The following is a 72,089-nucleotide window of genomic DNA, read 5'->3' as shown; positions in this document are numbered from 1 at the left end:
AGAATTACAATGTCATCGTCGAACCTCAAAGTTTTTATTTCTTCTCCCTGGATTTTAATACCCACTCCGAATTTTTCTTTTGTTTCCTTTACTGCTTGCTCAATATGCAGATTGAATAACATCGGGGAGAGGCTACAACCCTGTCTTACTCCCTTCCCAACCACTGCTTCCCTTTCATGTCCTTTGACTTTTATAACTGCCATCTGGTTTCTGTACAAATTGTAAATAGCCTTTCGCTCCCTGTATTTTACCCCTGCCTCACGTGTTCCAGTATTTCTACGGAATCCAAACTGATATTCCTCGAGGTCGGCTTCTACTAGTTTTTCCATTCGTCTGTGAAAAATTCGAGTTAGTGTTTAGAATTTGAAAGAGAGTATTCCAGTCAACATTGTCAAAAGCTTTCTGTAAGTCTGCAAATACTAGAAACGTAGGTTTGCCTTTCCTTAATCTTTCTTCTAGATAAGTCGTAAGGTCATGATTCTGAAACCAAGTGTTAGGGCTTACACAATCTAATAACAATTTGACATCTTCAGGTTTCATCGGGGGAAAAATTACGAAATAGCATATATTACGATGCAGCTTTAAAGTAGACATTAACTTTGCTCCACCTCGCTGCTCCCTACGGTTTAAAAGAGTGGCCGTCCACCTGCGTCGTTTCTTCTTCTTCTTTTTCTTGTGGTCAGCTTCTCGCAGTAAAAATACTGCTGAACATACAAAACTGCTAAATCCTCTTCTTTCCCAATAATACAGGCCGGTGAAACTGTTATTAAAACACTACTTTGTAAAATAACAAAACGAGAGCAAGATCGGTAAGTTATAAGAGCCGACTGATGTTCCGCACTGCCGAATCCGTTGACCCCGATCACTTCGTTTGGTGCAGATGAGCAGCCGAACATTAATGCAGTGGCGAGCAAATTTCGGCCGAGTCCAGTCTCTGACGTTCGTTGGCCTAGTGTGTACGCGGTGTTAAAGATATTAAGGTGGATGTAGAGCAGTTAGTTAACGGCGAAGAGGTAGGATGATATTGCGAGTAATTTGTGCTGAATGCGAGTTCCTGCGATTTTTTCTTAAACTGGGAGAGTTATCGCCCGTAACGATTTTCGTTTATTGGACGTAGGATTATAATTCCGCACTGTGCTTTGTAGAAACTTGGAATCATAGTGACTGATATTTGGTTACAAATTCCAAAAGAGCTATGAAACTTGAACTCACACACATACCACTTTATATGTCTCAATTTTGTCGGATGTTCGATATATTGGACGTGTGCAGGCACTACACGACCAATTTTTCCCGTCGGTCGGTCGTTTCGGTTAGTTCTGATCGTAACACAGCCGATCTCCCACACCCTATCACCCAGAAATTTGAGGCGTGTGTACCGCTATCCGACCACCTTCCAAACGGGCTATCGTCTGCTGTATGTGGCGAGAAAATATATGCTGTTTAAAATGATTAATGTGGCAGATAGCAAGGCGGATAGAGGTGTGAGGGCAGGTGATCAGCTCAGTTCATCTTCTCCCTACTCTCTCCCAACTCCTTCTGCCCCTCCTCCCCTCTGTCTCCCCTGTCTCTGACCTTGAGCCTTATTTATTGTCACTACAAATTCAATTCTGTAATAGTATTCTTTTCATAAACCATTAAGCCATAAATACAACTTTCCTCTTTTGATACCAAAGTTTAACTATTATATAAATATACATTAGAAAGCATATAGCCTATATTCATCTAAATATATATATTAAAGAATTAGGTACCTAAACACCCCCCCCCCCCCGTTAAAATTCAATGTTGTGTCAAAATTTCAAAGGAATCGGTCAAGACCGAGAATTTTCAGAGACTTAACGACTTTGAACAAACGAACATTTACATTTTTATAACGTGTCCCCCTTTTATTACATAGCTATTGTATATATTAGATAGCGTTCAAGTAGATACGGTATATAAAAACACCTGAGAATTCGAATGCAACACGTTGTCAAAATTTCAAAGCAACCCATAAAGAACTTCCACATGTTTAAGAACATCTACGTTCGTACTCGTATAGAAAATGTAGATGATCCTAATCGCAAATCTCCGGAAGTTTTTGACTGATTGCTTTGAAATTTTGACAGAACATTCCACTGGTATACACATGTGCCTTTTTAAACTTTTTTAAAAACATATTTAATACATAATTTTTTATAAATTTAATAATAGCAAAACTTGGTTACAAAAGTTTGAAACAGTAACATATACGTATATTATACATTATGTATTGAAGAATTAGATGCATAAAACATGCCCAAATTAGAATTCAACGTTGTATTAAAATTTCGAAGCATTCTGTTAAGAACTTAAGGAGGTAATTATTTTGAACAAACGAATATTACCATTTTTATCCATATAGATGTAGAAATTCCAGTCCCAAATCTCCGAAAGTTTTCGACCGAAAGCTTTAAAATTTTGGCACAACGTTGCTTAGTAATACATGCGTTTTTTTATATACCTATATTTTAAAAATATATAATGTGTATTTTTATAAACGTAATAATACGAAATGTTGCTTTATTGAAGATTTTCAGAAGACACCGTTGGAAGATTTTAGGTTACCTAAAACTCGCCTGTATTAGATTAGAACGTCGTGTCAAAGTTTCTACTTATATATACTACGACTCTTTGTGTTACAGATGGACAGTAATAAAGTTTACTTGATATGATCATTTGCTTTATTTTTTATTTCTCTTGCATTACCTTAATATATTTCGTCAGGCAACTATAAATCGTGTTCCAGGTTTGAGGAATCATTTTTGATAATTGTAGGGCTATAACAGCACTGAATTGGAGACCGTTGTAACACCTTCCAGTGGCTACAAACCAAAATGTAGCTGAGAGCTCTCCTTCGCAGCTTACAACCTATCTCATGACTGAATTCCTTTTCATTAAGGATTATTTCATGATGTTCAGCTCTCAGTTTCTTAAGTAAGAGAGCGTAGGTAAATTTCTTTCTTTGCCCACAGCTTGTTCTCAGCTTCTGTTGGGCTTCCTATCTCTAAAAGAGCGAAGCAAAATCCCAGTTTTTGTTTCTGCATTAAAAAGAGTCATTTAGTCGAACATAATCTCAAAGAATTCACTATAAAAGAAGTCGCAGCCAACAATAGGTACAGGGCGGAGCTGCAATAGATGAGTGCAGTTGGTCAGGACGTAGATAGGCTGCCACGAAATTGGTTGGTTGGGCGATAGATTGTTATGCGTGTTAGGCTTCCTATTATTCAATATCTCTACTGTCAGTCATAGCGCATACCAATAATAATGAATTTAACTGTGGTAGTACTGCTTAGGGCACACATTCAGTGTTAGAAGTGGAAACGACCAACGGGTGTGAGCTCTGTTGCATATTAGACTAGTCAATTGCTGAAAATTATTTTAATTTTGATCACATTATACTAATAGGGAGCTTACATCCGTCGAATTTCTGTACACAGTGTTCGCCAGGTGCTGATCCATTCATATGCCAGAAAAGCACTTCGATCATTACTTTACCAGTCGTACATTTTATATTAGGATGAATGTCATTAATAGATTGGAAAATTCTTATAGCTTGTCATCTTTATGTTTCTAGATCGTAGAGACATCGTAAAATGTACGCCAAAGCATAATAAGTGTTTTAACCGAAAGCAGTATGAATCAACAGTAAATCGATTCTCTCACTGGGGAAAGGGATAATGATAAGGGATAGCAACTGACAGTAATGAACCCATCCAACTGCAGAGCATTGAAACCTGCCAGTCAGGAAATATGAAACAAGCCAATCACTTATGGCGCGAAAATTTACAAGGGTGGTTTGATAAGTCTGGCAAAAAAGCGAGAAAAAATGTTTGACATGTTTGTATCCCAAAGAAGTCACCTTACTTCTCGACATAGTCTCCTTTGAACGATATGCAGTTGCTCCAGTTATCGTCCAGGTTTATCAGTCCATTGGAAAATACTGCAAAATACTCATTGACTGCAATTACCGCTTCCTAATTTGATAAAAATTTCTTCTCCTTAAGCCAAAGTTTCCATTTAGGGAACACGAGAAAGTCACTTGGGGCTACGTCTGATGAAGGGGGCAGCCGAGGAACTAATTCAAAGCCTAATTAATGCAGTTTCGCCATTGTTATCGCTGATGTGTGAGATGGTGTGTTATCCTGTTGAAATAGCAGAACCTAAAAAAAGCGTCCATCTTTGCCTTCTTTGGTACACTTTCACCAGCCTTTGTACATTATTTTGACTGCAGTTTTGACTGTGGTGAGTAATGATGGACCCAGGTTTCATCAACAGTTACAGACCAGAGGAAAAAGTCTTGCAGATCGAGATTAAACCTCGCCAGACATTGGGTTGAAATGTGTGCTGGTTGAGCCACTGGTCGACTGTAAGGAAACGCGGTGTTCACCTCGCACACACCTTCTTCATAGCACTTTCTCAGTGGAGAATGTTATGTACTCGCTCAGTTGAGATGCCTATGGTCTCAGTAATCTTAAGAACTTGGTTAATGGTTTCTTTTGAGGCGAGCTCAATTGGATGGTGGAGCGCGCTTCATCTTCGGTGCTTGTCCGACCACGATTGAAATCAAGAATCCAAAGTAAATGGTCTTCAATGATCGTGCATAGTCCGCAAGAACTTCATCTAATTATAATTTTTGTTTGTGCTTCAGTCCAATGTTTAGTAAGAGCACGAAACTCAGTTTTTTTCCATTTTCCATCGCAGTCGACACACTGACCGATTCACACGACTGTCTTCAATGGACTGTGCTCTTGACATTCTTTATACGATCCTTGGAATAAACAGACTTACCAACCAAGAAGGTGCGACAAAAAGTTTCCATTCTTTCATGGAAATTAACCAGACTTTTAAAACCATCCTCATATATGTAAGTTGAGGTGTAGGTCAGCAAAGCAGTCAGTGCTAGGAAACTCCCGAAAATACTAGCCGCCGAAGCGAGCACAAGCGAACGTGTAAGAGTGGACGAGAAGTCTCTCTGGTGTAAACGCTAGGCGGACGTGAGCAAAAGGCATTCGGTCGTGGCCGGTCACAATTCGCTAGGATTCCGCGGGTTGTCGGTCCTCTAGCCAGCTATCAAAGGAAGTTTGCATCCTAGCAGTACAGTATGTTTCCCTCTGCTACCTTGCCTACTTTTGTTGTTGTTTGCATGTCTTGTGTGAGTGATGAAATGGTCAGAAGATAATGTAATATTTGTGAGCGAAGAATATACAGGGTGCTCAGAAATGTTGCGATAAACTTGGGCTTGTTGTAGAGGGTGTCTTGGGAAATAAACCAGGAATAGGAACCTGGGTCCAGAAACGTCATCCGACGACTCTACATAGCGTGAAAGTTATAGGTGCGGGCCCCTGCGGCAAGGCCACAACTTTGGCAGCAAACGTGACTTCGTGTGCCGACGGACTATAGGCAGAGCGTCTTGCTATGTCGTTTGGCATTCGGTGACAGCGACTGAGTGCCACGGTCGCCACTGTGGAAGATGGGGCTGTGTAGGCAGGCCTTGTCTAATATGAATGCGGTGCTCTTTTGCCTTCATGGATGACTGTTTCGAACACAGATTTCTATCTGCAGTTTATTTTTCTCCTATAACCCAAAAGCGTTGAAGGTTTTAGACGATTTCTATAACTTTGATGCTCCGTAGCGTCACAGGATGACGTTTTGGGACACGGGTTTGTGTCCTCGATGTGTTCCTCAAGACATAGTCCACAATGCCTTGAAAGAAGATCGTGTGAAACGCAGCTCGCGCTATTCGTCCACGAGACGCAGAGGGCCATAGACACGGGTTCCCAGGTAGATGCCGTGTTTCTTGACTTTCGCAAGTCGTTCGATACTGTTCCCCACAGTCGTTTAATGAACAAAGTAAGAGAATATGAACTATCTGACCAATTGTGTGATTGGATTGAGGAGTTCCTAGATAGCAGAAGGCAGCATGTCATTCTCAATGGAGGGAAGTCATCCGAAGTAAGAGTGATTTCAGGTGTGCCGCAGGGGAGTGTCATAGGACCGTTGCTGTTCACAATATACATAAATGTCCTGGTGGATGACATCGGAAGTTCATTGAGGCTTTTTGCAGACGATGCTGTGGTGTATCGAGACGTTTTAACAATGGAAAATTGTATTGAAATGCAGGAGGATCTGCAGCGAATTTAAGCATGGTGCAGGGAATGGCAATTGAATCTCAATGTAGACAGGTGAAATGTGCTGCGAATACATAGAAAGATAGATCCCTTATCATTTAGCTACAAAATAGCAGGTCAGCAACTGGAAGCAGTTAATTCCATAAATTATCTGGGATTACGCATTAGGAGTGATTTAAAATGGAATGATCATATAAAGTTGATCATCGGTAAAGCAGATGCCGAACTGAGATACATTGGAAGAATCCTAAGGAAATGTAATCCGAAAATAAAGGAAGTAGGTTACAGTACGCTTGTTCGCCCACTGCTTGAATACTGCTCAGCAATGTGGGATCCGTAGCAGATAGGGTTGATTGAAGAGATAGAGAAGATCCAGCGGAGAGCAGCGCGCTTCGTTACAGGAGCATTTAGTAATCGCGAAAGCGTTACGGAGATGATAGATAAACTCCAGTGGAAGACTGCAGGAGAGACGCTCAGTAGCTAGGTACGGGCTTTTGTTAAAGTTTCGAGCACATACCTTCACCGGAGAGTCAAGCAGTATATTGCTCCCTCCTACGTAAATCTCGCGAAGAGACCATGAGGATAAAATCAGAGAGATTAGAGCCCACACAGAGGCATACTGACAATCCTCCTTTTCACGAACAATACGAGACTGAAATATAAGGGAGAACCGATAGAGGTACTCAGTGTACCCTCCGCCACACACCGTCAGGTGGCTTGCGGAGTATGAAAGTAGATGTAGATGTAGAAGTCTGCCGCAACATTTCTGGGACGCCCTATTGATATGGTATCATACGTGTTTCTGGAATCCAAGTGGTTTGTAGCACAAATGCCAAAGGGTAAGAAATATGAAAGGTAGAAAATTTACGAAGCACTCAAAGGTCACGAGAAAGACGATACATTCGTTAGATTCTTTCGTCAAGTTGAAATGGAGTGAATAAGCACCAGCTTTAAAAAGCACAAAAAATTTCCGCAAAAGTAGATAAGTGAGAATTTGTATCTTTTATGGTAATTAAAACGAAAAATAAAGACCTGGTCCTTCTTGTTACTTACGTTCATGGCATCTGTAATTTCATGGTTGATGTATCTCTGTCATGCAAGAGATTTTCATCACGAAAAATATGATTTACCCAAGGTCACACTACCTGCCCTCTAACAAACCTTACGGCAGATTTCATCTAGTAGCCTTTATGACAGGTCGACTGTATGTTTCGTATTTCAAGTATCATATTTTATTGACATTATCTGACTGATTATCAATTTAATAAAAACGTTGAAGTGCTTCGCACATGGCTCTGCAGACGACAGAAACTATCTGATAGACAGGATGATTCCGTGCTGATGTTACAAACTTTCAGGGATGATGGAGAAGGGTAAATGTGTCAATTTGAGGTGATGGACCCAGTCCGGAAACGAACGAGTCGGAAGGTACAAGCTCAAACCTACTCAAAATCCGCCCTAGCCTCCCGCAGCACTCAAACTAAGAGCCCCCACTTCAGAATCTTGATCATGATGTACAAATTGGAAATTTGTGGTAAGGTCTTATGGGACCAAACTACTTTAAGTCATCGGTCCCTAAGCCTACACACTACTCAATCTAACTTAAACTAACTTATGCTATGGACAAAACACACACCCATGCCCATGCCCGACGGAGGACTCGAACCTCCGACGGGGGGAGACGTACAGACCGTGACAGGACGACTGAGCCGGTCGCTGTGGTAGAGCGGTTCTAGGCGCTTCAGTCCGGAACCGCACTGCTGCTACCGTCGCAGGTTCGAATCCCGCCTCGCGCGTGGGTGTGTGTGATGTCCTTACGTTAGTAAGTTTTAAGTACACTACTGGCCATTAAATTTGCTACACCACGAAGACAACGTGCTACAGAGGCGAAATTTAACCGACAGGAAGAAGATGCTGTGATATGCAAATGATTAGCTTTTCAGAGCATTCACACAAGACTGGCGCCGGTGACGACACCTACAACGTGCTCACATGACGAAAGTTTCCAACCGATTTCTCATACACAAACAGCAGTTGACCGGCGTTGCCTGGTGAAACGTTATTGTGATGCCTCGTGTAAGGAGGAGAAACGCGTACCATCACGTTTCCGACTTTGATAAAGGTCGGATTGTAGCCTATAGCGATTGCGGTTTATCGTATCGCGACATTGCTGCTCGCGTTGGTCGAGATCCAATGACTGTTAGGAAAATATGGAATCGGTTGGTTCAGGAGGGTAATACGGAACGACGTGCTGGATCCCAACGGCCTCGTATCACTAGCAGTCGAGATGACAGGCATCTTATCCGCATGGCTGTAACGGATCATGCAGCCACGTCTCGATCCCTGAGTCAACAGATGGGGACGTTGGAAAGATAACACCCATCTGCACCAACAGTTTGACGACGTTTTCAGGAGCATGGACTATCAGCTCGGAGACCATGGCAGCGGTTACCCTTGACGCTGCATCACAGACAGGAGCGCCTGCGATGGTAAACTCAAGGACGAATCCATGTTCTGTTTACACCATCATGATGGTGGTATCCGTGTTTGGCGACATCGTGGTGAATGAACATTTGAAGCGTATATTCGTCATCGCCATATTGGCTTATCAGCCTGCCTGATGGTATGGGGTGCCATTGGTTACACGTCTCGGTCACCTCTTGTTCGCATTGACCGCCCATTGAACGGTGGACGTTACATTTCAGATGTATTACGACCCGTGGCTCTACCCTTCATTCGATCCCTTAGAAACCCTACATTTCAGCAGGATAATGCACGACCGCATGTTGCTGGTCCTGAACTGTCCTTTCTGGATATAGAAGATGTTCAACTGCTCCCTTGGCCAGCACATTCTGCAGATCTCTCACCAATTGAAAACGTCTGGTCAATGGTGGCCGAGCAGCTGGCTCGTCACAATAGACCAGTCACTACTTTTGATGGAATGTGGTATCGTGTTGAAGCTGCATAGGCAGCTTTACGTGTACACCCCATCCAAGGTCTGTTTGACTCAATGCCCAGGCGTATCAAGGCCGTTATTACGGCCAGAGGTGGTTGTTCTGGGTACTGATTTCTCAGGATCAATGCACCCAAATTGCGTGAAAATGTAATCGCATGTCAGTTTTAGTATATTTGCCCAATGAATACCCGTTTATTATCTGAATTTCTTCTTGGTTCAGTCATTTTAATGGCCAGTACTGTAGTTCTTAGTCTAGGGGGCTGATGACCACAAATGTTAAGTGCCATATTGCTTAGAGCCATTTGAACCATTTGAAAAGGACGTCGCAGACCGCGCGGCTACCCCGCGCAGCGATCATGATGTACAGAATTGCCGCCAAATAAGCCCCAGTACCATCATGTAATTTCCTCTGACGATGAAGTAGTAATGGTGCACGAAATGTAACTGAACTCATCCCGAACAGGCCACGAAGGCTCAACGGTACTGACCGGCCGCCGTGTCACCCTCAGCCCACAGGCGTCACGGGATGCGGATACGGAAGGGCAGGTGGCCAGCACACCGCACTCCCGACAGTAAGTCAGTTTTAGAGACCGGAGCCGCAACTTCTCAGTCAAGCAGCTCCTCAGTTTTCCTCACAAGGGCTGAGTGCGCCCCGCTTGCCAACAGCGCTCGAAAGACCGGATGGTCACCCATCCAAGTGCTAGCCCAGCCCGACAGCGCTTAACTTCCGTGATCTGACGGAAAGCTGTGTTACCACTGTGGCAAGGCTGTTGGCCGCACGCAATGTAAGAGAGACCAAAAATTCTGTCTATAGGACAGTGATAGTGAAATCTGTTTATCTGCCCAAGTTCCACGTGCTGCTCCATTTACAACAATTGTTTAAAATGTCGTCCAGCAGTCTCAGTTGAGGCATGGCATCATCGCGCTGTCTTCTGTTGCATCCATTCTAATATCATCGGTATCGTATGACAGTGTCGCAGGCACTGAGAAATCTTGCCAGTATATCCTCTTCAGTCTCGACAGGCGTCTCGTACAAACGTGCTCCCACAAGAGGAAATCAACAGAGGTGGGATGGAGTGAACGTCCTAGCCACGGAAGAGAACCTCCTTTGCCTATCCGCGTTTTAGGGGACGTCTGAGCTAGGTGTTGACGAACCCTCAGTCCAAAGTGAGGTGGCGCTCGAACGCGTTCGACCCACATCCGTTGAGAAATAAGAAGTGGGGAATGTTCCAGGAGCATGGGTAATATGTCTCTGATGAACACTGTGTGGAGAGGTTATACAAAGGACTTGATTAGTTGAGTTTCATACCAACCTCTACACTTACGTGGTCGTCTGGATTGCCTTCCCTACAGACCTAGCAACAACACTACCGATACATGTATTCCACGGACAGCGGGATCAGAAAAACTTTCACTTATAACTTTCGACTCGGTCGTTTCCGCACCAGGGTTCCTTACCTCAAACGGGTACGTTAATCCTTCTCTATCGTCCCAGAAGATTTGTAACATCAACACGGGGCCACAATGTAGAGCAGCTACTGTAGTGCCAAATAATCACTAACGTAAATCTCTCCGTTCGCTAATACCCAGTGTGTTCAAGTTCTGTTGATGTCGGTCTTTGGATTTCTTATTTTAAAGTTCTGCCTCAGCTATTATGAGAAGCCAGCGAATAGCGTCAGCTGGCATATGTGCCAAGTTTTGGTCTACTGCTAAGGAAATCTGGGGCTGCAATTCATTTTAGTAAACTACATCCACATTTGTTTACGTAGAAATTGAGATACTTGAACTTCTATTTTCTGTCACCAACCTGATTACTTCCTCAAAAACAGTGCGCTCGCCATGCAAAATAATCTTCTCTCAGTATTAATAATTTATATCGTTCTCTAACTTAGTATATTGGCCAAACTGGCCGGAAGTTTCTAACACATTTTAAGGAGCATACTACTGGCACTGCACGTACCAAATCAATATTTGGTCAGCATCTTGAAGAATACACTCTGAGGGTTACATTTCAAACAATTTGAAAATATTACATAATGTACCAAGAGGGCTTCTGCTAAATACTTTAGAAGAAATTGAAATCTATTCACTTTATAAACGTAAACCGTTATCTGTTTTAAATGAGCAACGTGAATTCAAACATTTCTTTGAGCTTTTTGACGATTTGCTTTAGAATGCTCACTCTTCTATCTCTCATTTCTTAGAAATTATTCAAACCTTTATAAAACATTTTATACTTTGTAACCTTTATTATTTTGCCAAATATTATTTTTCGGCTGACGTTCTGTTTTTAGAATGTTTACTTCTGTCTCGCTTTAAGACTGCATAATGCAAATTCAAATCCTTTTAATATTCTGAAACTTTGGCTTGTAGTATTGTATTTTAAATTCCCTCTTTCTGGCTAATAGTATATACACGATTTAAGTTTCTATATTTGTTTCATGAAATTTTTATAGACTTATGTGCAAGTGATCTTATCCTATAATAACATAGTCTGTCTCATAAGTTTTAGCCACTCTTCATTTTTTCCTTTCCCTTTACCTTTTACTAAGAAACAAAAGTTAATATAAGCTGTTAACATTTTATATATATATATATATATATATATATATATATATATATAATTTTGTGCATATATTTTATTGACCAATAATGCATGTCACCTGCTAGCGTGTTTGTCACAGGTACCTGTTAATTCCGTACCTTACGCTGTCACTGTTTTATGCTTACTGTTCTAGTACTATTTTTATACGTTAACTATATTTTTGTTTATAAGACTGGCATGTAAAATAAAACATAGCAATGCCATTTAATATTGTCACATGTAAAATTTGCAATATGTATAGCAGTGTCTCAGGCAGTATTTTAAGAATATGCACAAGTACTGTGCCCTCTCGATTACTTTCAACATCAGTTTTCATCTGCAAGAAGTAATTACTATCTATCGAATAATCTATACAAATGTTTGTCTCTTGTTACACCTTGAAATCGTATCTGTGCAGCATTTACTACAACACGTCAGTCAACGATTTTTGCAACCTCTATCGTTTCTATAACAACATGCTGGTATTCATGGTACGTCGTCTGACGTGGCAGTGTTTGTCTATTGATATTACAACAACCTCGTTGGAGAGTAGCCTGCGGCCACGTCGTTGGAATGGGGTTTATACTTACCACGGCAACCAGTACCTTCTAAATGGTTCTCCGACAAGACCAGAGAGGGTAACCCATGTACTGTGGAAACGATTTTTATTTTTATTTATCTCATATGTTTAATATTTTTACACATTTTACCTGACAATAGCTGTTGAACCAGCTAAGTTCTATGTACTTTTATTTTTCATTCTTGCCATTTTACTTACGATATTTTACGTTGTTATTTGACATTTAACCCACTGGTTAGCGATGACACTATTCTGTCAAAAATGGAGCCTTCAATACATAAGGAAGACATGCCCTGCTCTGTCTAGCAGAAGGAGACTCATGCAGCATTTTGGTAATTTATCGTTTTATAGCTTTGTAGTTTTACATAATTTTCTTTAGTGTATGTAGTCCGCTGATTAGACTTTGTATTTGAATCGTAGGTCTGGAGATGACCAAAGGCGTGATCGAAACCGGTTACCAGAATAAATAAATTTGTGATCAAGACTGATTTTAATAGTGACTACTATACAAAGTGAGTCAGCTGCAACAACCTAAGCGTTTTATGCAACCCGTAACACCTTCAAATGCCACGCGCAAGTTTTCATATTCTGTCGCCCACTACACGCAAGCTATTGGTGTTACAGAAAAAAATGAACAGATCTATTTTACAGTAAATTTAACTTACTTAAATGTTGTACTGGGATACGTTTTTTTCGCTAGAGATCATATTATTCAATTATTCAAGAAAAAACACAATGTGTTTTTCTCTTCAAATGCCTCCAGTGAAAACCTACCCCAGTACAGAAGTTAACGGCATTAAATTTACTAAAAAAAGGTCCTGTTCATTTTTTATGTAGGACTAATAGTTTGCGCAAGAGAATATGAAAATTTAGGTGTGGTATTGGAAGGCATGGCGGGTTGCATAAAACCCACAGATAGGGGCAGCTGAATCACCCTTAATAGTGTCGTAGCCAGTGCACCGATAATTAGCGCTAAAACAGTAATGCAGCGTTATCTAGTGTTCTCTCCAGTTCCCTCTAGCGTAAGCACTTGTTCGCTGATACAATCAAATGGTAGTGAACAGTGGTGAATTTTCTGCGAATGCTGGCTCCTTTATGTCGGCTTCCAGTCGCTCCACTGGGAATTGGGTTTAGAGAACGACGGTGAACACTTCCGATAACAACACACGATATTTGGTGTTAATTAGAGAAAACATGACACAGTAATAAGAGCACAGCGGTGGCTGTGAGTAAGCTAGTATCACGGCCACCTCGCAGTTAAAACCACTGGGAATGCCTTCTACAATTCAGATATCTATGATGTTCCGTTTTGCAATGCACGGCACCACAGATATGGTAGGAACACAATGTTCCTAATCTGCAGAATTGTGCAGACCAATGGCGTACCCAGGATGAAGCAGAAGAGGTTAGCTACGCCACCGCCCAAAATGATTTTTCCAATTCAGACCAACATCCTGTCCCGGCACACAACGGACTTGTAAATCAAGTTCGGAATCAGTTTAAAGGAAGACAAAATATTGGCTGTTAACAAGTGCACCTGGAGCCATTTGTTGTGTAGTCAAAACTATTTCGCCGCTTGCTGCTGTTCTTCTTGCAACTGGAAAAGCGATATATGTCTGGATTTTACAAATATACAGAGGGGTTTAAAAGTATACAGAATATGAATATTTGTGTGCGGTACTGGAAGGCGTGCCGGGTTGCATATGCGATTTTTTTCCCTCGATTTACCAGTCAATGTGTAAATCAACTGAAATGTGAATGTAGAAAGTATTCACAAGTATCTTGCTAGCCTGCTTGACTGCAAAATAATATTTAAAAATTTCTTAATAACGATTGACTCAGTTAAGTACATTGTTGATATTAGGAGCCATAAATAAAGTGGTAACTTTACTGTGTTTGGTGATAAATAAACCCAGTTATTCTTAGTCTTACTGTTTAAGAAAGTGTGTTTCGTTTCCTTCACCCCTCTTTCATCCAGGAAACTAATATGGGTTTCGAACCCTCCCTTTCAGGGACTTCCTCCCCCTTCCCCCCCCCCCCCAACCCCCTCTCCACACACACACACACACACACACACATACACACACACACACCATAGACCCTCGGTTCCTTCATGGCATTCGTGGGCCACATCGTCTGACTCGGTACGAATGGATTTTGGACTATTTTGTTAAGCCTATCTTCGCTTAGCAACGCATAGTCCGATACAGGAACTGCGGGTGCCACATAATTGTGTGATACGAGTATTGATAGTAAACATTTTTCATACGTCCAAAGCATTCAGAATGCCGATGTTGTAGTCTGCAGGCGCCAGTCCGTTTAGCCAGTTGTTCGCTGCATTCATCATCTCTACATCATTTCCGAAACGTTTTACCCTCCAGGGGCCGTTTGAGTTTGTAACGAGTACTCCTGTCTTTGATGTCGTAACGCAGAGGTATTCAGCCTGTGCCCAACGTCGCACTGGTAATCCGTGAATGACCGCCTTGGGAGCCGTGTATTTTTGTCGTAGTTAATAGCAAAGAAGAGAGCATTGGAAAATTTCATTTCTGGTGTCAACCGTTGCAGCCTCGGAGGGATTCAACTTTAGATGTTGGAAAGCCTGCGTGTCCAGTCATAACCTCGAAGCTGAACTACTGCGCTTTACACTTACCAGCAGCAGTGACTGTTGAATTTTCAGCCACTTTTTATTGTATTAGGACTTTGTTATAAAGTTGATAAAGGCGATGAACTATGAAAAAGTTTTTTAATTTGTCAAGCGGCAGTAGAAAGCGATAACTCATTGTGACCAACAAGGAAAGTGGTAATGAAGACAGGAAACGCAAGTGCAGAAAATATGATTTTGGTTTTACGTATTGTGAAAAACGAAGAGCGTCCACAGTACGTTTTGATTATGAATGTGTGCTGCCTAGCAAATTAAAGCGTCGTTAAGACGTGGTCAAGTTAAGAACATATTTTTCTAGAAAACAGAGTCATATGAAAGAACAAAAACAATCATTTTCTAAATAGGTCAAAATCTCGAAAAAAGTGCTTCTAGCGTCGTACAATGTAGCTTACCGAGCATAAAACATGTATTAAAGCCCATACGAAAAGGGCACAGGTCATCCCCGTTTTCAAGAAGGGACGTCGAACAGATGTGCAGAACTATAGACCTATATCTCTAACGTCGATCAGTTGTAGAATTTTGGAACACATATTACGTTCGAGTGTAATGACTTTTCTGGAAACTAGAAATCTACTCTGTAGGAATCAGCATGGGTTTCGAAAAAGACGATCGTGTGAAACCCAGCTCGCGCTATTCGTCCACGAGGCTCAGAGGGCCATAGACACGGGTTCCAGGTAGATGCCGCGTTTCTTGACTTCCGCGAGGCGTTCGATACAGTTCACCACAGTCGTTTAATGAACAAAGTAAGAGCATATGGACTATAAGACAAATTGTGTGATTGGATTGAAGAGTTCCAAGACAACAGAACGCAGCATGTCATTCTCAATGGAGCGAAGTCTTCCGAAGTAAGGGTGATTTAAGGTGTGCGCAGGGGAGTGTCGTAGGATAGTTGCTATTCACAATATGCATAAATGACCTTGTGGATGACATCGGACGTTCACTGGTATATCGAGAGGTTTTAACAATGGAAAATTGTACTGAAATGCAGGAGGATCTGCAGTGAATTGACGCATGGTGCAGGGAATGACAATTGAATCTCAATGTAGACAAGTGTAATGTGCTGCGAATACATAGAAAGATCCCATATCATTTAGCTACAATATAGCACGTCATCAGCTGGAAGCAGTTAGTTCCATAAATTATCTGGGAGTACGCATTAGGAATGATTTAAAATGGAATGATCATATAAAGTTGATCGTCGGTAAAGCAGACGCCAGCCTGAGATTCATTGGAAGAATCCTAAGGAAATGAAATCCGAAAACAGGGGAAGTAGGTTACAGTACGCTTGTTCGCGCATTGCTTGAATACTGCTCAGCAGTGTGGGATCCGAACCAGACAGTGTTGATGGAAGAGATAGAGAAGATCCAACGGAGAGCAGCGCGCTTCGTTACAGGATCACTTAGTAATCGCGAAAGCGTTACGGAGATGATAAATAAACGCCAGTGGAAGACTCTGCAGGAGAGACGCTCAGTAAATCGGTACGGACTTTTGTTGAAATTTCGAGAACATACCTTCACCGAGGAGTAAAGCAGTGTATTGCTCCCTCCTACGTATATCTCGCGAAGAGACAATGAGGATAAAATCAAAAAGATTAGAGCCCACACAGAGGCATACCGACAATCCTCCTTTCCACGAACAATACGAGACTGACATATAAGGGAGAATCGATAGAGGTACTCAAGGTACCCTCCGCCACACACCATCAGGTGGCTTTCGGAATATGATGTAGATATAGATGTAGACTGTTATTGATATGGACTGAAACGACAATTTTACTTCAAGAACCACAATTCTACTGTTATCAGCCACTGATTTATTTAAATCTATAACGCGTTTCCAAGGTTTAAACCGCTATCATCAGGTTGATTTTCATGTGTTAGTATGACATATGTTTGTGTTGTGTTACGATTTTGCCTGCCGCTGTGGCCGAGTGATTCTAGGCACTTCAGTCCGGAACCACGCTGCTGCTACGGTCGCGGGTTCGAATCCTGCCTCGTGTATGGATGTGTGTGATGTCCTTAGGTTACTTAGGTTTAAGTAGTTCTAAGTCTAGGGGACTGATGACCTCAGACGTTATGTCCCATAGTGCTTAGAGCCATTTGTTACGATTTCGGGGGTAACTTGTGGCACTGTCTAGTGGAGAAACAAAACATTATTTTAGAATATGGTTTTGAGAAGTTGTTTTGACTGAAAACTAAACCTGCATGTAAAGGTGAAAAGAAACAAGTAAAATACAGTGTTTCCAGTGGTCACATGTTAATTTCTCTATAGTAACACATCACATGTAAACTGTCATCTTTTTGGTTACAAATGCACGTTTGCATGCTTGAATTCAATCTTCTGGCGCTTACGTCTGTTAATGTACCAGCATCTCATATTTGTATTGGCCCATCTAGTGCTTGTATTAACCTGTGATCTTGTATTGTTAATTACTTAAATATATTACCTAGACAATTGGATTCCCGACATTTCATTACTCTTCATTAATTACACTGGTGTCCAATATTTTAGCAACAAATCACTATTTTCCCGCCATGTGTCTAACTGGCGGTATAATACTACAAACCGTCAACAGATGTCGGTACGATAGTGTTCTGCACGGAATGTGGCATTCCGGTTAATGGACAACCGCGCCAATGATGTCATGGCACCTATCAAACGGGCTAGAGTTTTCCGGGTAGTCCCACATCCACAACCGCTGTGTACACAGCCACAGACGGTGCAGTATAACACAGAGAAGATGCCTGCCATATTTTTTTGCGATGGAGAGCCATAGGAAGAACGGAAACGAGACAGCCCGCAAATTGATATGGCCCAATGGCGCAATGAGAATCATTCTGTTGTTTCTCGGATGTGGCGACTGTTTAAAGAGACCAAAACTCAATTCCGAAGACTAGCGCAAAGTTGATCACGTGCAACATCAGAAAGAGAGGACCGTTATTTGGCTGAAAGAGCACGACGGTACCGCCTTTGCACTGCGCGGCAACTGGCGTATGACCTAGCAGCATGAGGCGTCGCAGCTAGGGCGCAATCGCCAATTTGTCTATTAAAGCTTTCTTGTATGAATGTATGTGGGCTCCAGTGTAAGCAGTCAGAATCTTATACCATCTGCAACGGGCGAGCTGTGTCCTGCAGACGTGCGTCATGACCATATGGCGTGACTGCAGTGTGTGAAAATAGCGGAGAGGCGTTTACAGAGCAGTTACATTCTCTGGAACTATAAAAATTAATAACTGATCTAGAAATAGTCTGAGGAACTTGATATTAGGTACATAACCTTCTGTTGTGTAAAGCAACAATCTGTCAAAGTCTGATGTCAGTAACTGTCATAATTTGGAAGTTACGAAAAAAAGTCCATAAAAACTTAATTATCCGATACTTATATACTATTAACATATATATATATATATATATATATATATATATATATATATATATATATATGTTAATAGTTCACAAACTGTGACTATTTGAAAAGATATGATAACACCTTCAGTGTTTAGATTCAAATTCGGAATGTTCTCATTTTAGAAAACCTTTCGTAATTTTGCTGTAGTATTAACTTTAAGAATTTCAAGTAAATGTTTTTTGTGTTAGGGTAAGCGTGAAAGAAAGTACTTGTGTGTGTGTATGTGGGACATTCACCAATATTAAATTATCAGTTTGTAATTTTCTATAGGAACTTGCAAGTGTTGCAGCTCTGTATCGTGGGAAATGAATCCACTAGTGGTTCCCTACTAGTGGATGACGGATGCCTAAGCATGTTTGAATGTGGAAGAGATGGCCAGAACGTTCGCGACTATGTAGTTAAATTACAGACGTAAAGTACAGCTTAAAGTTTAGTTCATTTTATTTGTTTAACAAGGGAGTTTTGAGTTGCTTATTTTAATGACGCCAATGAGCTGAGAGCAGTGGTAGGTTCTTGCTAGATTTTGGCGCGAGTCGCGTCCTGAAAGTCAGTTCTGATTGGCCGTAATTCTGTACAGCCAATGAGTAGTGAGTCGGTTTGTCACCTAACGCATGAGTTAGAAGGGCTTATAGGGCAGAGAGAAGTAGGAAGTGATGGACTATCTTTCGTATGAGCCACTCATGCTGAAAGTGTCCGAACGCATTATGTGTAAAATGAAGTGTTATTCTGCGTTGCAGTACAGTGATAAAGGTAGCTGGTGTTTACCATTAACTATTTGTGAAATTTTAAAAGTCAAGAGATATTTTGTTCTGGAGAAAATTGCGTGTGTAAACTTTGAACCAAAAGCGTGGCGGTACTTAGTAAATATTTTTTACTGAGTATTTATGACGAGCAAAAACTTTATTTAAAGGCAACCACTGAACGCCGAGGGGAAAAGTAAATATCAGTTTATTGACTGTGTTACTCTCGTAAATGATTTCGGAATTGGACAGGAAAAGTTGTGGCTGTTTGAGTGTGACGAGGACTGAACAGGAGCTTTAATGATCTGAACACATGCGGGTTGATGATCTTGTTTAATACCATTAAAAAATCCTAATGCAAGTTTAAAAGGCTCTTTGAACTTAGAAATTTAAACAGCAACTCATTTCGAATTATTATTTAGAGTTCACAAGACTATTTTCAGCATTTTGTACTTATAGCGGCTTCCGACGTGTAGTTATGAAATCTCAGTTTCTTCAACACTGCTTTTCTGAGATCTCTTAAGTAGCTGCAGTCAGGAGCTACGTGTGCAGATCTGCAGCAGTATCGAGGCAGGTGGACGATTTATGTTGCAGAACGACAGAGCACATGTTACGTCGCAAGCATCCACTGGAGGTGTTGTATCGAGGCAAACCGTGTACAGAAAGCTTGAGCAGAGTGGCCTTTATTGTCAGAGACCTGCTGTATACGTGCCTCTGACACGTCTTTATAAAAGAGAAGGTCTAGAATGGAGTCGTCAACTGGCCACCGGGATGGTCGAACGGTGGGCAAATGTTCTTTTCACAGAAGAGTCCCGATTTGGTCTGTAGAGTGATTCTAGTCGCATTCTTATCTGGAGGGAAGGTGGAACAAGATTTCGAGATCCAAATATTGTGTAAGTAGACCGATATCAAGGAGGAGCAGTAATGGTGTTGGCAGAGGTTATGCTGCCATCTCTTCATGAAACTCTACAGCTGAATCGACAAGGTTTAACTACTGTCAAGTATCGTGAAGAGATCTTGGGACCTCATGTGCGGTTGTTGCGAGGTGCTGTGGGCCCTGACTTCGTATTGGTGGACGATTATGCTCGACCTTACAGAGCTTGGGTGGTTGATGTTTTCTTGGGAATGGAAGCTATTGCACGCAAGAGGTGGCCTGCTCGCTCTCCCGATTTGAATCCCTTGGAGCATGTCTGGGATGCATTAGGGAGACGGATTGCATCACGTCAGCATCCACCAACCACTCTCCAATACTTACGAGCAGCCCTGCAGGAAGAATGGGCACTATTCCTCAACATAAGATTAATGACATCATTCAAAGCATGTCCCTTTGTTGTCAGTCCTTTACCGGTGGCAGAGGTGGTCACATCTCCTTCGCAACACATTAACCGGTTGTCCGAATGTGTGTGCAAGTCTGTTAAGTAGGTAAAAACGAAGAACGTTTTTGTCTACCGTTGTGCATGTTACAAATGATTACGTTCTGTTTCCTATACACTACTTCTACTTCACCAGCTCCCGTTTACACTGTTTTGTAGCAAAATAAAAGCAACGTCACAAAATTTCTGTTTCTCCCTTTAATTTTGGGCGCCAGTGTATTTTTTGATGTTACACTCCTGGAAATTGAAATAAGAACACCGTGAATTCATTGTCCCAGAAAGGGGAAACTTTATTGACACATTCCTGGGGTCAGATACATCACATGATCACACTGACAGAACCACAGGCACATTGACACAGGCAACAGAGCATGCACAATGTCGGCACTAGTACAGTGTAACTCCACCTTTCGCAGCAATGCAGGCTGCTATTCTCCCATGGAGACGATCGTAGAGATGCTGGATGTAGTCCTGTGGAACGGCTCGCCATGCCATTTCCACCTGGCGCCTCAGTTGGACCAGCGTTCCTGCTGGACGTGCAGACGGCGTGGGACGACGCTTCATCCAGTCCCAAATGGGGAACAGATCCGGAGATCTTGCTGGCCAGGGTAGTTGACTTACACCTTCTAGAGCACGTTGGGTGGCACGGAATACATGCGGACGTGCATTGTCCTGTTGGAACAGCAAGTTCCCTTGCCGGTCTAGGAATGGTAGAACGATGGGTTGGATGACGGTTTGGATGTACCGTGCACTATTCAGTGCCCTCTCGACGATCACCAGAGGTGTACGGCCAGTGTAGGAGATCGCTCCCCACACCATGATGCCGGGTGTTGGCCCTGTGTGCCTCGGTCGTATACAGTCCTGATTGTGGCGCTCACCTGCACGGCGCCAAACACGCATACGACCATCATTGGCACCAAGGCAGAAGCGATTCTCATCGCTGAAGACGACACGTCTCCATTCGTCCCTCCATTCACGCCTGTCGCGACACCACTGGAGGCGGGCTGCACGATGTAGGGGCGTGAGCGGAAGACGGCCTAACGGTGTGCGGGACCGTAGCCCAGCTTCATGGAGACGGTTGCGAATGGTCCTCGCCGATACCCCAGGAGCAACAGTGTCCCTAATTTGCTGGGAAGCGGCGGTGCGGTCCCCTACGGCACTGCGTAGGATCCTACGGTCTTGGCGTGCATCCGTGCGTCGCTGCGGTCCGGTCCCAGGTCGACGGGCACGTGCACCTTCCGCCGACCACTGGCGACAACATCGATGTACTGTGGAGACCTCTCGCCCCACGTGTTGAGCAATTCGGCGGTACGTCCACCCGGCCTCCCGCATGCCCACTATACGCCCTCGCTCAAAGTCCGTCAGCTGCACATACGGTTCACGTCCACGCTGTCGCGGCATGCTACCAGTGTTAAAGACTGCGATGGAGCTCCGTATGCCACGGCAAACTGGCTGACACTGACGGCGGCGGTGCACAAATGCTGCGCAGCTAGCGCCATTCGACGGCCAACACCGCGGTTCCTGGTGTGTCCGCTGTGCCGTGCGTGTGATCATTGCTTGTAGAGCCCTCTCGCAGTGTCCGGAGCAAGTATGGTGGGTCTCACACACCGGTGTCAATGTGTTCTTTTTTCCATTTCCAGGAGTGTATATCTTTCCATGCCTGTTGGCATATATGTGTGAGAGAGAGAGAAAGAGAGAGAGAGAGGGGGGGGGGGGGGCAGGACAGCAATGGTGTGGCCCTCAGCAGTTACCCTGAAGGGGCAAGCGCAAATGGAGAAACGAGTTAAAATTTGGAGAGTACATGAATAAAAAAGCGAATGCTTTGATGGGATACTGAAAAAGGTACGAGGAGAGGGCGAGCCATGACAACCTTGCCTCAAAACGTTCAATTGATAATGAGAAGACTTTTTGCAGAAGAAGGGACTATACAAGATCGAAATACACTGAGGAACAGCTTGAAGATACGTTGAATACGTGTGTACTAGCACGTTAAAGTTGTAAGTAGGCTGTTTAGGTTTTTATATTGGTAACGTCACGTAGCGCTCTGTATGAAAAATCACTGGCTGTGCTGTGCGCAGTCTGTGGCTAGTTTGCTTTGTTGTCTGCCATTGTACTGTTGGGCAGGTGGATGTTAACAGCGCGTAGCGTTGTGCAGTTGGAGGTGAGCCGCCGGCAGTGGTGGATGTGGGGAGAGAGATGGCGGAGTTTTGAAATTGGTAAGAATGGATGTCATGAACTGATATATATATATATATTATGACTATTAAGGTAAATACATTGTTGGTCTCTATTAAAATCTTTCATTCGCTAACTATGTCCGTCAGTAGTTAGTGCCTTCCGTAGTTTGAATCTTTTATTTAGCTGGCAGTAGTGGCGCTCGCTGTATTGCAGTAGTTCGAGTAACGAAGATTTTTGTGAGGTAAGTGATTTGTGAAACGTATAGGTTAATGTTAGTCTGGGCCATTCTTTTGTAGGGATTTTTGAAAGTCAGATTGCGTTGCGCTAAAAATATTGTGTAACAGTTTAAACACTGTCGTGTATAATTGTTCGAAAAGGGCCGTTTCATAAAGTTACTGAATTGTTGTTGGGGAAAAAAGGTTAGTACTGAGGAATTCTCAGTTACGAACAAGATACTTCTTTATGGTGAGGATATGGTTCGTTGCATACTGTGTGTCACTGGGCGCATTAAGTTCGCCAACATGAAAGCGAGCGTTGTGTTTTCTAACTAGATTCACCTCAGTGTCTCTACCAACACCACACAGGCGAATACGGAGCTACTGTGTCCTCCACCCTGGCAAAGCACCAGACTAGTTCAGTCATATATCATCCGAGCACTTAAACTCCAATCTGCGCAGAATGTAGTTAATATAGCTTCTGCTACTTGCTCTACTGGGCATAAATTACGAGCTGGATGCGGTTTCGTTGTTGTGGTCGCACAACTAATGAGACCTCTGTAACCAGAATCAATTAAAGCGTTTATATTCTCTGTCTTGTGTGAAATTAGGCTTGTAAATATGCTGCAGCTCATTAAACTTGACAAAAACTGACTTGTCAGAATCGTTCAGTTGTACTAAGCCTTCCAAAGTGCTACATTACCAGACTGCGTGGGTTAACTGAAATGTAAAAATATTTAAAGCGGTGGTACAATGAAAACAGCGATTTGACACACATTTCACGGAGTTCTGTAGAGTGAAGATTAACTGTGATACAGGACAGACACAGTGTCATTGAAATTGTGTGAAGTTAGTAGTATCCAGTGCAAGAACCTGTGTTGCACGAGGCATTTGTCATTGTGATTTTGTGTAAGTCATGTCCCAGAAGAAAATCATAATCTCTGTAAACATACTGTTTTTCTCGCACTGTAAGATTCTGATTTCTGCCTTTCTGTAACCACAAAGTTAATCAAGACAATAAATGTTTCCAATATGCGAGAGTAATTTATTTCTGTTTTTATGAATACAGCATAGTTCTGTGTTCCACTTTTGTGCTACATGACCTTCACTTCTTCTGCTACCAACATGTTTGCTATGCCTTTGAGTTCGTAAATTGCAGTAAGGAAGTTTATGTGAGAGATAACTGTTGAAACCTAACTGCACCACCCAGGAAAGAGAAAACGTATTTTATATGCAATAATCCTCATGTCATGTTACAATCCTCTAACGACTGGTTTGTATAAAATAAGAAATATCTATAGAAATAACAAAGCCAAATAATGTGCAAGACTGACACACTTAAGGAGACGCATGATCGCTAATAGTCATTTTAAATAATATGAAAAATTAAACGATAATTTGTTTCATCTCGCGCTTTCACTATTTATTTCCTCTTAGTTATAACAATTTCTCTCTATTTTTCGTAGATCTGATGATGGTTGATGATGGTTGTTCAGCAACTGAAACCGATTGTCTAACCGCTTTTTTATATTGCGATAAAGACAAACTTATAGAGAACCTAAATATGTATCGAATCTAACGAATCTTATTAATAATAAAGATTGTGCGGTTCTGCATAACTAAAATTTGAGACAAGTCTTTTATATGAAATTCAAGTTTTCTCTACTAATTTCACTGACAAAATTTTCTCAAGTTACCAACTAGGGTCAGCGTTATATTAATCAGCAATTTTTTTTATTTGTACCACAGATCATGTACACGCTTAATGTTGAGATGCTGAACGCGACAACAGGAAAAAATTAGAACACACACACACTCGCACAGGGAGATCTACAGTTTTGCTTTTGTGACGTGTACCTGGAGTCACCTCAAACAAGTGTTTCATGCGACTTCCAGTGTCGAAGCAATACGTTGGTTTGTTTCCCACTACAAACAAAATACTTTTTAAGCGGAATTTACATGCCCATTCGACAGGACGGCCCCGGAATAGTCTAATGGGATATTTCTTCTATCAGTATCTACAGAGGGGTCCAAAAAAATTTATCCACTGTTTAAACGTCCATTACTTGCAAACTAATTGACTGAGTTGCCTCATCTTTGGTATTTCCGACGGGATCAGGGATTTTCTCTACCTCGTGATGACCGGGTGTTGTGTGCTGTCCTTAGGTTAGTTAGGCTTAAGTAGTTCTAAGTTCTAGGGGACTGATGACCATAGATGTTAAGTCCCATAGTGCTCAGAGCCATTTCAACCAATTTTTCATCTTTGGTAGTGTAATAGTTTGTAGTTCCGGCAAATGGCCACACAAGCGTTGTATTGCGTTGTTTTCTTTTGCCAGATGACAGTCGCCAGATAGTCAGTGTTTTGTTCTTAGTTGCACCTAGTCACTCGAGTAAACATGGCTGGCACAAGGCTTACATTCGATGAAAGGAAGTCAGTTTTGAAGTGGTATTTTAAGTACGAAAACACTGATGAGGTTCAACGGCAATGGCGAAATGAGTATCAAACAGAGCCACCGACACGTTTAACGATTCGTCGCATTCGAAACAAATTTGAAGTCGAAGGATGTGTTAAAGATTTACATAAACAACGGCCTGAACGACCTGTGACAGTAACAAGTCCAGGAAACTCCCGTCGTGTGTTAGAACAATTCACTCGCTCACCACAAAAGTCTGTGAGACAGTGTGCCCCTGAAACTAGAGTGAGTCGCTCAAGTGTTGGTCCAATTTTGAAGACAGCAAAGTGGAAGTGATACATCACACGATTGCTACACGCATTGAACGAGGACGACCCAGATCGTAGAATGGAGTACTGCGAGTGGTTTACTAACATGGTGCGCAACGATGAAGAGTTTGCAGAGGTGACTGTGTGGTCTGATGAGGCATAGTTCAAACTCAATGGTACAGTAAATAGCCACAAATGCATCTACTGGGTCGCCGAAAATCCGAACGTTCATGTAGACAAAGCCGTGAATTTGCCAGAAGTAAATGTGTGGTGTGAGTTGTCTACCCGGGGCTTGATTGGGCCATTCTTATTTGGCGGCACAGTTACCGGTGAGGTGTGCCTTCAGAAGCTTCAGACATCCAATTTAACTGCCAGTATGGAGACGGAAGAGTTTACTTTGAACAAGATGATGCTCCAGCCCACTACGAAAATAGTGTTAGGGCGTATCTCGACGAAAACCAAACAGGAAGATGCATACCCCGTAGAGGTGCTGTGGAGTATCCACCACGTTCCCCAGACCTAACTCCTCTGGACTTTTACCCGTGGGTAAAACAAAAGGACGTCGTTTATCGACAAAAGCCACGCACATTGAATGAACTTCCAGAATACATCGTGCATTCATGTGCAAATATCCAACTGAACACGTTGCAGTCAGTAGTTCGTGCTGCAGTTCGACGGCATCGTTTGTGTGTGGACGTTAATGGTGACCATTCGAACACCCGCACTGATATGTTTAAGTTCGACTTTAAGCTACTTTTTCACCAAAAATGAGACAACTCCGTCAATTATATTGCAAGTTATGGACTTTTAAAGAGTGGATACATTTTTTTGGACCCCCCCCCTGTATTAACAGGAACAGTAGTACACGATGAATGACCAACACTTCAGCAGTGACATCACCACCCTGGCCCTCGCTGCCAGCTACCATCTTGCACTAGCGCTGCTCATTCGCTGCTGGGGTACTGGCTATTCAGCATGCTTTATTGTTCCTGTTAATATATATCGACAAAACAAATGTTGTACTAGACTAATTTTGGGACGACTCTATGGAATGATTACGTAAAATTCCACATTAAAACTCATTTTGCCTTTGTAACCCAAAATAAACTGACGCTTTCCGTTGACACTGGTAGTGTTTCCTTCGGCAAACTCCAGGTACGTACTGCAATCACGAAGTTGCAGAGATCTACCGAAACACCAAAGACAAAGGGCCTGTCGATTCTTAGGATATGCATACCGGGTGATCAAAAAGTCAGTATAAATTAGAAAAATTAATAAACCACGGAATAATGTAGATAGGGAAGTAAAAATTGACACACATGCTTGGAATGACATGGGGTTCTATTAGAATCGAAAAAAACAAAGTTCACAAAATGTCCGACAGATGGCGCTGGACTGCAAAACGTCAGTGACTGCGCATGACAATCGTGTATAAAAGGAGCTGTAATGAGAGAGAGAGAGAATCAGGAGCGCCAGCAGTAGCAGCATGTTGACGTTTCCTGAAAAGGCGCTTTCAGTGAAGCTGTTTTATCAGAAGGGGAATGTGCTAGTTCAGCGTTACGATCCTATCGCGATAGCAAGGGGATTCGAACGGGTTAAGGTCCGTTGACAAATGCAGCTGTGGCGAGAATGATTTCGAAGTTCGAAGCCACAGGTTGTTTGGACGATAGACCCCGTAGTGGCCGACCGAGCACAGGGCGTAATGCTGCTGAGACAGTTCAGGAAGAAATGGAGACTGCAGCGGGTTCGTCTATGCACGGGAAGTCAGCGCTCGTCACACTGGCATTCCGTACACCACTGTTTGGTTGGCACTGAGGCGTACCCTCCGGTGCTATCAGTACAAAATCCATCGGCATCATGAACTGTTACCTGGCGATTTAGTGAAGCGGAGGGCATTTACGGTGTGGGCGTTTCAAAAGATGGCGGAAGATGACGATTGGTTGAGTAACGTGTTGTGGACCGACGAAGCTCATTTCACGCTCCGAGGGTCTGTCAACGTCCACAACTGCAGGATTTGGGCTACCGAAAATCCTAGAACTGTCGTGGAAACTCCACTGCACGACGAGAAAGTCACGGTATGGGTTGGATTTACCACATCTACCGTTATCGGCCCTTTTTTCTTCGAGGAAATGCGTGATTCTGGTTTTGTAACTGCTACCGTGACGAGTGAGAGGTACGCCGATATATTGCAGAATCGCACCATCGGCAGCCTGGCTGATAAACACCTGCTGGAACGTACGATGTTTATGCAGGATGGCGCTCCACCCCATATTGCCAGACGCGTGAAAGATTTCTTGTGCGCGTCGTTAGGTGGTGATCGTGTGCCCAGCCGCCACTTTCGTCATGCTTGCCCTCCCAGGTCCCCAGACCTCAGTCCGTGCGATTATTGGCTTTGGGGTTACCTGAAGTCGGAAGCGTATCGTGATCGACCGACATGTCTAGGTATGCTGAAAAACAACATCCGACGCCAATGCCCCACCATAACTCCGGACCTGCTTTACAGTGCTGTTCACAATATTATTCTTCGACTACAGCTGTTATTGAGGAATGTTGGTGGGCATATTGAGCATTTCCTGTAAATAACATCATCATTGCTTTGTCTTACTTTGTTATGCTAATTACTGCTATTCTGATTAGATGAAGCACCATCTGTCGGACATTTTTTGAACTTTTGTATTTTTTTTCTAATAAAACCCCATGTTATTCCAAGCATGTGTCTCAATTTGTACCTTTCTATCTACATTATTCCGTGATTTATTCAGTTTTCAAATTTATACTGACTTTTTGATCACCCAGTATATATATATATATATATATATATATATATATATATATATATATATATATATATATATATATATATATATATATGTTTTTTATAAAATTGAGTAATTATTTCCACGCAATACTTCCTTTTTGCTATGGAAGGAGTTGTTACAGAGCAACATCTTTAACCTACATTTCAAAACACTTCTGGTTTCTGTTAAGCATTTTATTTCTATGGGCAGATTGTCAAACGGTTTTATAACTGCATATTTCATTCCGTTCTGTATCAAAGTTAGATTCGCTTAAGGGTAATGCTGATTATTTTTGCTTCTGGTATTTTGAATATCTATGTTACCCTCATATCCACATGGGTTGTTGATAATAAATGGCATAAATGATTAAACGTAATGTGAAGTTGTGGTTCATATTTCCAGCTGCTTAAAGAGATGCCTCTGCGATGTCCGTGAGTGAACCTCACACGTAATTCTAATTATTTTCTATTGGACAATGAACACTACTTGCCTAAATGAGACCCCATAATATTATCCTATAAGATATCAGTGAACACAAGATGTGAAAAACATGTTAACTTACTGACATCTATGCTCCAAATGTGGCAAACATTGTTAAAAGCTGCTAAATGTAAACATTTTAGCAGTTCTACTATATGGCTTTTACACTTTACGTTTTCATCAACATGCACACCTACGAACTTAACCCTGTTTTTATTATTTGTTGGTATACTAAATTAATAGTAGGTGAGATAGTTTTGACTGTTCAGAACTGAATGAGTTGTGATTTTTTAAAGTCTCAAGCTAGCCAAGTCAGTAATTTTCACACATCATTTGCTACTTTCACTATTGATGCTTGTCTGCTCGGCTTCACAACAATGCTTGTATCATCTGCAGGCAGGCCTAATTCTACCCCCGACTCAAGTAACATGTTACATCGTTACATCATTAACATAAAAACAGGAACAGTAGTGCGCCAATGGTCTAATCCTGTGGGACTCACACTGTTGTTTCTCATGAAAATGATGTGGCATTCGTCTTTGTATTGCTCGGACAGCCTAGGACAACATTCTGCATATTATGGCTGGCGAAACGCATTTCACAATGCTTTCCGTAAGTCACAAAAGATCCCAACTGGTGATATTTCATGATTTAAAGATTTTTATTATGTGCTCAGTAAATGAATAAATAGCTGACTAAGTAGAGAGGCTCTAGTAAAATGTAAACTGAATGATTAAGTATCCTATTTCTACACGGTTGGGTGACAATCCTGGAGTAAATTATCTTATCAAAAATTTTCGAAAATAATGTAAGGAATGACTCTGGGCGGTAGTTATTGCATCTGTAGAGTAACGTTTCGTATAGAGTGGCCTAAGCACGGCATATTTTAATATGTGTGAGAAAACAACCTGAATAACGATGTATGACATAACTGACTACGAACTTTTCGTATTGTAAGGCCACAACATTTTAGTTGCTTGTTGGATTTGTTATCCTCCCCATGTGGACTTTTACTTTTTAGAGTCATAATGATCTTTCCTATTTCAGATGAGAATGTGAGATTAATTTCATTGTCACTAAATGTTCACTGTATTTTTTCTTCAGTGTATTGTTGTTCTTTCTCCTCTCAAATGTTTGTATCATTTTTCTCACCTATTTTTAAAAAGTAATTATTAAAAATTATTGCTACATAAACTGTCTTTTACAACGGTCCCATGCACTTTAATAGAGGTAATGTCATCTTCTACAGCTTCTTTCCTTATCTCTCTTTTAGCTATAGCCCATAATAATTTTATTGAATTGCTTGAACTGTTAATTTTAGGCAAGATGTGCATATCCCTGGATTTGTTGCAACGTTTCTTAGTATGTGACAGTACTGTTTGTAATATGTAAGTATTCGTAGATAATTACTTCTTCTGGCTGTTTTATACAATTCCTTTTATCATTGTGAGGAGACTGATACCTGAGGTGATCGAAGGTTTCTTTAGAGACTTCCTCTTATTAATTTAATAATGTTTTTAGGAAAATGTTCTCAGAAACGGCTACTCCAGAGCTAGCATTAAGCTCATTGTTAACTTCAACCCAGTCATAATTTTTAAAACCTTAAAATATTCAATAGTATTGTCATTTACCTGGCTCACAGTTTTCATAGAGTGTTTCTGAAGGGTACACGTTGCTAAGCTACGTACTGTATAGTGATACGACAATCTGATTAACACAGGACAGGGATGCGTCTCTTTAGCTTCCGATTATTGTATTAATATATTATCTATGAGGGTACCATCTTAATGATCTGTAGTAGAGAAATTTGTGACTGATACCAAATTATAAGTGGCTGAAGTCATTTCTATAGCATTTTTCCTGTCAGATTTGTTCGAAAAATCATCAAAATCACCACTAATTAAAATAATTTTTTTCTGACAGCAGAAAATCCATTAAAGTTTTTCATGAAAATTTTCCGATCATCCAGTGGCAACTTTTATACTGTAGTAATCATAGGAATTACATTTCTCAATATTAAGTCACAAGCACATTCTTCTGTTTCTCGATCTACGCACAGTTTACTTACTTCTTCATTTTTGTGATTATATTCCTTTTTGTGTTTCTGTACTTCAGTCGGTAAAAACAGGACCCCTATAGCACCACTTTGTCCGTCTGGTGACTGTTCGATTGTTAAGACACCTTTTCTTCTGCGGAACAAATAGAGGTATTAAGTTCATATTTATTTCAGATACTGAGGCCTACGGTCCCTTGGCGGCGTGAAAAATTTGAGCTTCTAATTGACAGCAATCAAAAGATACGCCCGTTTGTGTCACATATTTCTATACTCGCAAACTCACTCAACGAAACCTGTAGGATATTCCCAGTTGACCCAGATTCACAAAATTTGATACGAACCTCCCACCCGTTGCACACAAATCGTGATTTATAAAGTAGGTAAGTAACTTTACCCGCTAAAATGTATAAATGAGAGTTACAGCAAGTTAAACATATAATAATAATTAGTTACCAAATAGTTCGTGTTGTAATCTGTTGAAAATCTGATAAAAATGTTTTTGAAACACTTGATGCCTACTTCCCACCATGGAAGCTGGAATTCCCACTGTTGGGCATTTGAGAGCACGTTGATTACCACTGCTGCAGATGAAGACGTGATGGTCTAGGGGTACAGTTCGTACCTGGACACGTAGAGTCTGGGGCTTCGAATCTCGGTCAGACCACGGACTTTTCAGTCTTGGTTTTAACCTAGCGTTCACTTCTCAACGGCGAGAGCAGTTACCAGAAGCAACACGTATTTCAGATTCCACGCTAAACTGTAGTTCCCCTTGCCGCGTTTGAATATCTGGGGTGGGTCAGAGAGACGAAAGCCGCTGAAGTGACGTTCAATAAAGACTTGTACCAGCCCACTGCGCCATACAAAATTCTTACTGTTATCAACATAGATAAATAAATTACGCTACAAGCCATTAATACTGCTACATCAAGAAGAAACGCAGATGACAAACCGGTATTCATTGGACAAATATATTATACTAGAACAGACATGTGATTACATTTCCACGCAGTTTGGGTGCATACAACCTGAGAAACCAGTATCCAGAACAACCACCTCTAGCCGTAATAACGGTCTTGATACAACTAGGCATTGAGTCAAACAGAGCTTGGATGGCGTGTACAGGTACAGCTGCCCATGCAGCTTCCACACGATACAACAGTTCATCAAGAGTAGTGACTGGTGTATTGCGACGAGCCAGTTGCTCGGCCACCATTGACCAGACGTTTCCAGTTGGTGAGAGATCTGGAGAATGTGCTGGCCAGGGCAGCAGTCGAACATTTTCTGTATCCAGAAAGGTCCTTACAGGACCTGCAACATGCGGTCGTGCATCATCCTGCTGAAATGTAGGGTTTCGCAGTGATCGAATGAAGGACAGAGCCACGGGTCGTAATACACCTGAAATGTAAGGTCCACTGTTCATAGTGCCGTCAAGGCGAACAAGAGGTGACCGAGACGTGTAACCAATGGCACCCCATACCATCACGCCGGGTGATACGCCAGTATGGCGATGACGAATACACGCTTCCAATGTGCGTTCACTGCGATGTCGCCAAACACGGATGCGACCATCATGATGCTGTAAACAGAACCTGGATTCATCCGAAAAAATGACGTTTTGCCATTCGTGCACCCAGGTTCGTCGTTGAGTACACCATCGCAGGCGCTCCTGTCTGTGATGCAGCGTCAAGGGTAACCGCAGCCTTGGTCTCCGAGCTGATATTCCATGCTGCTGCAAACGTCGGTGAACGGTTCGTGCAGATGCTTGTTGTCTTGCAAACATCCCCATCTGTTGACTCAGTGATCGAGAGGTGGCTGCACGATCCGTTCCAGCCATGCGGATAAGATGCCTGTCATCTCGACTGCTAGTGATACGAGACCGTTGGGATCCAGTACGGCGTTCCGTATTACCCTCCTGAACCCACCGATTCCATATTCTGCTAACAGTCATTGGATCTTGACCAACGCGAGCAGCAATGTAGCGAAACGATAAACCGCAAACGCGAAAGGCTACAACCCGACCTTTATCGAAATCGGAAGCGTGATGGTACGCATTTCTCCTCCTTATACGAGGCATCCCAACAGCGTTTCACCAGGTAACGCCAGTCAACTACTGTTTGTGTATGAGAAATGGGTTGGAACCTTTCCTGTAGGTGTCGCCACCGGCGCCAGCCTTGTGTGAATGCTCTGAAAAGCTAATCATTTGCATATCACAGCATCTTCTTCCTGTCGGTTAAATTTCGCGTCTGTTGTACGTCATCTTCGTGGTGTAGCAATTTTAATGCCCAGTAGTGTATATACATAAATAATAACCCCTAGTTCATATATATTGGATCTACACGGACATGCAGATGGTTTATAATCAATGGTTCAATTGGCTCTGAGCACTATGGGAGTCAACTGCTGTGGTCATTAGTCCCCTAGAACTTAGAACTACTTAAACCTAACTAACCTAAGGACATCACACACATCCATGCCCGAGACAGGATTCGAACCTGCGACCGTAGCAGTCGCACGGTTCCGGACTGCGCGCCTATAACCGCGAGACCACCGCGGCTGGCTTTATAATCACTTACATAAAGATTTCAATTTGATTTGGCTAGAGGGTGTTCCGACAAATGACATCTATTTCTTTCCAACTGCCGGCCGCGGTGGTCTCGCGGTTCTAGGCGCGCAGTCCGGAACCGTGCGACCGCTACGGTCGCAGGTTCGAATCCTGCCTCGGGCATGGATGTGTGTGATGTCCTTAGGTTAGTTAGGTTTAAGTAGTTCTAAGTTCTAGGGGACTAATGACCACAGCAGTTGAGTCCCATAGTGCTCAGAGCCATTTCTTTCTTTCCAACTTGTAAGATTCTATAAACAAATTAACAACTCATCTTCAATTAACGGTTCAGTGAATTCCCCACTCATCATCTTCAGATGGTTATTTTTTCTGCATCTAGAGATCTTTTTCACGTAGAAGTGACAGTGTCAGAACTATCGTTCAGTACAGCTGCATCGGCAGGAGATCCAAAGCAGTTTCAAGACGTTTCAGAATTTTATGACGTGAAGGCGACGTCTACAAAATTCGTTGAAACGTTGGTTTAGGACACCGCTGCCTCTCGCTGATATAAACAGGAACGATTTAATTACCGACTTGAGTTATTTCAAATGTCCACAGTAGGTATAACATAATATTATTTTTGAGTGTAGAATCAATTATAGCGGTCACTCAATTCCCATAGTTTCTGAACGGTGTACGGAACAGCAATGACACATTATAAATGGATATTTGGAAACATCTGTTGTTGCTGAGCGTAGCCCCCGAACAAACGTAAAATGATGTCTAATGAAAGAAATACCTTATTCCAATCATCAGCGCACCAAGGCTATCATCAGAGATAGCATACAGATCATATTGTGCAACAACTGATTTAAGAGTGTGTGAAATCTGTCTATGGGCCTTGAGAGACAATGGAGAAATTCTATGAGTTGTTTGTGGTTCATAGCAAGCGATGGCAACCATATGGTCCTTTCACTGCAGATATAGACAAGATATCCGGCAGTTTGACGTCGCGATGATGTAGGTCGACTAATCACAGACCGACTGTTGCCTCCAGTCATGTCAGTCAACGGCACCTGACGAAGACGATCATAGCAAAGCGTCGGAAGCTACAAGTTTTAGTCAGAATGTTCGTGGCAAGAAGATGAGAAACATTTTATACACATGTGCCCAAACTCGATATGGATTATGATTTAGTTCACATAACCCCAGCTCAGAACGATTATCGGCAGCGAAATAATACATGGGATGATGTCGGATGCGTCAGTTATCTCTCGATGTCGCGTCAGAATGCCGTTGGGCTGGTGCCATCCTCTCATGCTGATTATGGCGTCTATCGAGACCATATTTTTACAGAAGTCTCTCCATGTTCGTGTTGACTTGTAGTAAATGGGTTGCAATTGTAAATAGTATTGATAGTTGTGTATAAACTGTGCTTTCACGTGAACAAAAGTTTAAAATTGACAAATTTTATAATCGATTAAAAGGGAAGAACAAGGTGGTGGAATGGAACCATCTGACTGGTTGGTTTAAATCACTTTTCTGTAGGCTTTGTAGAATAATCTTTCACATCACTAGACTTGAAATGAAATGAAATACATAGGTTGCCATTTCAATGCATCTAGAGTGTCGGCTTCAGAAAACTACGCATATATAAATTAAAGTACCCTGACAAGGTCTCTAGCTTTATGTTCGGTTAACAGATTGATTCATAACCAAGGAGATAGGCGTAAGGCTGCCATACTGGAACTGCAATGATCGACCAGAGCGAGCTATCGCTCCCGGGAATCCGGCGCGAGCTACTGCAGACTTCCTAAACCATCTGGGATGCCACTACAGTTCGCATGCAACTGGGGCTGCAGTTGGACAAACTGCGGTAGCTCGCAACTCCAGTAACTGCCACGAGATTTCGTCCAAGTGCCAATTACATACGAAACAGATAACATTCATGTCTCCGGAGAAGTTACTTGGCGTTTGCTGCTTAAATCGTGATCCGAAAGTGATGATGTTCAACTAACTGATGCTATCCCTCGAATTTCAATCATAATCCTGTGCATGGGCAGCTAACAAAATTAGTGCTACGACAAACAAATCGTCCTAGCATAGTTACTTGGTGTTACCCATGCGAAGCCGGAGTAGGTTGATTGTTACAGATTTGCAGCCAAAATTTATCTCTAGTTTTTTTTTCTTTATGGCTAACTGTTCATTCCAAGTTTATATTTCTAGGAAGGACCTTCAGACAATGCCTGTGGCCAAACAGGCAACCAAACCCGGATATCAAAAAGGCAGCTTTAGGAAAGACTTTTTGTTGACGATAGAGGACTGATGCGTGCAGGGCGAAAGTCAAAGTATATTACGCTCGCTCAATGACATTCACCGATTAGCGCTCCCAGGAAAATCTAAGTTAACGACCCTCTTTCACTTGGTTCATTACTAAAACGATTCAAAGTTTTGCAACCTACGTTCTTCGTTTAGATGAAGAAGCTTCTTGTAATATTTATAATGGGATAATTTTACATTTGAATTAGTTTTAAGTGCTTCTACTGAATGGTCCTTTTTGAGCTACAGGGAACTGGCCTTTCTGTAAACACTGTTTCATGTGAAAAAAGGTACATAACTGTTTCATTAGTACAGGCATTATCAGCATATTGTCTGCTTTATATAACGGAACTTTCAACCATCAACTGCACAAATAAACCATTTGTATTTACCGGTTACGGCCTCTCCGTCCGTCTTCGACAGGAAGACTATCAACAGAAAAGTTGATAACCTTACAGTAATAATGCTCTGAGAAACCGAAGCCGGTAAGAACAATATTTATTTGTACAACTGATGGTTAAAATGCAGTTCTTTAAGTATCTGACAGCTGTAAAAAGTCACCTCGCTAAAACATAGGCTGTTGAATTTCCTATCTACACCTAAAAGTCACCCTTTACATTTTAGAGATCTTTCAGTGTCAATGTTCGTCACTGAGGTAATGCGATACACTTGAATGTGTAGTGTTACCACTTATTTTAAGAAGAGCTGGTGTGTTCTGCATGACAATACTTGTTGGCATTTACTGACACAAAATGAAAAGAACTAACACATCTTTTGGTAAAAATGACGTTGTGTCCATGGAGAACACTGACTGACATGTATTGCACTGTACAGTCGTCCATATCACGCTACCTTTTGAAGACGACCAACATACTGCAGAAACCAGTCACAACCGAAAGCGTCTTTGTATGACTCTGTCTAGAATAAATTAAGAAAAAGTATAGAAATTATGTATTTTTTATAGAATGATTGTGTTGCATCCACTAACAGTGCATTTTGATTGGAGGTTGATTCTGAATAGATGTACTAGTAGTATGTGGGTCACTTGGGAACACCTCCCTCTTCTAAAGTTAAATTCAACCATAATTTTATTTATCTTTTAAGCTTCCATTTAACCTTAAAAAATTATTTTACTTATCTGTTGGATAATCGTGTTTAACCTTAAATCTTACCTTAAACGCATTTTATTTTTAAATCTTATTTAAGATTAAAACCAACCACACTCTCCCCAATGAGGTTTCCAAAAGTATATCTTGTTTAAGGTTAAAACTAGCCATAAAACGTAATCGAAAATAATGAACCTATTTTATGGTTCACCCAAACTTGAAAAGTTAACCTATTTTAAGGTTAAAACTAAACTTAAAAAACGTCATAAGATTTTATTAAAAAAATGGTTCAAAGTCATCATAAAAACATTCAAAAATGTTGAGAAAGAGTGTGGCTAATCTTAATCTTAAACAAGATTTAAAAAGTATTAAAAATTATGGTGGAACCATCCATTTTATTTAAATAAATAATTTCACAAATGTGAAATAAAAAGTGGTACAAATAATGGTTAATCTTAACCTTAAAATGTAATCGAAGATTTTTTCAAAACTTATTCCTACACCAAACCAAACACCTTCTAGGTTCCTATTAACCATAAAAAATTATTTTACTTACCTGTAGGATAGGCTCCAAGTCAACCTTAATACAATTATTTATCTTATGGTATAAGGGTACCATTAACTTAATTATCAGTCTAGATATATTTTATGGTTAACATCAACCATAATATTATTTCAAAATAATTTTTGACATTATTTCACACATCCTTATTTTATAGTTAAAATCAACCTTAACTTATATTTACTTTTAAAGTCCTAATTAACCTTAAAAATAATTTCATAGAACACCGGTAGACCAACCTCTTTTACAACTACTACAAACCTCTCCTACCCATGTTTTGTTCTCTTTGTCTCCATTACAATTCTCGTTCTTTACTTTTCCATTCTTTTTCTCTTTGGGTGTAACCATCAATTGTTCTGTTTAACGCCGCTATACGAACATCTTTCTCTTGTAGTAACATTTTTTGATATCTACTTTTAATCACAAGTTTTTTATTTTTAGTCATAATTTTATCCATCTTTAGTATCAACTTCTCCACTTGACTTTCTAATTCATCAAAGTCTTTTAAACAACATTGTGGTGATAAATCACTACAAACACACTCTAAGATCTTAAATTCTAATTCGTCTAGGGCTACTTGGACACGGCATACTAGATCAATACTACTATTATGCGAGGGCTCCATATTTATTATTTATTTTAATTTATATTAAAAAATCAATTCTAAATTTTTGCAAAACTCCAACTCTGTGGAGAAACACCTAACCGCATTAAGTTTTAATGGTTCAAGAAACAATTAAAATTAAAACATCTCAGTAATTAAGCTATGCTTAATTAAAAGTTCTCAGTAATTATTCAATGCTTAAGATCATAAGTCAAGTTTCTTTTACCATACATAATTATGTATGCTAAAGTGTTGTCAGGAATTGGTGAATTAAAAGTAGCTGACAATTTCATGGCAGTTTTTTGTGCAGTGACAACATTCTTTCTCCTGCTCATATTTATTACATATACAGGGTACGAATTAATGAAATTGTATGCACTAATTTTATGGTCATCTTTCAATTCAGTTATTCTCTTAAAGTCTGCAAATGCATTGTATGCCTTCAAACAAGTGTCTGGAGGATCTATGTTCCACAGTTCTTCAGGAAATATCTCATTTCTGCCATTCTTTAGATAAATGTTTTGGAGATGCACGTGATCATACACTGATGAGTCTGCATCTTGGTTTCCTTTCCTGTTGGTCTGAAACACCACAAATACAAAATAAGGCATGTCAAACTCCATAGAATTGTAGTAATTCGTTATGTCTAGCTCAAAGTTTCTCTTACCACTAATTCCTGCTATTTCCTGCGTCTGAAGATCAAAAAATGAAATCGGAATCTTAGGATCCTTTAGCATCTTTTCTCTTAGCTCTAATTCATAGTTAGGCTCATATTTAACAATGGGTACTCTAATCTCCATATTTGTAATGGTTACTTTACCCAACTCAGGTCGAGAGCCTTCAATATCTGCACCACTATTATTTTTTGAAAACCATCTAAACAAGGCATCGCCAGCGTTTGCGCTTCCCACAAAAGTTACTGTTAGGTCTCCTTCCCACATGATTTCTTTGTAATCTTTAAAAAATCCACCCAACATTTTTAACGGATACAGTACCTCGTTTTCCTTTTTTCGTAACTTACCATTGTTAATGAAATTACCCTCGAATCTAATGTCATCGTCGAGAGAAGAAGTAAGGTGGTATAAAACCGTCGACGAAATGCTTGGATGCTCTAACCTGTAGATTATGTGACCTCTTTTCTTAACAATTACTGCACTCCATAACTGTGTCGGAAAGTTGTCAACGAGTTTAACATTCGATTTACCTTCGTAAGAAGTGTAATCTGATCCATTTGCGTGAGTAACATTATAGGTCATATACAAGTAAGCATTGTTGTCAAACCAACCATCACCAACTTTGATGTCTATTTCTACATCTTTGTTCGGTAGGTTTAAATTATTCCTAGTCTTCTCATTTACTGGAAAAGACTGCCACTGATAACTTTCTATTTTATTCATTTTATTTACTGCAAGATTTTAATTAAAACATTTCTAAAAGGACTGTTACCGACGCTCCTCCAAAATCTATCGCAGCATCATTTTCATCCGTTACACTTACTTCCAGGTTTTGAACTTTATCGTGCACAGGGAAAAATAATGGATAACACGGTTCGTATATAATTGGACTGCCAAACTGTAAGTGACCACACATTTCCAACTTGGGTTTAAAACAAGCAATAATATTTGTCTCTCGATGAAAGTGGTCAGAATCCTTTACAAACATACCATCAGCTAAGTTAAAATGCACTTTAATTTTTTCAAAAGGAATTATTTTCGGTAGCTCATTTGCTACAACTTTTGTTGCAGGTTCCACAATTTCGTCTCTAAAACCTAGCATCATCCCAATACTACATTCCTTATTAAAATACAGCTTAAAGTCTAAGCTTTCTATCTCAACTCTATTTAGGATTTCGTTAGCCTTAATCTTTATATTACTAGCATTGAAAGGTTCCTGGCTCTGAATACACCTCTCTAAATTGTCTAGACTGTACTGCCCTGATGGAATATTTAAAGTATTAACCACACCATCTTTCTCATAGTGTATTCTGTTATTATCCTTTGTGACATTTGGAGTTAAGAATGTTGAATAAAATCCGACCAAACCAACCTTTGTATACATGTTTCTTATTGGTACATTCAGCCTCTTTTTTAAGTTTGAGGATGTACCACTAATTTCAAAAATTCTATTCATTTATTAATTAAGTAATAAGTAGTAAATAAAAAAGTAAAATGACTGATTGGGATCCAAAGATCAGAATTCGAGAAAAACGAATCAAAAGCAGACATGGGAAGTTATTACCTAGTTCAATTCGTTGCGCCATCGTTGGACCAAGTGGATGTGGTAAAACAACTTTAATGGTTGATAATTACCTTCTGTGCCCTGGATGGTTTAACTGGAACACCATTAAACACTTGTACATCTACTCGAAAAGCTTAGAACAGTTTAAGTACAAACATCTTATGGAAAAATGTGAAAGAATTGAAAATGAACACAATGAGAAGGTAGCTACATTTGTTAGTAACTGTGATGACATTATACCATTAGACGAATGTGAAGAGTGCTCCGTTGTAGTGTTTGACGACTTTATATCAGAAAACCAAGATATTGTAAGAGAATACTTTACCAGAGGAAGACATAAGAACATTGACTGTTTCTACTTAGCGCAAACGTATTCTAAAATACCCAAGCAGTTGGTGAGAGACAACCTTAACTTTTTGAACATATTTAGACAAGATGACATTAATTTGAAACACATCTACGACGAATTTGTAGGTGGAGACTTTAAATGGAATGACTTTAGAGAGCTTTGCAGTAAGGTGTGGAACGAGGACTTTGGATTCATAACTGTTGACATGACTCGAAAGCTGTATGACGGTAGGTACCGTAATAAAATTAAAACTTTTATCAGATTTTAATGGTTTTTTAACCATTAAAATACCACATTTTTTCTGTTTACCCAACTATTGTGTGAGCTATCAAAACCTAGCCATTTAACAAATACTTTGTCACCCTTTTTTCTTAAAACTTTTTCTACAAGATACACATCTGGATACTTTGTCTTTTGTAACTCCTGTTCGTAAAAACTTCCTTTAATTTCTTCTTCACTTGTATCTTTTAACTTGTATGTAGTCGGACTTGTGTTATTAATCTGAGTCACTTCAAATATTTCTGTCGACCAATTAGCAGTATAGCCTTTCTCGAACAAGCCTTTAAGTTTACTTATCCTAACTTTGTCACCTATCTTGAACTTGGGTGCATCTGTTTTGAGTTCCGCTGTAAAAGCGGCCTTCAGCACCTTTTTTGCATTCTTTTCATCTACCTCTATAGGTTTCATCCCTATTGTCCTATGTTTTCTGTTGTTGTAGTCACATAACAGTTTAGGTAGTAAGTCAACCCACTTTTGATGGCCCTGAAGAGCAAATTGTTTCCACATTCTTTCCTTTAAAGTCCTATTGAATCTTTCAACTACTGAAGCCTTAAGTTCTGTAAACGTAGAGTAATGATTTACACCTTCAATCTTCATGAGCTCTTTAAAGTGTTTATTGTAGAATTCTTTGCCATTATCTGTTTGTAAGTGTTTTGGCTTCCTTTCTTGTAGTATACCTTTAAAAGCGCTGGTAATACTTTCACCTGATTTATCTTTAACAGGAATAGCCCAAGCATACTTTGAAAATACGTCTATTACAGTCAGTAAATACTTCATACCGTTGTTGAATTTTGATATACCTTTAAGGTGACCAGAATCCATCTCAACCAAGTCAGCTTGCCACAAATCATCTATACCATAGGATGTAACAGGTTTTCTTGGAAAATTCTTTCTCAGTGGTTTGTGAAACTCATGTATAATTTCTTCACGAATACTTTTACTCGTCGCAGACATTACTTTATTTTTATAAACTTACTTTTCTTGGTATTACACACCCCACAATAGCCCTCAATCCTATGACGACCGTTTTTCGTCACAACTCTCTTGGGATGAAGTGTAGTAGTAAATTTTTTGCAGCTTAGACACCAAATGTGTTTGTCATCCATCATTTATTTGTTTGGAAATTAAAAAATCAAGATTCTAAGCCCTCGTCAATAGCATCTTTAAATGATGCTAGTTCGCCAAATAGTAAGAGTTTTACGTCCACAGGGACTGTCTTCGCCGACTCTTTTAGTCTTACCGTTAGGAAATTTCCTTTATGAATTAATATTGGGTTATGCTTATTCTCAATTACGTGTACTTTGTCATACATACTTACTGCAACATCAAAATCATTAAATGTTAAATCTTTGTTTATATCTTTTCCAATGACAATAACTTTTTTCAGTACAAAATCATACTCGAAGGTGTACGTTTGTTGTTCTAATCCAGTCATAAAAGTGAATTCAACTGTTTGTTTATCACATATTTTGTTCAGGCCTTGTTCAGTTTTGTTGATGTATTGTGATAAATCACCTTTTGTATAATAATATGAGAAAACTTTTTCTAGGTCCTTTTTACTGTAATAATGGTCGAGGTTGGTTTTACTTACATAATTATTAAGGGTTGTTAGTATACTTGTGTATTTGGCATTAGCAACATCATTAACAGCATCGAGCTGGCTTTTAGTGATTGCATCATATCCACCTATGGCATCTGCTATGTTTACAATGCGCCTTCCTTTCAATGATACCCAGTTCTTTGAAAATGAGAAATACTTCTTAATATTAAGTTTACTGATACTAGATTCTAGTCCGTTTATAACTTCTCTGACATCGTCTAGTTGTTCAATACCCTTCTTTACCTTATTTCCAAAAATATCCATTTATTGTATCAAGAATTTTAATAAAACTCCATCCATCTATAAATAGCTTCAGTACCATCACACACAAATGACCGCATATAAACTGATCTGAGTTGTAAAACAGATTGTCAGGACCCAGGTATTTCACTAAAGTTTGTGGTATACCGCCACCGAATGAGTCAAAAACGTATTTTTCATCACCTTTCTTGAAGTAGCATATCCAGTGAGTACCTACGTGATCAGATGTATCCAAGTTAACTACCCCTGATTCTACTTCTTTAGGTTCTAACGGTAACTCGTCGGCCATGAATACACCTCTAAAATTTTTGATTTTTAAAGACTTTGCTAACCTCTCGATATCATAGTTGCTCAACGGGTGATCATATTTTTGCACAATTTTTTCGACTTTTTTTCGACTTTTTTCTTTAAAAAAATACCATATCCCGCTTTCCTTTCCATTTCAAGATTATGCCTCTTTTTGCTCTGCTAACTCTGCGTCTTCCTTTTGCTTTTTGTGCACAGCACTTGTTATTGCCGCAGCACCACCAGCTAAAGACCCGATTGCTCCCAACGCTGCAAGTATCAGTGGTAGAAATCCACCTTCGTGCTTATTCAATCCAGAACCTGCTTTCAATCTCTTAGAGTTTAGGTACTCGAGTATCTTCTTCACAACAGGTATAGAAAATGTTATCAGTAAGCTACCACCTTTTTTAAGTTTATTAGCTTTCTGTTTCATTTGAGTCTCTGTAAGATAAGCATCTAGAAAGCCATGATTTTTCAGGTCGTCATTGGACAGTTTTATTTTAATAGATTTCGCTCTCGAATTCCCACTGGAGGGAATGTTGTAGTCAATACTAAATCCTTTCATTTATTATCTCAAATAAATTAAATATTTTAGTGCTACACTCATATTAAATTTTAATGGGTTGTGACCCATTAAAATTACACCTCTTCATTCACATTCACAATACCCATCCATTATCATCTAACCCTAGACCTAGCTTCCTTTTCCCAAACATTATTCCAGCTACAGCTGTTGAAGCTAATCTTTCTTCTAGGGAAGCATCTTTACTGAAAATCCTTTCCTTTGCCGCTTTCTGCAGTTCTTTATCAGCTTGATGTCTTTCTTCCAAATCTTTATGATCCCTGTATGCAATATCATGCCTTTTGCAAGCTTCATCTAGAGGATTTATTCCAGCATCTCCTCTTTCTAATCGTTCTTCTAGTTTGGTACCAGGGCCGCAGTAATTGTATCCAGGTAAATGCATTTCAACAGGAAGATTATTAATTAACGTGTTCACTAAGCCCTTTCCATAACTTTCTGCCTTCCAGAATGTATGAGGGAGATTGTTTAGAAATCTAATTAGGTAAGGTATCCCCTTTGGATTATTTACTATGAAGTCATTAAATTTACTCGTAAGCATCTTGGTTATTCCAACCTTCTCATTGTGGAAGTTATTATTTCCCGCATTCTCTTCACCATGAATAACCATTAGCCTATCAATTAAGTCTCTGACGTCATTCATCCACACGTACTCCACCGGTTTGTCTGTATACCTCTTTACAAAACCCATACCACCCTTTGTGTTGGGCGAGTTACCACGTTCTTTCTTGAGTGACTGCCATATTGGTTTAATGATGTTGTTGTATTTTTCGCTACTGCTTGACTTGGGTTTATTCCCCTTTGGATCATTGTTCTGATATATCGCATTGGTAACCTTCAGCATAGTTGTATAGGTATCAAGATCGTCAGATGTGTACTCTTCAGGTGATACGGTTTTCTGAGTCAGGAGCTTCATAAACCCATTGGTGGCTTTAAAGGAGTTACCCTTCACCATAATATTACCGTTGTTGAATGTTACTTCGGAGTCACCCATGTAATGCCTTCCATTGTCAAAACGGAGACCAAAAATTGTGTCACCTAGAGCGCCTGAGTATTTTGAAACTTTTGGGCCCAGGTAAGTTGTTGAGTAGTCTGAAACAGCCTTCATCTTCTGCCGTTCCTTGTCTTCAATTTGTTCCAACATAGGCTCCAACCTCTTACGTGTCTTTGGTGTGATGGGGTCATCAACAAATAAGCTTCTCTCAAACGATGTTACCTCAGGAGTAGGTGGTATAGGGAACATATCGTCAAACCCCCCATCGTAAGGTAGTAGCTGCTTTTCAATCTCACGATTTTTTTCTATAGCGTCAATCACTTCTTTCCCTATCGCATCTAATTTGTCAATTACTGGTTGGTCCTCCTTTTTGTATTTTTCGTATTCGGTTATAGGCTTAATTTTCCATTCTTTAAATTGGTCTTTGATTTGTTCAAATTTCTTTCTGTTCTTTTTTGCTTGCTTAACAAGCTTTTCATCATATTTTGCAAACATTTATTTAAGGAAAAATAATAAAATTATTCGTTGGGACGTTGACGTTGGGACGTTTGGACGTTGACGTTGGGACGTTTGGACGTTGACGTTGGGACGTTTGGACGTTGACGTTGGAACGTTGACGTTGGTACGTTGGAGATTTTAAGGGTAAAAAACCATTAAAATCAATTTAAAAGAACTCAATATCGTGTATCTTGTTGTCTTTGTTTGTTTCTTTGGTACCATTGTATAACATCTTTAATCCAACCAAAGTATTGCAATCATCCCAGCTTAATAATTTGGTGTATCTATCGGGTAATATAATCTTGTATTCACTGTCGAGTTGTAGAAAAATCTTTTGACCATATTTTGTACTTATATTCTCAGCATTTGTAATGGTATAAGTGTGTCCCTTTTCTAACTCATTCAGCTTTGTAAACGTTTTGTTGGCGCTATTAAGTTTCAATAGCAATTGATTTCGTTCCATTTATTTACTGCAATATTTAAAAAAAATGATTTTAAAAAGAAAATAAATAATTAAATAAATTAAATCAGGGGTAGTATTTAAGTATTTTTGACACTATGCCTATGTAAAAGAGATCTACCCACAGTACCTGTGTAACACTGGTATCAAAAACTTGTTTTACAAGAGTTGCGTTTACTCCAGCTATATCTAAAGCTTGCTCAAATCTTTGTTCTTCAGTACCAAGATGATCTGTATACACCACTTTAGTAGCCCAATCACGAAATCGATAAACTTTTGTTATTGATAGTCTAATTGATAATGAGTTGATGGATACCAGAAAAAATGGTTCACTTTCAACTGCAAAAGAAGTCTTGGAAGTTGTATTGATGGTCTTAAAGAATCTTAAAGAAAGGTTTGCTCTTTTCATTTACGCTAGAATGAAGTGACGTGTCTCGCCTCTTGCGACATCTTCACGGCCAAGGCTGCTCCGACTGCGATAGCCAGCTGGGAGGCCAACGGTGAAGGTCAGCTCGTCGACAACATGAGTGCCTGCATTAGTCACAACAGCGCCGCTCTAGCGTAATAATTTAACTTAAATGTATATTATTCAGTTAAACGTAAATTTTCCGCTAATAAATTGTTGTTTTTGGATGTTGTTGTGTATGTTACACTACGTAATGTAAGTAAAAATATACGGTAAGTCAGATGAAGCGTAATGCTGAGAGAGAGAGTAAGATTAATAGCTTACTCGAATGCATTTGTTTCGCCGGCGCGGTAGCTCAGCGCGTTCGGTCAGGAAGACTGGCCACCTTTCTGAAGAAAAAACTGAGTAAAGTTTTCATCGTGGAATTTTGAGTGACGTCATGAGACGTCCGCACTGATCCGCTCTCCCTCATCTGTTAAGAAGTATGGGACGAGACGTGGTAACAAAGAGGAAAAAAAACCCTGTGGGGCAGAAGAACAACGACAACGACGAAGGAATGTTACAGACAAAAGACCCCACAGGGTTCCTCGGCGCCGAGGTTTTGCTGTTTTCGACAAAAATTATTTTTTAATTAGATAATACATATAATAAATGTCTGTGAGCAATAAACTAATACCTCCTTGTAGCATGACGGCTATAATGAAAGGCGATGACAACCCCGCAGCACTCTGTTTTGATATAAATAAGGTGCCAGAAAATCTGTTGTTTCCCGTTTTTAATTATCTGCGCAGCCTTCAGTATTTACAACTGATTATTATGGAACATGTAGAAGACGAGAGAGAACTCAACGCAATAGGTGAAGGTATGTCACAGCTATAAAAACAATTTGAGAAGTTGATGGTTGAAATAATACCACATTATAATTAAATTAGATGAAGATATTATTTTTAAGGTCTACGAAACCTTAAAACTATTTGTTGAAGGTAAATGAACTGTACGTATGTACAAGTAGGAAGATATTTCGAAATCATCGATAATAGTAAGTACTTGCTTGTTATTGTATACTAGTTTGTTGTTTTGTATATCAGTAATTGCTTCCATTTTTTATATACAAAAATTAAAAAAAAACTATTAGAGAACTAGACGTAAGTGATTGACTTGTATCTAAATATGGTCAAAATCAACCATAAAATATTTGAGTAGTTTATCTAAAATTATGGTTAAATTAAAGTATAAATACCCAAATATTTAGGTATAAAAGAATATGAAAAGTATAATAAATGGATACTCAAACAAAGCGAGAAATTCTCTATGTCGCCTTATCAGAAGAATTGACTAAAGATGGTATAGATTATACCATTAAGGGGTTAAAAGCATTTATAGATCAGTTGTCTGACGAACAGGTTCACAAGCTAATACAAACTAAAACTAAAGAAGAATGGCTTGCTCTCTCCACAGAAGACTGCAACAAATTCGAACTAATACCTCCTTGTAGCATGACGGCTATAATGAAAGGCGGCGACAAGTCAGCAGTACTTCCTTTTGATATAAATAAGGTGCCAGAAAATCTGTTGTTTCCCGTTTTTAATTATCTGCGCAGCCTTCAGTATTTACAACTGATTATTATGGAACATGTAGAAGACGAGAGAGAACTCAACGCAATAGGTGAAGGTATGTCACAGCTAGAAAAACAATTTGAAAAGTTGATGGTTGAAATAATACCACAATCTGACTCTGAGGCTGAACAATCTGACTCTGAGGCTGAACAATCTGACTCTGAGGCTGAACAATCTGACTCTGAGGCTGAACAATCTGACTCTGAGGCTGGACAATCTGACTCTGAGGCTGGACAATCTGACTCTGAGGCTGAACAATCTGACTCTGAGGCTGAACAATCTGACTCTGAGGCTGAACAATCTGACTCTGAGGCTGAACAATCTGACTCTGAGGCTGAACAATCTGACTCTGAGGCTGAACAATCTGACTCTGAGGCTGAACAATCTGACTCTGAGGCTGAACAATCTGACTCTGAGGCTGAACAATCTGACTCTGAGGCTGAACAATCTGACTCTGAGGCTGAACAATCTGACTCTGAGGCTGAACAATCTGACTCTGAGGCTGAACAATCTGACTCAGGCTAAATTCAAATATTATTTTTAAGGTCTACGAAACCTTAAAACTATTGGTAACAAGTAGTAAGAAGATTTTTTCGAAATTAAAAAAATGAATTTTTATTTAATTTTTTTATTAAAATAAATAAGTAAATAAATGAATATGCCGGAAGGAAATAAATATAACTATGCAGATAAATACTGCAACAAGTGTGGAGTGGACATCACTTATAAGAATTGGTCCAGGCACTTGAAGTCAAAGATTCATCTTAAGAATGACCCAAACAATGAAGAGAAGGAGGAGAAGAAGAAGAATAAAATATACTGCGAAGATCTTAAGATCTTGGCTAAGGATTATAATCTTAGTGGTGTTTCGAAAATGAAGAAATCTCAACTTAAAGAAGCTTTGGAAAAGACTAAGGACATGTACAAGAAGCAGGATTTGGAAAAGCTAAGGGTACCACAGCTTATAAACATCGGTAGAAGTAAAAACATTAAGGTGGCTGTTAGGATGAGGAAGGCTGAAATAATTGAATCCATTTTGAAGACACAAGACATTGTCTTTCGTAATAAGGTAGCTCAAGAGTTAGGCTTTCACGAAGACTTGATAGAACCACCCAAGGAAGAAAGAAAACCACCATACACCATCACAGAGACCAACTCACGATTCATTAAGAAATTTAACGCGACTGAAGTAGATTACACCATAAAGGTAAGTAAGATAATGGAAGTAGAGAACGCCATCAACGCAATGATTAAACTGGCCAAATAGAAGGGAAACTACAAAAAAGGAGACAAATTAACAGTAGTAGCAAGCAACCCAAATTTTCACCACGACATTTCGACTGTGGTTCAATCCAATGTTAACGCCAGATCTTTCATGAGTCATATCGGTAGAATTCTGTCTTCTAACGAGAACTTAAATATCACACAGACCAGGTTCAATATTAAGATTCTGAATGTACCTAGAGGTCAAGGCAGGTCGAAAATTATAAATCTGTCTGAAGATGTGAGAACAAAAAGATGCATCACCCAAATAAAGAACAAATATAACTTGTGCTGCCCACGAGCCATAGTAACAACCCTGACCTACCACACGAATGAGGTTCTCGGTAGGCAACTGAGTCCCATGGATATTAAACAAGTCAGAATGGGTAGACCTATTCAAACTGAGCTAACCCTAGAGCTGTGCAAGAGACTAGGTAACTACAACGAAGAAGGCTTCACACTAGAGGACATAAAGAACGTAGAAGAATTGTTGGGTATTCAGATAAAGGTTGTGTGTGCTGAAAATTTTAATTCTGTTATATACTCAGGAGAAGAAAGAGAAACCAAAATTTATCTATACAAAAATGGGAACCATTTTGATGTTGTAAACAGTATGAAAGCTTTCTTGGGTAGTGTATATTACTGCTATAGGTGCGATGCACCTTACAACAACAAGGATAAGCACAAGTGTAAGAAGAATGTAAATGTGTGTATTCTGTGCAAGAAACCTGCGCACTCCCCCGAAGAAAAGAATAAGGTTTATTGTAAGGAATGTAACAGGTATTGTTACAACCAGGAATGCTTAGATAACCACTCAGAAGTTTGTAACACAGTTTATAAATGTAGAGCATGTAATTTAATTTTATCGAGATCTAAAGAGCATAAATGCGGATACTCCTTTTGCTACAATTGTATGGAACCTTATAAGACTGGTGAACATCAATGCTACATACAACATAAACATCAGAAAGGCGGAAGGTGTGAAAGTCGGTGTATTTGTAAGGCTACCGATAAGGAGAGTTTTTTGGAACACTTTGTAGCTAAAAACAAGGATAAACTTCTCAAAAATGTTAAGCTCACTACCCTTCAAAGACAATTTGGTAATGGAGATATTTCAGAACAAGAGTATAATGTACTCTACAATAATACACTGACTGAAATTATAACGTTATTAAATGGTTGCCGTTACACAGAAAAGTATATCTGGTTCGACTATGAAGCTGAGCAAGATACTGGAGTGCACATCCCCAACCTTGTAGTAGCCCACTATATTGACGGTACCAAAGTTTCCTTCAAAACAAATGAAGAGTTCTGCAAGTGGTTGATTTCTAAGAACCACCAAGGGTACACGGCTATTGCACACAATGCGAAAGGCTATGACTCACAATTCATTTTAAAATACTGTATAGAGAATACGTTGAAACCATACACTATATACAATGGAACAAAGTTGATGATGCTAGAGGTAAACGGACTAATAAGCATTATTGATAGCCACAATTTCGTAGCTTCTCCTTTGAGTGACTTCCCTAAAACATTCGGGCTAAAAGAACTTAAGAAGGGTTACTTCCCACATTTCTTCAACACAAGAGACAATCAGACTTATGTAGGACCTATTCCTGAGACCAAATACTATGGCGTACACACGATGAAGACAAAAGCTAGAAAAGAGTTTCTTGAGTGGTACAACAATAAGGTTAAAGAAAATTATATATTTGACTTTCAAAAGGAATTTATGGACTACTGTAACTCTGATGTAGATATTCTGCGTAGAGGTTGTTTGGAGTTAAGGAAACAATTTTTAGAGATTGCTAACATAGATCCATTTCAGTACATAACTATTGCCAGTGTTTGTATGGGTATTTATAGGTCCAAGTACCTCCAGGAAAATACTATGGCTGTGATAAAAAGTGACAAGAAAGAAATGTATAGTAAAGAGTCGATAACCTGGCTCAACACCTTCGGGGGTGTACAACACGCTTTGAATGGTGGAGAAGTAACGATTCGTGGGACAAAAGTAGATGGATTCAATAAGGACACTAATACAGTATACCAGTTCCACGGTTGCTTTTGGCATGGATGTCCTGATTGTTATCAAGAAGAGACTATTAACAATGTTAACCATGAGACTATGGGAGACTTGTACGAGAAAACAAAGCGAAGAAGTTACCAAATTAGGGAAGCAGGATACAACCTTGTCGAAATGTCGGAATGCAAGTAGGCTAAGAGTAAAGGATACAACAATACTACTCCAATCGTTGAACCCTTGAACCCTAGAGATGCTTTCTATGGAGGAAGAACAAATGCAAGCAAGCTTAAAGTGTGTGGTAAAAAGCTGAGATACATAGATGTATGCAGCCTCTACCCTACAGTTCAGTATTTTGATTACTATCCTGTCGGTCACCCTATAAAATTATACAAACCTAAGAGGTACAACAAAAATTGGTACGGTTTGATTAAGTGCAAAGTATTACCACCGCGTAAGCTGTATCATCCTGTTTTGCCTATTAAAAAGGATAAGTTGATATTTGGGTTGTGTGGAAAGTGTATTGAGGAAAAATGTGGTGCTTGTCAGCACACAGACGACGAAAGGGTGATAATAGGAACGTGGACTACAGATGAAGTGAAGAAAGCTATAGAGAAGGGGTATAAAGTGGTACAAGTGTACGAGGTTTGGCATTTTGAAGAAAAGAGTAATAATCTGTTTAAAGGCTACGTCAAAGACTTTATGAAAATAAAGCTAGAAACGAGTGGGTGGAAAGATGACTTTAAAACTATTGAAGAGTACACCACAGCGGTTAAGGAACATCTTGATATCGATCTGAATCCCGAAGAAGTGGTTCCGAATCCTGGTAAGCGTGCCGTTTCAAAGATTTGCTTAAACTCATTGTGGGGTAAATTCGGTCAAAGACAGAACTTGACCCAAAGTGAATACGTAGTGGATGTAGAGAGGTGGTACAAAATAATGTTAGATGATAGGGTTGATATAAGCAATATGATTTTTATTAATGATAATATTGTACAAGTCACCTATAAGTACAAAGATAATTTCGTTGAAGACTCCTACTCAACCAATGTGTTTATAGCAGCATTTACAACTTCTAATGCGCGACTACGGCTTTATGATATGCTAGACAGGCTAGGGTCAAATGTGGTCTACTACGATACTGATAGTATTGTTTATATTGATGATGGTACCAACACTGTTGAAACTGGTTGTATGTTGGGGGAGTGGACTGATGAACTGGGTAAGGATGATCATATCACAGACTGGATTTCTACAGGACCTAAGAGCTACGGGTACGTGACATACAAAGGAAAGGAGACAATGAAGGTAAAAGGTTTCACGTTAAACTATGAAAACTCTAAAGCATTGAACATCAAAACTATGAAAAATATTGTGGATAAGGACATCGATAAGGTTAAATTGAAATATAAAATGATTACAAGAGATACAAAATCTAAACGCTTGATTAATAAGGATGTTAGTAAAGAATTCAAATTCGATTATGATAAAAGAATGATTGAGTCTGAGGTCAATGGAATTATTGAAACATATCCTTGGGGATATTAAATAACAAAAGAAATAGCAATGTAAGATAGACACAATCTTGAAACAGATTAAGATAAATAGACAAGTTAAGGTTAAAAGAGGCTATAATTGGTAAGATAAGTTAAGGTAAGGTTTCACCTTAAATAAGATTAATGTAGGTAAAATAAGTTAAGGTAGACACAAACCACAATCTTAAATAAGATTAAGATAATTTTTTATCGTTAATAGGACCTTAAAAAAGTGTTGGTTAAGTATAGGAATAATTCTTGAAAAAATCTTCGATTACATTTTAAGGTTAAGAGTAACCATAAGTTTTAACACTTTTTATTGAGACTCTTTATTTAAGTAGAATGGATGGTTCTCACCACACATTTAAATCTTGTTTAAGATTAAGATTAGCCACACTCTTTCTCAACATTTTTGAATGTTTTTTATGATGACTTTGAACCATATTTTTTAATAAAATCTTATGACGTTTTTTAAGTTTAGTTTTAACCTTAAAATAGGTTAACTTTTCAAGATTGGGTGAACCATAAAATAGGTTCATTATTTTCGATTACGTTTTATGGCTAGTTTTAACCTTAAACAAGATATACTTTTGGAAACCTCATTTGGGAGAGTGTGGTTGGTTTCAATCTTAAATAAGATTTAAAAATAAAATGCGTTTAAGGTAAGATTTAAGGTTAAACACGATTATCCAACAGATAAGTAAAATAATTTTTTAAGGTTAAATGGAAGCTTAAAAGATAAATAAAATTATGGTTGAATTTAACCTTAGAAGAGGGAGGTGTTCCCAAGTGACCCACATACTACTTGTACTAATTTTTAATTACATAACTTTTTTAATGTTTCTAATGAGTGATGACTCACTACACCGTTCAATTATACTTGGAGTCATAGAAGAGGAAAAGGGAATATTGTCGATTTTGAGTGTCAATGCCGAACGGAATGTGTGGCATAATAACTTACATAACCATTAAAACATATAACTACATCTATGTAATACGGGGGTTCCCTCTGCATTCCCCACAGAATTACATTATTTAATTGCTGTTGACGCCTTTATAACCGAGTAAATGTTGCAACGAAGGCCTTCTAAGGTGGCAGCCTTCACTGTTCATACTATATCGCTAGCGTCGTCACCTGACTGGTACAGAGAGAAAATACTAGGTAAGTATCTATACAAGACAACTTTAACACACGAATCAGCAAACGAGTAATGCTAATCATTGTGGTGGTTTAGTTCAGGAGAGAGCCTGTTTCGCTTGGTCACAGCATCACGAAACCAAGTAACGGCGCGAATGCCACCTCCCACGTCGCCCAAGAAGAACGAAGGTGTTGACACCACTCTATTAAATCAGCCCTCTAGCCAACCTCAAATCGCCAAGTAAAACATCACTACCACGTCATGTACAATTTTGCATTACGGACATGAAAGAGATTGTTGCAAACTTCTCAAGACAGGTGGTCATCGCAGAGGACTTTGCTACTTAATTCCCTGTTAGTACATTCATTGACGCCATAATTACCAGGAAACTCTGAAGAAGTAATATCATTAGAGGTGTTCGACAGAATGAACGACGTAACGATATCCTGTTGCTTTTCCAGTATGACAGCCATCAACAAGCAAATTGACCCAGTGCCGTCTGAAGGTCTCGATGGATGCATTTAGGGGCGATTTTCATAAAAGGCTACAGCTGCAGTACAAGAAAAAAGTGTTTCCTGATTTCCTTGCTGTAAAACCATCACTAAGTAAGTGAAGTAAACATACATCAGTCACTGGAATTAATTTTTATGACAAATGAAAAAATAAATTATAAAAGCAGTGCTGCTGATCTCGAGTGATTCACATATACTGCAGTGGTTGTTGATTTATTTGGAGGACACGAATTTGTACATTTTTTTAACAAGCATTAGTGTGATGTCATAGCCTTGCAACCGACGATGTAACTAGTAATTATTGATTATACATGGTGTTTATAAATGAATATCGGGGTTTTAACGCTTTATAATATTTATTACATTAAACTGACAGTTATAAATGATATGTCAAATGAAAGAGCAACTCAAACTGTTGTGTTTGGCACCAGTGAGCATGCGTAGCGCTCAAAGTTTCTGCCGCAATCCGCTAGGTTGGCTGAATTTCACTGTACCCAAGCGCTGGATAGGCCGCTAGGGGCCCAGTGACAGGGCTTGTTTTTCGTGGCCTCCACGTTCACCCGACCTAACGCCATGCGATTTTTTTCCTTTGGGCCTTCATCAAGGATCGTGTATACGTGCCTCCGCTACCAGCAGACCTCCCTGAATTAAGAAACCGGATTGAATCAGCTGTTGCTACAATCACTCAAGACACACGTATTAGCGTTTGGGAATAACTCGACTATAGACTTAATGTGTGCCATGTGACAAGTGGTGCTGACATTGAACATTTATAAGGTTCTTGGTAAAACTTCTTGAGTTGCTCTTTCATTTGACACATCATTTATAACTGTAAGTTTAATATAATTAATATTATAAAGCTTTAAAACCCCGATATTCATTTACAAACACCCTGTATACTGCTCAATAAAGGAGTGAACACTTGGAAGGGGAGGAAACAAAATCAAACTTCATGAGCTCAGAGAGTATGTGCTGTTATTTCAGTGATTGCAGAATCGACTCAAATTTACAGGGAACTTGACAGTATGCCCCGCTCATCAGTATGACTCTGCGACACTTCTAACCTGGCTGCGCGAACTGATTTTGTTGGGAACTGCGCCTTAAAGTCTTTGCTTCTTCCCCTGAGACAAGCCGGCCCACAATTGTCGCAACTGCTCACTGATATCCCAGTTTACTAGCACTGGCACAGAGTTGACGTCCCAGCTGATCTGACACGTGTTCTGTCGGGGACTGATCACTGGATTTTGCTGACCACAGCAATACTTCAACATCGCACCGACAGTTTATAGAGCAACGTGCCAAAAGTTGACGAGTATTGTTCTGCTGAAAAATGGTACTATGATACTGTTACATGAGAGGTTACACATGGGGTCTAGAGACGTCTGATGTACCATCGTGGCAACAGAGCACTCTTAATCACTCATCCATGGCTTGAAGTCATATCCAATGGCTCTGCACATCATCATGCTAGGAATAACACCATCATTTTCTTCAAAATATTGGGGGATGACATGTCTCCACGGGTAGTTGCTATATTCGCCGGTGATGGTCATCCGTGGTTGTAGAGAATGTGATTCGTCAGTGAACGCAATACATCAGTCATCACCAATCCACTCTTCTGGGTCACAGAACCACTCCAAATGGAGCAGTCTGTAAAACTGATTCCATTCTATTGCGTCAGAGTTCTACAGCAACCAGTATCGAATTGTTTTAGAATATAAAAAAGTCTTGGTTGCTAAATTATTTAATACCAATGATGTGTTTCACCCTTTTAGGGCACCATCAGAATTATGTAAAAGGAGTTGGCTGTGTAATCCATACATCATAAAGCCACATAAAATGGGAAATGGACCCAACATATCAGGATATGGATGGATTACATATCAGGTTGCTGTTGCGTCAGTCATCCAGTTTATGTGGCTTTATGACGGATGGGTTACATGTACAGATACCTTTACACTATCTGATGGTGCTCCAAAATTGTGAAACGCATCATTGGTATTATACAATTTCGCAACCAAGTGTGTTTTTATATTCTGGATCAGTTTGTTTCTGGTGTTAACGACAGCCTAAATACGGTAATTCCTTAGTTCTGCTGCTGGTAGCCTCCAATCAATGTTGTGAGATGACACAGAATGTTGTACGGAGTACCTTGCTTGTTATCGGATGGAAGGTACACATGTGAAGAGGTTATGCTGTGACTGGTGTAGAATAAGGCGATCAGTCGACGTGGCTATGATATGTGGTCAACTAGAATCTCAACGGCGAGTGCGTCTGTCATCACATTCCCAAGCAGTCCAAAGTCGGGCCACTGTCATACCCAGATGCTCCTCAAATTTGGACATAGCACGATTTGACCATTTGGCCAAATGAAGTCTCATACTAACACTCGTTGCAAGCTCTGTAAGTTGCTGATATCGTTATCTCACAAGTGCGCGGTATCTCCGTGTCCTTCAGTGATCACTCAACGTCTGACGCCACTGAAACCCGTTATATACTCTACCAGATATGGTAACAGCATTAAACAAGAGCAACACGAATGCATTTTTGTTGCGTTTTTGTGACAGAGAATTGCAACTCTCATCATTAACATACCCATCGGTGGTGTGTACGTGTTCGAAGTGACATTGACGTCCGTCCTGATGTTTTGGGAGTTTAGATTTTTGTCGTGCAGTGCAGTTATTGAAATTTAAGTACTGTCTAAGCACACTTACTTGATTCACGGAAATCAGCACATGATGTCAGTCCTGTCTACTTTAGCCAAGTACTGAAAATTGTACTAAGGCTTGCAACACCTTCTCCGGAAGGATAACTCAGATGAAAAGACAGATCTCGTAGTCACCTTGGATTTCGGGCAATGAACACAGCTACAACTACTGCTCCGAGGACATGAAGAACAGTTAGGATGGAAACCCGAAAAATTACCACCATGTGAAGTGATGCACTGGAAAGACGCGAGATCCACGTTCGGGAGAACGTTGCTTCAAAGCGTCGTCTGGCCATACATACTTAATTTTCCCATGGTTTCCCTAGGTCGCTCAAAGCAAATGCCAGAATGATTCTTTATCAGTTCGACCTTGTGCTCTGTCAGTAATGGCCACGTCGTCGGCAAAACATTAAAACGTATTCTTTGTTCCGAAAAAGGTATCGTCAATTAATCACGACGAGTAAACAGCAAAACTGCAATGTTTATGAGAACAGACAATATTAATCCGCACAGTAATTCTACCATATATTTATATCTCTACTTTTCAGTGGTTTAAAAAAGAAAACGCAATCGTTTAGAACTTCAGTGAGATTGAATGAGACCTGCATTTAGATTTCACGATAAATTACTGTGGCGAGCGCGTGGATTCTGTAATGGACCAACTGTCCCTTTTTCATACATCAGAACAATCTTGTGCCCGCATTGATACAGAACTGTATGCAAACGAACAGCAATGTGAAGTACAAATAACACATACACCTTAGGCTTAAAGCAGTGCGTTGTTTTAATATTGAACAATATCTAAAAAATATTTCTTACGGAAACTAACGCACATATTTACATTACTGTTATTATTATTCAGAGTAATAAATGACTGATGCGAGAAAGGAATCATGTCACAAATCTTCACACTGTGCAGAATCATTACATACCAAAAATACGAAAGGCAATTGTCTAAACATTCATGGTGGTGTCTGTTCGTTCTGTATCGTGTCTCCCTACCACTTTCGCGCAACGGCGCTCTGAGCGTGTTTTTTAGGGAATTGACTAGTTTGAACCTGGGACCTGTTGCTGGTAAGGAGACGCCAGACCACACATGACATGTAGAATTCAGAAGAGTTCAGTGAGACTAGCGATGATATAACTAAATACTAAATGATCTCAGCATCAGCTCCACTTCACTCCCTGTAAAAGAATCTTAATACTAACTAAATTTAGTGGAAGGGGTTCAAGGCTTTCCTATTTTTAGTTAGCTGGTAAAATAACGTCGAAAAAGCAGTTAAGTTTACCATTGGAAATTTTATTCTACTCACAAAGCATTGTTTATAAATTGCACTATTGATAAAAGAAAGTGTTTTAATACAGGATGGTAAAAAACAACTGCGTTCAACAAAAATGTGAACGAATATTCCAAGAATGGATTTCCAAGTTCTACATTGGATCGAAGGATGACCTATGCCATACCACATCTATAATCTAGGTTTAAATTAAGTTTCACAAAAGAAAAAAACTATCAAAATGGTCTACAGTGACCCTCAATTATCTTTAATTACTTATCTAACTTGTCGTAAACTACAGTGGCTGATGTGGCTTCTCAATAATTATACAACAGAGAAATCATCGCGTTTTAGATTTTTACTTCAAGTGGCAAATGTGAACACCATGAGCTTTAATTTACGATCGACACTAGTATTACGCAAAAAGGAGGTGTAACAGATGAGACTTCTGCAGTTCTGAGTGAAGCTTTGTGCGCTGTTATGCGGCATCGCGTGTGTTCATTACCTTGTCGGTGTTCGTCAGGTAGCGGCGGCCGGCGCAGCAGCCATCCAGCTCGCCGTCCCGGAACTAACTCTCCTCCTAACTTCTCCTTACTACAATTTACCGAAGTTGGTTTAAAAAAAAAACTATCTGGCTGTGTTTTCATCTGACCAATCAGGGTCTTAATGTTAACCTTAAGCTCCGCCAACAAAAATTCTGTCTATCCAATGAGAAACGTTATACTTTCAGTGGTGGGGCAATGTTTTTAAAGTTTACAATGTAACAGGGACGCGAAAAAGTCTCACGCTAAAACCTGCAGCTGGAGTGGTCCTTTTAGCGTTACCGTAAGATCTATACTGTTTTTCTGGAATGCTCTAGCTTTTGACATGGGCTGGGGCGTGGTCCTTGACGTAACAGAGACGCTAAAAAGTCTCACGCTAAAACTTGCGGGTGGTAGTGGCCCTTTTTGTGTTGTCGTAAGATCTATACTGTTTTTCTGGAGTGCTCTAGCTTCGAACATGGGCTGGAGGGTGGTCCTTGACGTAACAGAGACGCGAAAAAGTCTCACGCTAAAACGTGCGGGTGGTAGTCTTAGCGGTAGGCTGGCGACGTGGGTGTCCAGTCCGTCCCTTATCGTAGGGCCTCCTAGCATAACACGGTTCTGCTCTCTGCTTCTGTTCTCGTTTCTCCCCTGGGAATTGCGTCGGTCTCACGGTAGGAAGGTACGACATGCATTTAGGCATTCTTGTGTTAGTCTGTGGTGTTCCATTTGCTCACTCGTTACTCGTATTACTTTGGTTAATTTAAAGTCACTATTTATTTGGAGCTATGTGACATACTACTAGATTTGTTTATTATGTCAGGGTTTTCAAGGAAGGTGTTGGATTTGCCTGACACCTTACAATTGAGTACATAAATTATATAACACTGTCAATGCTATTACATGCTTCAAAAATACTCTTTGCTATAGTTAAGAGCAGGATAGAAAGAAAGGTTGACAGCTATACTGGAGAAGGTACAGAAAAAACAGGATTAATTTTGGCGTATTGGAGGAAAGGATGGTTATAAATAGATAGACTTACCTTACCTTCATACACTCGGAGAAGCTTCTCACAGTGTGAACTGAGACCTATTCTTTAGAACGATAAATAAAACAGGAGTGGACTGGAAGGATAGATGAATGATTAATGATCCGTATCTGACCCAAAGCACAAAACTAAACCCCAATAAGATAGCAGAAGCGCCCAGGATTAGAAAAGGAGTTAGACAGGGATGTCTCCTATCTCATTATTTATTTAATATATTCACTTAGTAAGCTATTCAGATCTTGAAGGAGAAGACAAAAGGGAATAAAAGACAATGAAAAATAGTAAATTTCGTCAGACTTAACAATGACAACGTAATAGCTGTACACTCATAAAAAATAAATGAACAGAATGCTGCAGTTGCTATAAGACACAGTTAAATTATGGAAATTGAAGGTGAACAATCGAAAAACGGCGGTTGTAACAGTACAGAAGAATGTGGAAGACATTAAAACCAATATAAAAATTAATAATGTCAGAATTAATTGGGTGACATAATTTTGTTATCTCGGTAGTATAATCACAGAGAACAACAGATGCTTAATAGAAGTGAATAGAAGGGTTGCATTGGCAAAACAGGCAATTATAAGAAGAAATACATTTTAACCGGCAAACATACGAACACTGATGTCAGTAAATCCTTTGTATAGAGTACACTGTTGTATGGAAATGAAATTTGGACCTTAGGCAAATTGGAAAGGAAACGACTGAATGTGAATATGGCGAAAAATGACGATGCTCAGGTAAACGGATAGAGAAGAACCAATCTGAAAGAGTTGAGGTGAGTCAGTGAAGAGAATGTTATGAAGGGAAATGTAAAAGAGAAAAATAAAAATGTATTGGCTACTCTTTCATACACAACACTTTCATCATTAACGTTCTTGAGGAAAAAGTACTGTGAATGAAAGGAAGAAGATGGCCTAGGAAGATGTATATCGAGAGGATGGTACGATGTGTCAGTTACCTGGAAATGATACAAACAGTCAATGACAGAAGAGAGTGCTTGCATCGACTAGGTGAGATATGGCAGCGGTATGTTTGCCCTCTGTCCACGCGCTTTCATAATTAAAATAATGACAGGAAGAACTGAGCAAGTATAAGGATACAGAATTTTATTAGATTAATTGTGGTGAAAGCCGCAACGTGTTCCAAGTAGCAAATAACGAGATATTCAAGTTTTAATTAAGCTTGCTAATCAAAATGCACAAATGTTAGGGTCCGCCATTGTCAAGGAGTTTTGTGGTGTCGGCCAAGCAAACGCATGTCATCAGGACGTGGGAGAAGCCACGGTGTCTGGAAAGTTCAAAGGCTGGGGTATGGATACGAACTGTTGAAAGGGTCCTGCAGTCCCCTTTCATTATTATATTTGCTTCCCAATGATATAGATCTCTCTGACATGCGTGAGTGAATGAATGTGGGTGTGTTTTCATTTTGCTATACAGTGGTCTAGTCTGCTGCAGAGAATCGGCGGTAGCCGTCCAGAATGGCCAACCCTGGTAGTTTTCAGGTAGGCACAGAGGTTTGCTCCTCTTGTGTGAAAGTTACCGGTGTTAGGTTGGTGGCGAAAGCCTAAATCTCTGGGTTTTCCTGGCCACAGGGTCGCTTGGGAGACGTTGGAGTGTGTGAGACGGTCAGTCTGCTTCCAGCTCACTGAGGAACTGCAGCCAAAGTCTCTTCACAAAAGGGTGAGTTGACTTAACAGCGTGGCGCGTTGTCTCATAGCAAGAGGGGAGCTTTTAGCGTTTGGTCTCGCGTTTCATCTTTTAAAGATTGATTTGCTGCGTCGCAGCAAGGAATGCAAGGCTTTTGTAGACTTTCAGTTTGATTCCTAACGCAGACTTGACTTTGATCCGTAAGGAGAACCTACCACAAAGGTGCTGCATATGTTGAAGTGCCCTCGGTTCAGTACGAGTGTTTGTGTGCCTGCAACTGCGTGTGTATGCATTCTGATCTTTTCCGAATCTTGGTAATTTTTGGTCCTTTGTGAATTTTCTTTGACTCATCACTTTATGTCCGATGGAAACCATCCACATGGATTAATATTAGAGCTTGTTGGCCCTCTGCCATTATCCTGTACCTATTCAAAGGTGTCTTCTGTAGAATGTTAATTGCCCGCAGCTCGTGGTCGCGCGGTAGCGTTCTCGCTTCCTACGCCCGGGTTCCCGGGTTCGATTCCCGGCGGGGTCAGGGATTTTCTCTGCCTCGTGATGAATGGGTGTTGTGTGATGTCCTTAGGTTAGTTAGGTTTAAGTAGTTCTAAGTTCTAGGGGACTGATGACCATAGATCTTAAGTCCCATAGTGCTCAGAGCTATTTGAACAATTTTTTTAATGTTAATTGTTCGGGACTGCGTGGTTTGATTTTATTACAATTTGGTCACAGTACGTAGAAATTGTGTCTCCGCGAACCACGTGGGCACACTAGTCTGTTGTGAAACGTATAGCGTTTCACAAGCAATCGCACTTAGTTACCAGGCAACAGCAGTTCTATACATTCATTACATCAATGTTTTATGGAATAAATAATTTTGCCAATCTTATCCAGTGTACAGACGTTACGTCTCCGTTACCTACACCATTTACCTTGTAGTTTTCCTTGTTAGCCCATTCATAGCGTTTCCATGAGCACAGGTCCAATAATTAGTGCCCCTCTTTTATTTAAAACAAATGCTCTGGAATACATCTTGTTTTCAGGAATGTTGCTGCAAGCTACACTTACGCACAATGTTCACGCACTCTTTACTTTAGCCAATATTTTATTCACGTGAACAACGCCTGTATCAGATTAATAATTACATCCCATTTTATATCAGTGACTTTACAATGAATATTCTTTTGTGAATTTTTGATGTAAGTAAATTTAGTAATATTCCGACTCAGCGCAACCTCTTATTTGTCGTGTGGCTAGAGGTGGTGGCGACCCAATCTTTTACGTTGATTTCAATGTCAGATAGCATTTTCTTATTCAAGGTGCGCGTGGCTCTTTTAGGCATCAGGATACATTCAGAGTGCGCTTCACGCTTCCTACACGTAGCGAACTTTTATTCACGCTACTTAGACTGTGTCCTACTGCAGCAAGCATCCTTTCTTTCCGAAAGGATGGAAGAGTTCAAAGCGACAGAAAAAGTCAAAGGGAAAGTGGGGCAGCATATAGTTGCAAATGGTAACATTCCGCAATGGCATCGCCTGGAGCTATCGGCGAAAGATATTTTAATATCAAACACATTAACAGTTTTAATGGGCATGGTGTGACGTCATTGTCGCGCAGGTGGGGCACCAGTGGGGAGGACGCACCTTTGTTCGAGAGAACGCGGCTGGAGCCTGGAGCCAGCAGACGAGTTGTGCTGGACGGCTCCACAGCTATGGTAAAATAAGTTTTATCTTTAAGCATACCACGTAAATAATGTATGTGCAAGTCAAATACTCGTAGGACGTAACATTAGTTCGTGATTACAACTATTTTTGGTTGGTGGCAATTTCGCAGACTTAGACATTGTCAGTCAGTGAGCAAAGCTTACGCCAGTCACTCTGCCATTACTAAAATGCATGCAGGGAAGTTGGGTGTCTTTGCTCTTCCAATACGTGCTGTCTCAGTGTTGCGATTGTATTGTCGTTGATGACCATTTGGTTGCGACAAAGAGAGAATTCAGTTCTTCTGTATAAGTATTTATTGATAATGTGTCAGCATTTCTTAAACTATCACGGCGATGTGGTAATAAGACCAGTGTAGCTGGTACAGGTTTCAAAGCGTAGTGGAATTACGACAGATTACCATTGCGCATTGCGGTGCAAGTAACTTTATCTTGCGTATCGGTCTGAGAGCAAAAAGTTGTGTTCACGAGAGCACTGCGAATTCTGAACGAAGCATCTGTAATTTTGTGGCACTGCTGTGACGAATGTACACCCGAGACGGGGGGAGGCTGGGCCTCGCAGCATATTCAGCTTTTACCAGATTTGTCTGTGATTCATTTAAGGGTACGTAACAAATTTCCCAGATCGTTATTTTCGTAGCACATTCGTCCTCAAAATTTATGTGCTGGTGTGGAAGGTGCTGTTAGCTGTCCTGTAAGTAAGATCAGGAAAGTTTGACTGGTGTGGACGGTGCGACATTAACTCAACTTCGACAATGCAGAACTGAAAAGGTGGGTGTGCTCTCCACCAGATCTGTGCTCCCCTGGTTACGCCATAACATCCTGATACAAGCAGTTTACGTGCATGTGATACGATGTTGATTAGAGTTTCGACTGTTGTTACTTTCTCTCGTAGCATACAGATGTGTTTTTTGTTTGGTTCGAAAATATTGCGAGTCAAATTCGTATAAAATATGAGAGAGAAGAGCAGTTTCAGAATGTTAGCCTTAGAATGTAGTAGTCTGCCTTAACGGCTGCATCCTTTCTCGTATGAAGCTATGCATTCCGAGTTAATCCACGGAACAAACCACTGGATTAAATGTTTGTGCTCTTTGGAAACAATTTCAGCGTTGTTGAGAAATTCTTTTTACAACTGATTTTGGTGAAACCTTGCACAAAACTGTGTCATAGCTAACTCAACATGCTAAATGTGCCGTTGTCTCTCTTTTGATGCAACATACGCCATTCGCCGCAGCACAACACAACTAAGTACAAAACGTCATAAGGTAAAATGCCTGCAACAGTATTTGATGTAATTGTGTGCACACTCTACACTGCCCACGGCGACGTTGGATGTCGCACGATGCCGTTGCGGTCACGTGATACGGTAACAAAAGAAAGTCAGCGTAGCGGACACGGACGTGGAATCACCCCAGCGGAGATATGGGCTACAAATGGAGAAATCCATTGAGATAAACGACGTTGACAAAGCGCAGATTATTATTACGCAGATCTTGTAAACGAGTATCTCGTAAACGGTGAAGCTAGTCTAGTGTTCACGTGCTGCTATCGTGAGCATCTACGGAAAGAGGTAGAAGGACAGCGAAACTGTCACTAGGTGCTAAATGCTTGGACGTCTACGACCCTGTTACAGAACTTGGGTTTTGGAGGCATGTCTACTCTGTAAAGTAGGATAGATGGTGATCTGTGGCATCTCTACTGAAAGACCAAAATACTGGTGTACATCCAAGTGTTTCGGAGCACACCGTTCATAGTACAGTGTTGAAGACAGAGCTCCGCAGGAGAACGCCCCTACATGCTCAAATGTTGACCCATCGACATCGTCAATTACCATTACAGAGAGCACGGGGCCATCGGGATTCGACCGGCGATCAGTGGAAATATGTCAGCGCTTAGGGTAAATTTTTGCTACAGTAGGTCATCGAGGTGAATGGTGGCTCGAAACGTGCAGCGTGCCATAGACGTAGGGTGCTGGGAGCAATAATATGCTATGGGAGATATTCTTTTCTTCTGCGCTTGCATGGGACCTGCGGTAGTAATCGAAGATACGCTGACATCTGCGATCCACCTGGCATGCCTTGACGCATGATGTCTTCCCTGACGCAAACGTCATCTGTTAGCAGTATAATTGTCTGTGTCTCGGAGCCAGAACCGTACTAAGGTGGTTTGAGGAGCACTACAGTGTACTCACGTTGATGTCTCGGCGACCAAATTCGTCTGATGTAAATCGCATGGCACCCATCTGTATTGCTATCGGATGCTATCACCACGTACGCAAATCAGTGGTCCGTTATTTGGGCAATTACATGCCCTGTTCGTATACATGTAATGCCATTTACCTCCACAATCCTACCAACAAACTGTCGGATCCCTGGTACGTAGTATCAGTGAAGTATTTCGTTCCCAAGACGGACAATCAAGTTATTATGCAGTTGATCATAACGTTTTGCCTCGTCAGCATAGATACTGTTATTGTAGTTGTAGTTTTGGGACTTCCGGCACATGGATAACCTCCAAGAGAAGCACGGCAATGTTTCAGTCCATTTACTACATCTACATCTACATCTACATCCATACTCCGCAAGCCATCTGACAGTGTGTGGCGGAGGGTACCCTGAGTACCTCTATCGGTTCTCCCTTCTATTCCAGTCTCGTATTATACGTGGAAAAAAGGATTGTCGGTATGCTTCTGTGTGGGCTCTAATCTCTCTGATTTTATCCTCATGGTCTCTTCGCGACATATACGTAGGAGGGAGCAATATACTGCTTGATTCTTCGGTGAAGGTATGTTCTCGAAACTTTAACAAAAGCCCGTACCGAGCTACTGAGCGTCTCTCCTGCAGTCTTCCACTGGAGTTTATCTGTCATCTCCGTAACGCTTTCGCGATTACTAAATGATCCTGTAACGAAGCGCGCTGCTCTCCGTTGGATCTTCTCTATCTCTTCTATCAACCCTATCTGGTGCGGATCCCACACTGCTGAGCAGTATTCAAGCAGTGGTCGCACAAGCGTAGTGTAACCTACTTCCTTTGTTGTCGGATTGCATTTCCTTAGGATTCTTCCAGTGAATCTCAGTCTGGCATCTGCTTTACCGACGATCAACTTTATATGTTCATTCCATTTTAAATCACTCCTAATGCGTACTCCCAGATAATTGATGGAATTAACTGTTTCCAGTTGCTGACCTGCTATTTTGTAGCTAAATGATAAGGGACCTATCTTTCTATGTATTCGCATCACATTACACTTGTCTACATTGAGATTCAATTGCCATTCCGAGCACCATGCGTCAATTCGCTGCAGATCCACCTGCATTTCAGTACAATTTTCCATTGTTGCAACCTCTCGATACACCACAGCATCATCTGCAAAAAGCCTCAGTGAACTTCCGATGTCATCCACCAGGTCATTTGTGTATATTGTGAATAGCAACGGTCCCATGACACTCCCCTGCGGCACACCTGAAATCACTCTTACTTCGGAAGACTTCTCTGCATTGAGAATGACATGCTGCGTTCTGTTATTTAGGAACTCTTCAATCCAATCACACAATTGATCTGATAGTCCGTATGCTCTTACTTTGTTCATTAAACGACTGTGGGGAACTGTGTCAAACGCCTTGCGGAAGTCAAGAAACACGGCATCCACCTGTGAATCCGTGTCTAAGGCCCTCTGAGTCTCGTGGACGAATAGCGCGAGCTGGGTTTCACACGACCGTCTTTTTCGAAACCCATGTTGACTCCTACAGAGTAGATTTCTAGTCTCCAGAAAAGACATTATACTTGAACATAATGCGTGTTCCAAAATTCTACAACTGATCGACGTTAGAGATATAGGTCTATAGTTCTGCACATCTGTTCGACGTCCCTTCTTGAAAACGGGGATGACCTGTGCCCTTTTCCAATCCTTTGGAACGCTACGCTCTTCTAGAGACCTACGGTACACCGCTGCAAGAAGGGGGGCAAGTTCCTTCGCGTACTCTGTGTAAAATCGAACTGGTATCCCATCAGGGCCAGCGGCCTTTCCTCTTTTGAGCGATTTTAATTGTTTCTCTATCCCTCTGTCGTCTATTTAGATATCTACCATTTTGTCAACTGTGCGACAATCTAGAGAAGGAAGCACGCTGCAGTCTTCCTCTGTGAAACAGCTTTGGAAGAAGACTTTTAGTATTTCGGCCTTTAGTCTGTCATCCTCTGCTTCAGTACCATTTTGGTCACAGAGTGTCTGGACATTTTGTTTTGATCCACCTACCGCTTTGACATAGGACCAAAATTTCTTAGGATTTTCTGCCAAGTCAGTACATAGAACTTTACTTTCGAATTCATTGAAAGACTCTCGCATAGCCCTCCTCACACTACATTTCGCTTCGCGTATTTTTTGTTTGTCTGCAAGGCTTTGGCTATGTTTATGCTTGCTGTGAAGTTCCCTTTGCATCCGCAGCAGTTTTCTAACTCGGTTGTTGTACCACGGTGGCTCTTTCCCATCTCGTACGATCTTGCTTGGCACATACTCATCTAACGCTTATTGTACGATGGTTTTGAACTTTGTCCACTGATCCTCAACACTATCTGTACTTGAGACAAAACTTTTGTGTTGAGCCGTAATCTGCTTTTTGTCACTTTTGCTAAACAGAAAAATCTTCCTACCTTTTTTAATATTTCTATTTACGGCTGAAATCATCGATGCAGTAACCGCTTTATGATCGCTGATTCCCTGTTCTGCATTAACTGATTCAAATAGTTCGGGGTCGTTTGTCACCAGAAGGTCTAATATGTTATCGCCCCAGAGTCAGTTCTCTGTTTAACTGCTCCAGGTAGTTTTCAGATAAAGCACTTAAAAATATTTCACTGGATTCTTTGTCCCTGCCACCCGTTATGAACGTTTGAGTCTCCCAGTCTATATCCGGCAAATTAAAATCTCCACCCAGAACTATAACATGGTGGGGAAATCTACTCGAAATATTTTCCAAATTATTCTTCAGGTGCTGAGCCACAACAGCTGCTGAGCCCGGGGGCCTATAGATGCATGCAATTACCATGTCTGAGCCTGCTTTAACCGTGACCTTCACCCAAATCATTTCACAATTCGAATCTCCGTCAATTTCCTTCGATACTATTGCACTTCTTATCGCTATAAACACGCCTCCCCCTTCACTGTCCAGCCTGTCTCTGTGTTAACCGTTGAAACTGAGTGGAAACGGTACTTGTAGAGTGTCAGCAACTGTGAATTACTTTCCATTGGCATAGTCGAAAACAAAGCATTTTTTGTAATTGACGCCTAATCTTCCGAACCGTGACTATCTGTTATAATAAATAAATACCGCCCGGATCACTACTTTTTTTACCGACTACCGGTTTTCATCTGCGCTGCAGATCATATTCAGGTCATCACAACTGTTAACAAACTGCACTTTACGACGCCTTACCTAAAGATAATCTCAGCAGCACTGAATTCCAGTCATTCATCCGAAAAAAACGCATATTTTTACAAAGTAATGTATGGAAAACTGTTGTGCAGGTAAACTGACAATTGACTTAGATTACTGTACAATATGTAACAACGTAATAGAAAAACAAATTCATTAAAATGAGACACCTCCGTCAGGAGTTTTTTGTTCTGTACTTGAAGAAGGTCATTAACACTTTTAAAATATGCGAGCATAATTTCATCTTTTTTTATAACCCTCTTTTTTTGAAAACTTTCTCTATAAATAATCCTCTCTCGGAGGTAACAGCATTCATTTTTAATATAATTACCAGCCAGCGTATCCTCTCAAGCGATTTTGTATCGCCAGAGCATCCATTAGGCGGGTCGTTAAACGTTAGCGCTTATCCTTTTTTACGCATCCTTTCGCTTATAAAATAAGTTCCGGCAGGGCACAAGTCAATACGTTTTAGCAGCTCTCATTTGGAGGATGTGAATGTTCTAGAAGTCAGTTGGTTGTTGAGCTCTAGCTTAAGCACGGACTTGATCAGGAAAGAATAAGTAGATAGGTACTAGATGCATGTAAAAAGTATCTATTTCCCGCATTATTGTTTTTCCAATCGAACTTCTCAAGATGTTGAGTTTTCCCAGCAGATAATACAAAGCTTTTGGGTATGTTTACGCAACTTAAAGCGCAGCACGCTAGCTTGCGAGACACGGAGGTGAACCAGCACCGTATCGTATCTTTCGTAGAAGTACATCACTTTCCGGGTTCGGTGGGAATCTCTTGCGCAGTTTTGCGGATTGCAGACACCTAGGGCCTATGTGTGTTTCGGTGATGTGGCGTTATGAACTTGCTTATTAATAATAGTGATGCTGTAACTGTTGGTTGGCAATATTTACTGACAAAATGCAACCTAACACCAGATTACGTACTTAAGGCTATCCTGTGTGGCCGTTTTTCAGTACAACTTGAAAAGAGAGACAGATTATTAATCACCAATGCGTCGGTTCTCGATTGTCTTCAGGAGACGTACGGATTGATTATGCGAATAATTGACATTTTGACCCGGATTGCCTTCTCGCAGTCAGAACCTTCGATAAAAATACCTAAGGGACCTATTTGAATATAAAAGTGGAAATGAAAGCAAATTAGTGGAATTTCGTAAGAGAAAGATTAACAGACTGGAGGTTGAACACATTAGTGGTCTCCCAAATACAATCGAGATACCGCGATAAAGAGCGAACCTGTAACAAAGCTCATATACATTTGAACATCATCTTGGTTAGTGAAGGAAAAGAATAACAAGAAAACTACTGCATCGTAAAATAATATATTTTGAACAAATTGGCTTTAAACTTCAAGACATTGACAAATACACAATAAATGCATGACTTACATCTGATATTTATTTTGTGCATGTAGCAGTCCAATAATCGCTGCTTTGTTAGTCCGTTCCTTTTTTAAATTAAATGTCCTTGCGTGTACGTAAGTACACTGTATCCATACCCGAGTTACCGAAGTGTTTGTTCGTCGTTTCACATAGTTTTTACACAAAATAAAAATACAACTTGTAGCAATGCTATGTAGTACGTCTTAACATGTCGGCGACCAAAAGTACAAGGGATAATGGAGTCTCTAGAATATTTCTTAACAAAAGAGAGATTGTTCTTTCTTCTGTTTCGTAGCTTCTTGCTATCAAGCGCTGCTTCAATGATTTTAAGTATCTGCGCCCAGCGGGTCATAGTGTTTATTTAGAGTAGTTGAACGCTGGACGCGCGTTTTGGTATAGGCGCACATTTAAAAAAAAATTTCATCTATTTACTCCCGCGCTGTGATGCTTAGCATCTTTACGAACTACAGTTCGTTGGCTGTCCTTTTTTTAAACGACAAATATCTCACATGCAAAGTAGCTGAAATCCAATAATATTACATTGCGTAGTGTGTTGAGCTTGTGGTTTAAGGCAATTTATGTGCAAGGATGTCCGGTGATTCCAAAGAACGCACGCCGAAGTTTATAGATGACTAGCAAATCCAGCCGTGCTTCGTAATTTCTAAATATACGGGGTGTAACGGATACAAGTGCAGATATTTTTATATGTGGTACCTTAATATGTACACGTATCAGTGGGTTGGTCGCTTTTTCTCTGCTTCGAACAGTATTCCCACAAACACGCCACAGACTTTACGACAGGAGTTTTCTGCATGGCCTAACTGTACCGCCAAGTGAACTACGCCTGTCAATAAAGACTGTCCGTTTTGAGTCCATGCGTCCACACTTCCATGTCGTCCCTGCTGCCCAGGGTAAAGGACATTAAAGACTTGCTCCTCCCTCATGTACTTGAAGGTACTAACCAATCTAAAAACTTAGAACTTGTAATAGCTATAATTATTACTCTGTACATGACGTAAATACTGATGTAACGTTGTTCAGTACACCGCCCTCAGTCAACAATAGAGACACATACACCTGTAACTGTTGTGCCCTGTATATGGGAACTGGATGTACGTTATAATCTCCTCCTCTCCCCTCTGGCCATGTCACCCTCCCGAGTCTCTCTGTCCATTTCCTCCTCCTTCCCCTCTCTCTGTCCCTAACCTCAACCCCCTCTCTCTGTTCACCCCCTCCCCCTCCCTCCTAATTCTGTCCTTGAGCCTTGAATACTGGCACTGCAAACTAAATCTTAATTAAGAATTCAACTCACTTAAAATGAATGGGTAAGCAGATTGAGATAACTGGTATACAGGCTATGAGAGAGTCCTCCCCAGCTGTTGGAATTTTGCGCATAGTAGCTTCAATGACTGTATTTCGCATAGTTTATACGGTGATTGGTTAGTATTACAAGGTTTTGACGATTCAGTATCCACAGTAGTTCTAATCATTAGCTGATAAGCCACAAATACAACTCTCCTGTTTTCTGTTAAAAATAACTGCGAGGAAGAAAACAAAACAGCTCGTTGTTGTGTACACAATTTTTGAAGAAGGAAGAATACGTTTAGGAGAAATAATTTGTCTAATAGTTTAAGTGTACTCATATCACAGTTAAAACTGACTTCAAGAAAGAAAATGAAATCGCATATATTCATAGTACAGAATATTCTTCCCGCAGTCAATTTTAACTGAAAACTGTACATCCTGTTTTTAAAAAAAATGCAGCCCGTGTCCTTCTCAATGTTTATTAAAATGTGGTGTAACAATAGAAGTAAATCGGTCAAGAAATCTTTGAGAGTTCTGCTAACAAACTTTGCATGTTATATATATATATATATATATATATATATATATATATATATATATATATAATTTTTTTAACAATAAATAGTCTATATCTGTCCAGTATTATTTTTACATCTTGACTGCAACACATCAGCAAGTGGATGAGCTGGACAGGATCAGGGATTAGTAGAGCTGCTTGTCTCAGCTTAAGTGAGCGTAGCTGTCATCTCACTGATGGAACAAACTCTTCTTGAAACCAGTTGGTGAAAATGTCACATGTGATCCAAACATTCTTTGAATATGTCTAAGTGAATTGCAATGGTGACGTATTTGCGTGCTTGAAATTTCTCGCGCTTTTACTTTCACCTATACAAAGAAGTTTCAGTGTACCGACTGCCGGATTTATTTGTGCGAAGAGGAGGGTCATTCTGTCCTTATTCGTTTTCAAACCC

The sequence above is a fragment of the Schistocerca gregaria genome, chromosome 6, assembly GCF_023897955.1.
Source record: "Schistocerca gregaria isolate iqSchGreg1 chromosome 6, iqSchGreg1.2, whole genome shotgun sequence".
NCBI classification, from domain to species: Eukaryota; Metazoa; Arthropoda; class Insecta; order Orthoptera; family Acrididae; genus Schistocerca; species Schistocerca gregaria.
This window is presented reverse-complemented; position numbering follows the sequence as displayed.